The 71639-nt window shown below is 47.8% G+C and overlaps 3 protein-coding genes across 4 annotated transcripts in view; 2 read left to right on the forward strand and 1 right to left on the reverse strand.

Annotated features, from left to right (window-relative positions):
- ppm1j (protein phosphatase, Mg2+/Mn2+ dependent, 1J) overlaps nucleotides 1-804 on the forward strand; it is a 43536-nt gene extending 42732 nt beyond the window's left edge. For both annotated transcript variants that reach the window (XM_056275386.1, XM_056275387.1), the window contains exon 10: nucleotides 1-804. This exon is cut by the window's left edge and continues 747 nt beyond it. The gene's annotated coding sequence lies outside the window, so the exon portion shown is untranslated.
- A 9987-nt stretch (nucleotides 805-10791) lies between these two features.
- Nucleotides 10792-41890, forward strand: rhoca (ras homolog family member Ca). The gene is made up of 5 exons (XM_056275393.1): nucleotides 10792-10925; nucleotides 28586-28743; nucleotides 33901-34021; nucleotides 34281-34411; nucleotides 36454-41890. The coding sequence occupies exons 2-5, from the start codon at nucleotides 28588-28590 to the stop codon at nucleotides 36625-36627; spliced, it is 582 nt and encodes a 193-aa protein (XP_056131368.1). The 5' UTR covers nucleotides 10792-10925; nucleotides 28586-28587; the 3' UTR covers nucleotides 36628-41890.
- A 12463-nt stretch (nucleotides 41891-54353) lies between these two features.
- The window catches only part of mov10a (Mov10 RISC complex RNA helicase a), a 19053-nt gene continuing 1767 nt past the window's right edge, over nucleotides 54354-71639 (reverse strand). The window contains 14 exon segments of the mRNA XM_056301819.1: nucleotides 54354-54434; nucleotides 54836-55027; nucleotides 59409-59526; nucleotides 59645-59753; nucleotides 61823-61921; nucleotides 62035-62132; nucleotides 63433-63588; nucleotides 66143-66294; nucleotides 67214-67397; nucleotides 67598-67641; nucleotides 67643-67739; nucleotides 68933-69179; nucleotides 71010-71229; nucleotides 71232-71253. Coding sequence (XP_056157794.1) covers nucleotides 54354-54434; nucleotides 54836-55027; nucleotides 59409-59526; nucleotides 59645-59753; nucleotides 61823-61921; nucleotides 62035-62132; nucleotides 63433-63588; nucleotides 66143-66294; nucleotides 67214-67397; nucleotides 67598-67641; nucleotides 67643-67739; nucleotides 68933-69179; nucleotides 71010-71229; nucleotides 71232-71253 — 1819 coding nt within the window.

Raw genomic sequence — 71639 nt, forward strand, 5'->3', positions numbered from 1 at the left:
GTATATTAAAAGAAGCATGGAGTTTTGTTTTTCCTTCTTTTTTCTTTCTCTTTTTTTTTTTGGAGGTAGAATCAGAGGGATGGACCTAGCAGCGGGCGGCAGACCCAAACGGGCTCATCCGAGTCGGTATCTCTGTTAACATTTTTAAAGCTGTGGTGAATGACGACGGGTGTTTTCAACACCGGAAGCACTTTAATAAGACTGTCCTACAGGCTCTGCGGCGGCGTGTTGGTTGACTGGTGGTGAGAATTTCAGTCTTTTAATCGAATGGTGGTACTGGATCTGTTTCGTCTTAGTTGTGCCACCCCAGTAAAACAGAAATGATGACACGCGTTCGCTCTTCACATCATGACAAAATCTTTGGGGTATTGGGGGGGGGGGGGTATTTAGTCTGCCCTGACTGGTAAAAGTCATTCGTAGTCAACCAATGTGTCGGTACGGTAGGATGTGATGAACTTCACAAATATGCCTTATCATACTTAAGAGATGAGAGGGACTTAGATGTTTGCTCTTTTTATTATTTTTTTTAATTATTTTTCTCTTTCAGATGCACTAAAGTTTTACCCTGGAAGAAATGACAAAAAAATCAGATGTTTACTTTTTTTACCTTTTTTTTTTCCATTTCGTTATTTGGATTACCCATAGCTTTTATTTAATAAAAAATGATTGTGAGCTGTATCAGAAAAAAAATGTGAATATTTTTATGTCTCTTCCCATCATTTAGAAAGAAATGTTGTGTATTTGAGTGTGAACTACCAATGGCAGGTAGAGGGATAATGTGTACTATCATAGAAATAAAACAGATTTTTTTTCCCATATTCCTTAAATGTGTTATTTAGTATCCAGAATCCTGTAGGTTTAACTGATATAGAGCTGGTCTTTGTATTTCTCCAAAGCAAATTAACACATGGATTGCAGTTTGGTGAATAATATTAAATTATTCACCAAATTATTCAGGCCCCCACATTGAACAATGAGAGCACAGGGAATCCTCTTTCAGAGGTCATTGCTGTGATGACGTAATATATAATTGTATCAATAAGAATATGTATACTTGAAATAATAAGGGAAATACTATCAGTTTTCTAGCTTTTGGATTTAATTCAAAATCATCATCAGGAGAAAAACAAGATGTTAAAACAACCCGGTGTTTATATCAGTTTCCAGAATAATCCTGCTAACAGTCATGGTGCGTATCACAAGTGGATGCTAACGTGTATGCTAAGCTAACACATGCTAGCAATTTCCTAATGCAACGTCAAAACCCACCTATACCAACATAGAATTGCGTAATTGAGAAAACATCCAACTCGAAAAGAGTCCATATTAGTGCTGGACATAATTAAAGGCAATTATTTTACACCCTTGTGAACTTTTGGACTGGATGCAGAACCCCTGATGTGGACATGACGCCATTTTGTAGTAACGTGGTAATCAAAAGAAGGTGGCTGGTTCAGTCCCGGACGAAACCCCATTCTACTTTTCCATTTAAAAGGGTAAAGAAGCCTCAAGTAAAGTCTATGACTGACACAGGAAAAAGCCCTTGACATGAATTTCCAAGCTGTAACTTACCCACCAGGCCTGTAGCTAACGAGTCGCTAACTGTCGAGAGCCTGGCGGTAACTTGCCAAGAGGCCCAGCCTGTCAGAGATGTAATTAGCAACATATGCTCTCGAGAGTAAATGACCCCTTCAAAATTCACAAGAGTGTTACCAGAAGATACGACAAAAGGTTGTGTTCCTATACCGGCAAAGAACCTCCATCTGGGCTCAAATCGTGGGGGGAGCTAAAGGGAGCTCGGCTCCCCGGAAAAGGACATGAGCTCCCCTGAAATTTAGGTGGAGCTCTTCGTCCATTGTTGTGCCACAGGGTATAGATTTTTATTTTTCTGTAGATTAAAGGTTAAATCGATAATAAGAGTAAGGCAAGGCAATTTGGTTTATATAGCACATTTCAGCACCAAGGCAATTCAAAGTGCTTTACATAAAGAATATAAAAATACATTTAAAGGGGGCGTCCGGGTAGCGTAGCGGTCTGTTCTGCTGCCTATCAACACGGGGAATGCAGGTTCGAATCTCTGCGTTACCTTCGGCTTTGCCTGGCGTCCCTACAGGCCGTGTCTGTGGGTGGGAAGCCGGGTATGGGTATGTGTCCTGGTCACTGCACTAGCACCTCCCCTTGTCCGTCGGGGCGCCTGTTCAGGGGGGAGGGGGAATAGCTTGATCCTCCCACGCGCCGCGTCCCCCTGGCGAAACTCCTCACTGTCAGGTGAAAAGAAGCAGCTGGCGACTCCACATGTATGGGAGGAGGCATGTGGTAGTCTGCAGCCCTCCCCGGATCGGCAGAGGGGGTGGAGCAGCGACCGGGACAGCTCGGAAGAGTGGGGTGATTGGCCGGATACAACTGGGGAGGAAATGGGGGGGAAGACATTTAAAAACAAATAAAAAGAGTAAACGTTACAGTGCAGCGTAAGATGAAAATCAAAAGCTTCAAGTTGTATTCAGTAAAAGGCAGCGGCAAAGATGAAAGTATTCAGCCTAGATTTAAAAGAACAGAGTTGCAGCAGACTTGCAGTTTTCCGGGAGTTTGTTCCAGATATGTGGTGCATAAAAACTGAAAGTTGCCTCTCCGTGTTTAGTTTTGACTCCGGGGACAGAAAGCAGACCTGTCCCAGACGATCTGATCGGTCTGGATGGTTCATAGTGTAGCAGTCGATCAGAAATGTATTTTGGCCCTAAACCTTTCGGTGCTTTATAAACCAAGAGCAGAGTTTTAAAATCAATTCTTTGATGGACAGGAAGCCAGTGTAGCGACCCCAGGACTGGAGTGATGTGATCCTCTCTTTTGGTCTTAATAAGGAATCAAGCAGCAGCATTCTTAATCAGCTGCAGCTGTTTGATCGAGTTTTTAGAAAGACCTGCAAAGACACCGTTACAGTACTCAGGTCGACTGACGATAAATGCATAGACAAGTTTTTCCAAATCCTGCTGAGACATAAATCCTTTAATTCTTGATATATTCTTCAGGTGATTGTAGGCTGACTTTATAATTGTCTTAATGTGGCTATCTAAATTCAGGTCTGAGTCCATGACTACGCTGTGGTGACCCACATCTATATAACTAGAGACATTCACCTAAGAGAGAATGGACTTCCGCTTCCGGTCCAGAGAGTTCAGTGTCGTTGTCGAATATATGACATGTAAAGTTGGAGCTAGTAAACTACCTCGACTACGTCTACTCTCACGTCTCCTGTCTCGTTGTTTTCTAACTCCACATCGGTGACCCCGACGTGATCGAACAACTAATACGAGTATGTCTGACAACGACGACGCCGGTGCTAACAACATGGCTATTGCTAACGCTAGCATTTACACCGCTACTGTGAAGCTACCCGACTTTTGGCAGCATAATCCACGGCCGTGGTTTCAACATGTGGAAGCCCAGTTCCAGCTGAGAGGGATGACGCAGGATGCAACGCAGTACTTCCACGTAGTGGCGGCGTTAGACGCATCGACAACGGCGCGAGCAATGACACTGTTGGAAGCTCCGCCAGCTGCTGTCAAATACGATGCTATAAAGACATTCCTCCTGAAGCTATTTGAACTGTCGGAGCTGGAGAAGGCAGACCGTTTACTGTCCCCGAATGGCCTCGGCGACGGCAAACCGTCTGATTTAATGGAAAAAATGCTGTCTGTGCTGGGATCGGCTGATCCGGCCTTTCTTTTCACACACGTTTTTCTGAGGCAGCTCCCCGCACCTGTACGCACAGCACTGGCCAGTTCTCCTCTCGCCGCCCCAAAGGACTACCGTTCTCTGGCTGCTGAAGCAGACAGGGTTTTCCTGGCCAACCGGCAACAGTTTGTGCATGCCCTGCTACCCCACCAGACCGCCCCACCACCACCTGTGTACGACTATATGGACACCGCGGCTGCGGTGACAGCCCGCCGCCAACCTGACGACGGGCTCTGTTATTACCATGCCAGGTTTGGGGCAAAAGCAAAACGGTGTCGCAAACCCTGCAGTTACAGGGTTCAGGGAAACGCCAAGGCCGGCGCTCGTTAACGGCTATGGGCGCCGGCCGTGACTGCAAGCTGTTGTTTATCAGAGACTCCTTGTCGGGCCGGCGGCTGCTGGTTGACTCTGGCGCTCAACGCAGCAAACTACCAGCACAAGCTGTGGACACGATGACCGACAGTCACGGCCCCCAGATGGACGCCGCCAACGGCACGTCCATTCGGACGTACGGTATCAGACATGTGGACGTGTGTTTTGGCGGCCGACGTTTCGGCTGGGACTTTGTGATGGCTGCTGTATCCACCCCGCTCCTAGGTGCGGATTTCCTCTGTGCTTTCAACCTGCTGGTGGATGTTAAAAACTGTCGCGTGATTGATGCCGTCTCTTTTGCGTCATACCCCTGCACGCTTGGGGGCGCTGGAGCGCTGTGCCTCGCTAACACACTCTCCACCGGGGATCCATACCGACGCCTGCTCGCAAATTTCCCCGAGCTGACCACACCCACCTTCTCCTCGGCGGTGGCCAAGCACGGCGTGGAACATCATATCACCACAGTGGGGCCCCCAGTTTACGCCCGGGCCCGACGCCTCGACTCGGCCAAGCTCGCAATAGCCAGGGAGGAGTTTTCGACTATGGAGCGCCTCGGCATTGTCCGCCGTTCTGACAGCCCGTGGGCTTCCCCTCTTCACATGGTTACTAAGGCCAACGGGGGTTGGCGCCCGTGCGGGGACTACCGTCGCCTAAACAATGCCACGACCCCCGACCGGTACCCCATACCGCACATACAAGATTTCTCTACCCACCTGGCGGACGCTGCCATCTATTCCAAAATCGACTTAGTGCGGGGGTATCACCAAGTGCCGGTCCACCCACTGGATGTCCCAAAAACGGCTGTCATCACACCCTTTGGGCTCTTTGAGTTTTTACGTATGCCTTTCGGCCTTAAAGGGGCGGCGCAGACGTTTCAGCGCCTTATGGATTCTGTGCTCCGCGACATGCCATTTTTGTTTGTGTACATAGACGACATCCTCGTGGCCAGCGCGTCGGCGGAGGAACACATGACGCACCTCAGACAGCTGTTTGACAGGCTCAGCGAACACGGCCTCATCATCAACCCAGCTAAGTGTCAGTTCGGGGAGTCGTCCATCACCTTCCTCGGGCACCACATCACTCCACAGGGGGCCGTTCCCCTCCCTGCCAGGGTTGAGGCTGTCACCATGTTCCCCCGCCCCCGCACTGTACAGTCGCTGCAGGAATTCCTGGGCATGGTGAACTTTTATAACCGTTTCCTGCCCCGTGCCGCCCACATCATGCGTCCCCTGTATGAGGCCCTGCGGGGTAAGAAGTCTAAGGACGAGCTGGACTGGTCTTCGGGGATGGACGAGGCTTTTGTGGCCGCCAAGACCGCGCTGGCCAACGCTGCGCTGCTAGCTCACCCGTCGCCTGCCGCCCCCATAGCCCTTACAACGGATGCCTCCGACTACGCCGTGGGGGCCGTGTGTGAGCAGTGGGTGGGGGGGGGGCTGGCAGCCGTTGGCGTTCTTCAGTAAACAACTCCGTGAGAGCGAGCGCAAATACAGCACCTTTGATAGGGAACTACTGGGTCTCTTCCTTGCAACCAGACACTTTAGGTTCCTATTGGAGGGCCGACAGTTCACCGCTTTCGTGGACCACAAACCGCTGACGTTCTGTATGGCCAAAACCTCAGAACTGTGGTCTGGGCGTCAGCAGCGTCATCTCGCGGCGGTTTCCGAGTTTACCACGGACATACAACACGTGTCGGGCAAGGATAACTCCGTCGCCGACTGCCTTTCACGGGCGGTTGTTAACGCCGTTCACTTGGGACTCGACTACGCCGCTATGGCAGCGGACCAAGCCAAGGACGCGACCGTTCAAGACTACCGGTCGACCCCTACGGCGCTACGGCTGGAGGACGTGACGTTCGACGCGGCCAACACCACCCTCCTCTGTGACATCTCCACCGGTCAACCGCGCCCCCTGGTGCCTACTTCCTGGCGGCGCCGAGTTTTCGACACCGTCCACGGCCTTTCCCACCCGGGAGTGAAGGCCTCGACCAAATTGGTGAGCGTCAAGTTTGTTTGGCCTGGGCTCCGTAAGGATGTTAGAGCCTGGGCCGGCTCTTGTGTGGCGTGCCAACGCGCCAAGGTGCACCGCCATACCAAGGCCCCTTTGGCACCGTTTGTGGTTCCAGAGAGGCGGTTTGACCACGTCAATGTTGACCTGGTGGGTCCCCTGCCCCCCTCCTGTGGTTATACGTTCCTCCTCACTATTGTGGACAGGGCCACCAGGTGGCCAGAGGCTATTCCCTTGTCCTCCACGACGGCAGCAGAGGTAGCACGGGCGTTCATCGGCTGCTGGGTGGCCCGTTTCGGCACACCGGGTGACATCACGAGCGACCGGGGCTCCCAGTTTACCTCGGAGCTCTGGACGGCGGTCGCTGAGCACCTGGGGATGAAGATCCACCGCACTACGGCGTACAACCCGCAGAGCAACGGACTTTGTGAGCGGTTCCATCGGGACATGAAAGCCGCTCTGCGGGCAAGCCTCACTGGCTGCGACTGGATGGACCGGCTCCCATGGGTCATGCTCGGCCTGCGTTCGGCCCCGAAGGAAGACCTCCAGACCTCCTCCGCTGAGCTGGTGTATGGCCAGCCCCTGCGAGTTCCGGGGGAGTTTCTTCCGGATGCTACGACTCCCTGGTCGGCCGCCTCTCACCTCAGTGCGTCCCGGAGCGCTGCCGGTGCCTTCGCTCCCGTTCCGATGTCTCAACACTGCCTCCCCCGGTCCTACGTCCCCAAGGATCTGCCATCGGCGAGGTACGTCTTCATTAGGCACGACAGCCATCGGTCCCCGCTGCAGCCCCCATACGACGGGCCCTTCCGCGTCCTGGAGGCGGGGGATAAGAACTTTGTGGTGGACATGGGGGGCAGGCCGGAGCGGGTCGCTATAGACCGTCTCAAGCCTGCTCACTTGGACATTGGGGAGCCAATGCAATTGGCCCTACCCCCGCGGCGGGGACGCCCTCCTAGGTCGGCCCCGGCACCTGCCTCTGTTCCTGCTTCGGCCCCGCCTATGGCCCGGGTTTGGGCCCCATCTGTTTCCCCTCCTGTGAAGCGCAGCCGTTATGGCCGCAGGGTCCACCCCCCGACTCGTCACTTGTTTTCCCCGTGACTTTGCACTATGTCATTGACTGTTCTGTTGTAGAGTCTATTTTTATGTTCATGAGTTGCGCTTTTGCTGTTTTGCATTGTTTTGTGTAGGTGAATTCTGGGGGGGCCTGTGTGGTTACCCACATCTATATAACTAGAGACATTCACCTAAGAGAGAATGGACTTCCGCTTCCGGTCCAGAGAGTTCAGTGTCGTTGTCGAATATATGACATGTAAAGTTGGAGCTAGTAAACTACCTCGACTACGTCTACTCTCACGTCTCCTGTCTCGTTGTTTTCTAACTCCACAACGCCAAGATTTCTGGCTTGGTTCGTGGTTTTTAACATTACCGATTGTAACTGACTTCTTCCTTGGCTCCAAAGACGTCTCAGAATTTTCTTCAATTAAGCAATCATTGGTTTGTTCAATGCACTTACTCAGTGCTTGTATGGGATTACAGTCCCCTGGTGATGTGGTTATGTAAATCTGAATGTTGTCTGCACAATTATGGTTACAAGCTAGACTAGTGGGAGCATGTAGATGTTAAACAGAAGTGGCACAAGAAATGAGCCTTGGGGAATGCCACTGGTAATTTTTGTACACTCAGATAGACACAAAGTAGTCCCTGTCCTTTCAGAAAGTCCCACCCAGTTTTCCCCAATCGGTCTGGTATTGTGTAGTCAACTGTGTCAAATGCAGCACTGAGATCCAATAATACCAGGGCAGATTCTGCCACTGTTTAAGCGAATGCCATTAAAAACCTTAACAAGAGCAGACTCAGTGCTGTGATCGAAACCCTGACTGGAAGACGTCAAAACTCTTTGGCGCCAAAAAGTTGAGCTGCTGGAAAACAGCTTTCTCAATTATTTTACTTTGGAACATGAGGTTTGATATGGGCCTATAACTGTTTTTTGATGATTGCAGTTTAGTAGGAATAGGCCAATATTGTGTTTATTCACTCATTACAATTTCCGTACTTGTCTCCATTATATTAAACCCAACCCTGTATCTATTCCTGCTGTGGCCGTCCATGCGTGATGGCTCACTTAAAAAAATTACATCACCGCTTGAACTTGTTGTCATCGAGTTGGCTAGCTAACAAGTTAGCTTATGCGGTATGTGAATGATAATGTTGCAAGGCCGAACCCCAATGTGTCGACACAGACAAACTTCAAGGCAGGGTTTCAGTAAAACAAGTCCTTTAATGCCAGATAAGATGAGGAGCCGGTAGAGCGAGGAGCAGACAGGGAACACCAGGTCCAGGGCAAGAGCACACACGGGATATCGGGGGGGGGGGGGCAAACTGGGAGGCAGAAAGACAAAGGGGCCCCGCGAAGACAGACTACAACCGGGGGCAGGGGCAGCGCAGACGGGACTGCAGGAACATGGAAAGCAGTGTTAGACAGGGAACCGATAGACCAGGAAACCAGGACAGTTTAAAGGCTGGAAGCAGAGCACTGGCTAAGCAGGCACTACGATCTGGCAAGGTGGATGTGGCAAGGCTGGGTATATAGGGAGTAGATGAGACACAGGTGGTGGACCTCCGCTCTACCTGCCGCACACACACAAACAGGAGAGAGAAACTAGGGCAGGGGAGAGTGGCCAAGATAACGGAGACTGGGACGGAAGAGGGCAGGTCCTGGGAGGGTGCGGGGGTGGCTGTGACAGATAAATCATTAGCAAACAGTGGTTTTATTCGGTATTTTTGAACGGTGTATGGATGAGTAGTCAGAACATCAAAACAAGACCCTAGGCCCCTGTGATCACTTCTGGTTTAAGGTAAGAATCAGGGAATTGCTTGCTTGAGCTGTGTGTTTGTGAGGACGGGCCCTTGTCTTACTATTGAGGATTTTTGCCATGCTTGTGTGGTGATTCTGTTCCCAAACTGCCATGCAACTGGGTCTATTCTGTTTTTACCACGGTGCCGCGCAACTGCTGCCTTGGGCTGTGTGTCGCAAGTTGTGGTCACTCACTCACTCCTGGACGACCCGAGAGAAACGTTCACAATTCCTCATAATAATATTCTATCTGAAATGGAGGAAGTGTCTCTGTCTGTCTGTCTGCCTTCAATATTCTCGACAACAGTTCCTCCGATCCGTGTGAAGTGTGAATTTATCAGATTGACTTGACTTGCATGACGTAGGACAGGCCTGCCTATAATATAGGCAATATGTAGCACGTGTGCCATGCACCTGCTATGCGATATCTTGTAGGGTATTGATTTGTCATTATCTTGAGGCCCGTGGTAGTTCACTTCTGTTTCTGCGAGGTTTTGAACAGAAGCGTCACGGGCGTTATCATTGGTGACGTAGTAGTAAGTGTTGGCGTGTTGCGGAGCTATAGTGTAACCGAGCGCATTTCCGCTGCGTACTGCGCCACAAGGCGGCGTCGCTAACCGCTCGACCAAAGGGTGTCGACCCCCCCGATGATGGGCCAGTGAGTCTTTTTTGTAGGTTACAGTAGTTACCCTGTCCCGGAAGAGACTTGTGAGCTGCACACTTCCCACCGCTGCCACCAAGGTAACCAGCATATTTCCGCCCACTGCGGGATTCGATCCGACGTGTACCGCACCACAAGGCGGAAAGACGCTCTGTTACACTCGCCTATGATTTGTGTAAGACCAACAGTTGAGGATGTGGGCATGTTCCGATGTTGTCATGCGATGTAACCTGGGTCGGGTCTGTTTAGAAGCGTAGCGCCAACTATCGGCCGATTCACTGTGTGCACTGTTTTGTTGCTCGAGTGATATAAAAACTATGCAACGGTGAATCATCCCCCCCCCTCTCTCTGTGTGTTTTCACATGCATGGCTAGATATTCTCTATATGAAGTGAGGTATTATTGTCAGTATTAACTGTAGAAGGGTTTTCCGCAGTAACCCTGCAGCTGACCGCGCACGTCCATGCATGTGCGCGCATGTGACACGCGTAGTAGCGCACCGGAAAAGAGGGGGTCCCCTGAAAGCCACTGTGTAAAGTCGAACCCCGACCCCATCCATTTCCCACTTAGCAGTCCTCAGAAATGACTACACATCCGCAACACCGGTTATTGGAATCGCATGCTTTTTTGATATACACAACACAATTAGTGTGTGTGTGTGTGTGTGTGTGTGTGTGTGTGTGTGTGTGTGTGTGTGTGTAACGGAACTGCTCAAGAGATGCTAACTCAAACCACATCAATATAGATATAGCCCGAGTATTTCTCCCGATAAAACTCCGTATGGAGACTATAAACCATTCCACGCTGCGGGCAGCAACACCGCCGCCAGAGGGCGACTCTATACCCGCTCCACCCAAAGCCAGCCAATTCTAATGAACGCCACTCATCTGCAAGGTGGAGGAAACTAGTTGGCGAAGTCGCCTGGTTTACTACAGCAGCACGTTGCGTATACAAACACAATAGCTGGACTTCAACAGCAGAAATGGTCTCTTCCGCCGCTGTTACTTTAAATAAAAAAAAAAAGCAAAACACGAGTCCTCTCTTCTTCGGATGATGTCATCCCTGGCCGGGGAAGGGCGGGGCCTTTCTCGGTGGGTGGATCCCGTCTAGCCTGCCCCGTTTCTCAGCAGACCTCAGTAAATCAGCCAATACTGCAGCAAGTGTGTGTGTGTGTGTGTGTGTGTGTGTGTGGGTGTGTGGGTGGGTGCGGGTGCGGGTGCGTGTGTCACGATCGGTAGACGAGTAGAGAGCCGAGTGGCAGCTGAAGAGCAGAACCAGCCCCGACTCGTCTGGCGCACGCGAGGTGAGTAAACCGCCAGCACGGACCTCCGCTCTCCAACTGCTTAGCTTTTCGGCCCGGGTAAGGACTCTCAGTTATAACCCGACTTAGTTGGGAGGGAAAACTAGGTGGTGGCCGGTGTGCCTTACTTTGGACCACTGCTGTCCCCCCCCCCCTCTCCCCTCGCAGGGTACTAGTTCTGATGCGTGGCGGCGGCTTTACTACATTGGGCAGGGTGTGTTTCGGTACAACTGTTGATCCGCTCGCTGTGTTAGTTTCAAAGTCGAGGCGGAGGCGGGGGCGGCGGCGGGGGGGGGGGGGACGAGTCCAGCCCGCCCGGCTCCGGTTCGGCGAACTCCCGCGTGTCCGCTCCCCCGCAAATCTCCCACACACACACACACACACACACATCCGAATCTACACCTCCGGCCACTTCTCCTGCTCCTTATCCGAATCCCCCCCCACCCTCCCCTCTTGAGACGGACGGAGGGGCGTCGTTTGAGCCGACTGCCATTGTGAATTCTGCCCTTGTTGGCGGACCAAAAGTGGCGGAGCCGAAATCCAAACATTCGCAGGGGGAGTTCAAGTTGACGGATCTCTCACGTCAGACCAAGTGTGGTTTAACTATGGGGGGGGGGGCTTGTGTGGCACCTTCTGGGGGGGGGTTGTGTGCCACCTTCTGGGGGTGGGGGGCTTGTGTGGCACCTTCTGGGGGTGGGGGGCTTGTGTGGCACCTTCTGGGGGGGGCTTGTGTGGCACCTTCTGGGGGTAGGGGGCTTGTGTGGCACCTTCTGGGGGTAGGGGGCTTGTGTGCCGCCTTCTGGGGGTGGGGGGCTTGTGTGGCACCTTCTGGGGGGGCTTGTGTGGCACCTTCTGGGGGTGGGGGGCTTGTGTGGCACCTTCTGGGGGGACTTGTGTGGCACCTTCTGGGGGGGGGCTTGTGTTGCACCTTCTGAGGGGGGGCTTGTGTGCCACCTTCTGGGGGGGGGGGTTGTGTGCCACCACCTCAAACCGAAAAATCCAGCATCAAGTACAGATATCAATATTTTAATACACTTGAAACTGAAAGGAGAACTGGAAAGAAATAATTGTACCCAAACAAATACAGGAGCCTCCCATATGATGATGATGATGATGATGATGATGGTTTATTTGGGACATGTAAATGAGCAGGGTAGAACATGCAGAGAAGCCGTTGCCGATAATCTGAAGCGATCAACAAACCCACTCATCAAACTCCGCGAACAAAATCTTCGTATGCATCGGATTATCTTTTCCATATTGGAAAAGCAGCAGGAGGAAGCACACTTGTTTTTTCCCCCTACCCCTTCTCACCTACTCTAGTTAGTTAGTTCAGCTACTGTACATTTCAAACTCGTGTCCCACTGTACTGCATAGTTCACATCCGGTGCAAGTTGTGCTGCACAATACAGTATGAAATATGCAAGTCCTTGACTTGAAGCATGGCTGAGTTTTAGTGTTTGTTTTTCTGATCTGTAGCGTCAGTTCCCCTCTGCTGAACCGAAGCAGATTGGACAAAGTGTTTGCCGGCGCTGTAATAAGCCAGCCAACAGGTCAGCCCTGTTGGACAACATCTAAATGGAGTTGCTTGACTGAAGTGACAGTCTGTGCAAGTCATGAGATGAATATTCTCTCTCTCTCTCTCTCTCTCTCTCTCTCTCTATTCATGAAGTGACTCCTTGGCCTCCGTCGTTACGTGAGACACTGGCCCGGGTTCGGCATACCTTTCAGGGTCATCATGCACTGGACTGGTTCCAACGCTCTGATTCTTGTCTCGCCCTACTTTTCTCCCAGCAGGATTTTAACAGCGTAAACATCCGCAAGTGTGGCTCCCCGTTGGGGCCGTAGTAGATGCGGGCTGGTTGAAGCGGGTTATGAACGTGTCCGGGTTTGTAGGTCACTCGGTTGAACACGGCCGGTCGATTAACGGTACGACAACTCGGGCGACCGCCACCGTTTTCAGTGGGTGGACCGGGCACCGCTCGTGTCAGAGGACCGGAGAGACGAAATGAAATATCCTCTAGATCTGTAATGTGATCTCTGGATCTGAGAAATGGGACTCGCACACTGAATTAAATGCCCCGGAACGCAGATCTTCGTCAGCGCCCACCCTTCTGCTAGAAGAGTGGGATGTAATTTTGCACGCCCGAGTCCTGTTTCACCCGTTCTGATTTCTCCGAGTCTGTGGCCGAAGGGGTTTTTGTGCATCTTTGAGGCGCTGTTGTCTGTCGAGCACATGCGATGCGTAACGTGCTGCCTTTACAGGGCACTTCCACATTTGTTAGTTCGTGTTACTCGTGTGTGAAATTACGTTTTGTGAATGAAGCGGGACGACTGGATAATGCCCCCGAGTCCGTGACTCAGTTCAAATGAAACACTTGTGTGTCTTTGTTACAGATGTCCAAAGAATGTTGAGAGGCTGACTCGGCCTGCGATTGTGTACTTCTGCTATTGTGTAAGACTTGGGCTACCTTTCAGCTTTTTACGCCACCCGCGTTCTCAAATTCGGGACCTACGAGCCCGCGAATGAGATCCGATTCAACTTGCAAACCCTCCCGACCAGAGTTGCGTTGAATTGGTGCTCCTGGAAGAGTTCGACACCTGAACTTACCCTGAAACTTGTCTATTACGCTTCCCTAGACTCCAAGTGACGAGTCCTCCTAACAATGTTATCACAACATCAAATCTGCTGGTTTGCCATTCGAGGCAGGCGTGTTTCCCGGGGGAGACGGCCTCATAAGTCGTCTGGTGTCCCGGGCGAGGCATCAGGACACGGCGGGGGCCCAGACGGCCTTCGGCTCGGGCCCCCCTCCCCTCTCGCTCTCTCTCTCTCTTCGCCAGCCGGTGAACTTTGGCCCATTTCCTCCGACGGGCTCGACGCGGCGAATTAAATTCTGCCAATCTCCAATCTAATCCTTTTGCTAATTGGAAAATAAACAAAGAAATGTTTTGAAACAGAGAAATGTAATTAGGGGAGGATGAAAATCGAATGGTGGAAAGGGCAGAAATGAATGGGTGGGAGTTGTGGGACTAAGAAGGTAAAAGCTGCTTTTCTCTCTACTCGTATTAGTCATTTCGCATTTCACCAGATGAGAGTTTGATGTCACCGGTAGGGGTTTTATGTTTTCATACTTCGTTAGACTCCATTTGATTTTTATGTGGGTTTCTATTACCCCCGATGTACTATCCCTCCAATGTCCACAAGTCTTCATTACATATAAACTTGTTTAAAGAAAGAGACATTAGATCACAAGAAGTTACAGACACACACACACCGGTTACACGACACAAAAATATTCGATTACAGTTTAAGCGTATTTATCCTCGAGGTGATCAAGTTTTCAGATACCAAATTTTATTTCCCCAGCTGGAGCGTGCTCGTACTTGTCTCACGTGTACTTGCATAGTAAACGCTAAAACCTAGGAAATAACGTCTCGGTGTTACCATCAGCCGACCCTTGGAGCTCCTGGATGTTGTAAACTGCAAAAGCAGAAATGGGAACTACCCGTCTGGGCTACCGGAAGGGCAAAAGAGTAATATTTGGATTTGTTGTCCCAGTGACATTTATTTCTGTTATCCCGGTGACGGGGTTTCGCTTCTAGTTTGTGTCTCGTCCCGGAAACAAAAGAGGCCGATCAGTGTCTCTTGGAACATGTGGCTGCGCCGGCCTCTCGCTGGCGAGCTCTGTGTGTGTGTATATATTATGTGTGTGTATGTATATAGACTCCCGGACTTGAAAGGTAGCTCTTTTCCTCGGGGGTCAGGGTCTCACAGTCCCCTCCGCTCGTTGCATAACTCCTATTTGCTCCTAAGCCTCCAGAAAACCTCTGGAGAGGGAGAGGCGGTGTGTTCATTAACCCAGGGTGAAGGAGGCGGGGGGGTGGGGGTGGGGGGGAAGTGGCGGTGCTTCGCGTTCCCATGCACTTTAAAGGAAAAGTAAACCCGCGGTCCAAGCTAGAGATGCACCGATTGCAAGTTTCTTGGCCGATTTAAATTGGTTTTTTTCCTTTGGAACTATAATTGCCGGCATACACAAACACTTTTGTAACTTGTCTTTAATGGAAAGTTCCAGTGCTTCACCGGTGCCTCCGTCCATAGGGTTAGTGGGTGTGTCAGGAAGGGCATCCGAAGTAAAATTTGGCCAAATCATCACGTGGATTGACAAGACCATATCTGATGGGTTGAGGCTCCATACGGGAACGGTCGAGGGCCGGGTTAAAAGCTATAAAATCCACTGTGGCGACCCCTGAGAAACGGGGAACAAGTCGAAAGAGGAAGAAGAAGGTGAAGATCTTTAATGGAAATTTCAATTGTTTGTTTACTATAAAACGTTGATTATCAGCGAACTTTTTAACGTTTTGTCCTAAGCTGCACCAGGTTACAGGACCTTCTCTCACTCAAACAAATCTCAAAATGGGGGTGTCCTGGCAGCATAGCGGTCTACCAACACGGGGATTGCCGGTTCGAATCCCTGTGTGACCTCCGGCTGGTCGGGCGTGTCCAGCGGGTGGGAAGCCGGATGCGGGTATGTGTCCTGGTCGCTGCACTAGCGCCTCCTCTGGTCAGTCGGGGTGCCTGTTAGGAGGGGAGGGGGAACTGGGGAGAATTGCGTGACTCTCCCATGTGCTAGCTCCCCCTGGTGAAACTCCTCACTGTCAGGTGAAAGGAAGCAGCCGGCGACGCCACGTGTATGGGAGGAGGCGTGTGGTAGTGTGCAGACCTGCCCGGCTCGGCAGAGGAGGGTGGAGTGCTCCAGGTCACTGGACAGAACTTTTTTTCCCTACAAATAAAACCCAACTGAAAGTGAAATGCATCATATCCCACTTTAGCTAACATGTTTTACTTTCCCAAAGTAAAACATCAGTTTTTCGATGACGTGTTCTGGCCCGTGTGGGGCTGTGACGGTACTGTCTGTGCCGCTGTGTGTGCGACATGAACCATCATGCGGCACCGTGCGTGTAAATTGGACCGGGACAGAATCGGATGTATCCGAGACTGACCGGCTGGTCACCGGTCGTGGCCCATGCGTGTAAATTGGACCGGGACAGAATCGGATGTATCCGAGACTGACCGGCTGGTCACCGGTCGTGGCCCGTCAAGCTGAAAATGGTCCGATCCGGTCCCCGGCTGATACGTTGGTGCATCTCTTGTCAAAACGGGGTTAGAATATAGATATTGATATGAATCAATGATTCGTGCTGATGATTTTAAAATAAGCAGCTCGCACGGCTAACGTATTTGTGTTCCAAAGTTATTGTTTTAGGCAGAATTGACGGTTTCGTGGGCGCCACCACTGAAGCCATTTTAACCGCCTCCCAGGAAGTTGGATCAGTTCATCTGTACACAATGTTTACTGACAGAAACGTTTCATCACTCATCCAATGCCCCTTTCCCACTGCATGGTACCAGCTCAGCTCGACTCTACTCGACTCTACTCGCTTTACTTTTTGGGATTTGGTGTTGCACTGCAGATGGTATCCCCTCACGGCGGAGCCCCGCTGGTCATTTGTGGGCATGTTGACTAGTTTTTTTTTTTTTAAAGATTTTATTTATATTTAGATAAATATACATATAGTTATATTTATTTTAATTATTTATTTATAGGGGTATTTTCATGTCACCTTCTAGTATCGGCTCAGCTCACTTGGAACCTCGACAGAAATGATACCAAAGAAAGTACCCGGTACCAGGTACTGTCCCTAACTTTGGCCCAATGGAAAACCCCAAAAAAGTGAGTTGAGTCAAGCCGGTACCATGCAGTGGAAAGTGACCTCTTCAGTCTCAGCTGACTGCAGACGCCCCCACCCTTATAAACAATACAGTGGCATAACCACCGAAACCAATGATCAGTTTCATATGCAAATTGCCGTGACCATTAACTAGAGTTACAATGGCCATGTGTACTAATCACAGAGGGTTGGGGAATGTTGGCCATCACAGTGTTGTAAGATGGCGACAGATGTACTCTTAGCCCCCCCCTCCCCAGTTCAGGGATGGTCCTTCCCTCTTCACATAGATGGCCTGTTTGACTCCCCATTTAAACCAGTGTTCCTCCCTATCAAGGATGTGCACCTCCTCATCCTTGAAAGAGAGGCCACCGGCCTGCAGACTGGAGTCCTGGCCTGACGCGTTGGCTCTTCTGGTTTGTGCCATCCTCTTGGCCAACGTCTGTTTGGTTTCCTCAATGTACAAGTCACAACAAATCCTCCCGGCACTTCACAGTGTACACTATGTTGCTCTGTTTGTGCCGGGGGAACGGGTCCTTGGGGTGGACCAACTTCTGGTGCAGCGTGTTTTGGGGTTTGAAAGCAACCGAGACGCGGTGTTTGGGGAAAATACACGTCTCAACTGTTCTCCTTCAAGGACGATCTTTCAAGCACATCTTGATAAAGGAGGAAGAGCCCGTCTGCGTGAGGAGGGAACGACCGTCCCTGAACCCAGAGTACATCTGTCGCCATCTTACAATGCTGTGATTGCAACCATCAAGCTAGAGTTAAAATGGCCACGTGTACTATTCAGAGACTTGGGGACTGTTTAAGTCTATGTGAAGGCACGCATGGCTCTTCCAGCAGACAGCATGGCGCCTCCTAGTGGTGTTAAAACAGACGTACAGAAACACACGACTCCCTCATATAGGGTCAAACACAACTGAAACTTTTCTTATGGCTTCTTGATACAATTCCCCAACCCAGCACGCATCTGTTTTACACTTGCTATTCTCTTTTAATGGCTGTTCTCCTCGATCAGCCACTAGTCATGGAAGTCGGGTGTCGGGACGATTTCTTCCTCGTCGCTCAGTGACGTCGCCAGCCAACTGGCCTGCTACGCTACCACTCTGTGTCCGATAACGTGCCGTAGCTTTCTATGCTGTTGACCATTTGACAGTCTGCTGACGGTCGAGAACACCAAACGTCTACAAGCCAAACCAACTATGTTCATAATTCGCCCTTGTAACTTATAACATCTCGTGCCGGGTACATGCGAGGAGTGGCTGGGACTCTGAACAGGGGTGAAGAGCACCGGCTGCAGCCACTTCAGTGTACGACAAAAGGCAAATAATGATTTTCTTTAATGTAAAAAAACAAACAAACAAAACAAAAACACAGGTCCCAAAGAGACTAATTGAGTACAAGAGGCCCTGAATTCAGACCATCGATTAATCTGCAGGACGCTCTCGTGTGTTGGCATATTAAAAGTGATTGCTTAAAGTAAATGAAAGAGAAAGGGAAAAACCTGTTATACTCATATCCTGTAGCACGGTATTAAATTGCATGGGGGGGAGGGGGAGGGGGTGTGTGCCCTTTTTTAATTACAGCTCAGAACAAAAACCAAACGCAACTTCCTGTGGTTATTATTGAAACCTGAACGGGTCTTTCATTCTGGAGTTGGCTAGGTCCCCCCCACACCCCCCACCCCCCCCCTCTGCTTTAGGCGTGTCCGTCTACGTTGGCCGATTTAACCTGCAAGGAACACGGCGTTCCCGCCCTCCGACTGCTGGGATGGGACCTCTTTTCTTTTTAGTCGATGCCAGAACGAATGGAGCTGGTTAAACACACCCCCGCCACATCGCCCACGTCGCCATCTCCACGCCTTCGTATAGGGGAACGGATACGACGGGGTGAAAACATAGAGCCGCTCCGAGAACTGTTCCCGTAATGGCGGCAGAATGTTCTGAAGCTGGTCCGGTCTTTCTCCTCCCGGGTGCCGTCGTCGCCCGGTGGCCCGGCGGGTTTCTGCTGGCGTTATGGGTGCCGGTGGTTCGCCGCTCGATGACGCGTTGATAAGCCCGGGTTGGTTTAGGATCTGCTCAGGCTGACGAGCTCAGGCCCACATGTGAACACAGAGGGAGGCAAACGGTAGCGTTGACGGGCAGCCGGCCGGTCTTGTGAGTCGACCGCTTTGTTTGATCTCCTGGGCCCGGGGTTGGCTAATATTTACAAAGGGGCTGTTAATAATCCATCCTGTTTGCCCTAATCATTGCTGCCGTTAATATCTATTACTTTCTAAATTGGGGTTTCTGTCAAAAAGTTTGGACTCCGGTATGGATTTGGACTCGAGCGGGACGACGGCGTGCATAATTAGCCTGATGTTCATAAACTGGCCTTGGAAATTGTTGCCGACCACAGGAAAGCCAGTGGTACCAAAGAAGGTGTGTGCGTGTGTGTGTGTGTGTGTGTGTGTGTTTGTACATCTCACTCAATCGCCTTGGCAGCTCTCTCCCCGTCCAGGCTCCTCCGCTGAGGCCTGTCCAAACAGAACGGCAGCCAAAAGCTCCTCCTCGGCTCCGCAGAACAGGAAGTGGATTGTTTGGTTTTGCAGGGTGAGCTCCGGGTCCTCGGTGCTGCCGTCGCCCGCTTGCTTGGGTTTTTTTTTTACCCTTCATCCAGCTTCGCTTATTTCTCGTCCAGTTTAAGCCTAGGCTGGTGTGCAGCATGCAGGCTCTCCAAATACCTGTTCTAAGGTTCCCCCCCCTCCCCCCCTTTTTTTTTCTCCCCAGTTGTATCCGGCCAATTACCCCACTCTTCCAAGCTGTCCCGGTCACTGCTCCACCCCCCTCTGCCGATCCGGGGAGGGCTGCAGACTACCACGTGCCTCCTCCGAGACATGTGGAGTCGCCAGCCGCTCCTTTTCACCTGACGGTGAGGAGTTTTGCCAGGGGGACGTAGCTCGTGGGAAGATCACGCCATTCCCCCCCACTCCCCCAAACAGGCGCCCCAACCAACCAGAGGAGGCGCTAGTGCAACGACCAGTACACATACCCACATCTGGCTTCCCACCCGCAGACACGGTCAATTGTGTCTGTAGGGACGCCCGACCAAGCCGGAGGTAACACGGGGATTCGAACCGGCGATCCCCGTGTTGGTAGGCAACGGGATAGACCGCTACGCTAACTTTACCCAATTAGTTTTCCATGTGTTTGCTCTTGGCGTTCAAATATGTACATGGGGGGGGGGGGTTGGGCGATGAGTCAATGTTATCGTTTGCCGTCATTTCCTGTTATTTTATCGGATTGAAATTCGGATGATGTCAAATCATGATACATACTGTTGTTGTCTAAATCACTGCTAGCCAGAATCCATTATCCACCATTTCCCACAAAATGAGGTCTGAAATGTTTGAAGGTGCACCATTTTTGATGCCAGCCTCGGTTTGAACTTGGTTAATGTAAAGTTTAATAGCAATGTGACGAACCTCCGTTGGATTTTTTTTATCATATGCAAAAATAACATGTTTAACCAGATAATAATGATATAGGTTTAAATGTCTGTAAAGCATATATGTCCTCCCACATAGAGACGGGAGAGAATTCCAGGCCCTGGGAAAGGAAAGCAAACATGTGAAAGTGAGCAGCTGAGTGAAGAGTTCGGCTGTGCTGTGCAGGACGGAGGCTGACAGAAGTGCTACAGAAACGCCCTAATATGTTTTTATGAAGGATTCATCACACTGTCCTACTCACTGTGCTGATATTACAATTCCTCTCAGTAAATTTTATTTCCTCCGTTGTTGATAAAATCTACCAGGCTACAGTAGATTGTTCCGGAGCTAGATAACTACATTAGGGCGTCTTGTAGTATTGGGGACAAATTAGATTGCATCTCTCAGCCAGAAGGGCCTGAGTTCGAACCCTGGGGTTGTCCAACCTTGGGGGGGGGGTCATCCCAGGTCGTCCTCTGGTCGTCCTCTGGTCCTGACTGAGGCATGGCAAGATGAACTGGGGTTGGTCCCCGGCGCATTTTATATATATATATATATATATATATATATATATATATATATATATATATAAAATAGTTTCTTTGGTTTGGTTTCGATCCATTTTAGAAATGGCAGAGCCACAACATTAAAACTGTGCAGCCTGAATCAATCCTGGCCAATTTGGCGCTGCCGCGCCCTGTGACGTTAATGCCGTTTTAACGAAGCCTCACCTAAAGACACACAACACTGGAAGAAATGGATTTATGCAGAGAAAGTGTAGCTAGTGATTTACCAGCTTCCGTAGGACAAGTATACACTGCATCTGTGCTTGCATGTGGCCAGACTAGGAGTCTGTAGAAGAGAGACGACTTTATGCGGTCTGAAAGAACATGGTGAATTGGAAAGGGACGTAATCTTGCTAACCTACATTGTCCTTGGTGGATCTGTTGATACCCACCTCAGCAGTAGTTTGACCTCTCAAATCAATCTGTAGTCAAATAATGTGGAAAAATCCCCAAACATTTTACCAAGTCATTTTGTTTCAAAGTCTCTTAATATCGTATAGTATTTAAAACTATTGGAAACCTCAGTCGTTTGAGGATATTTAAACAGACGTGATTCCAGTGAAGCTTCTCTTGGTTGGCTGTTGTCCTACAAACATGTCCCTCGTGTTGAAACCCGGCAGTGCGTGTCGGTAGTAATGAGAAGAGTGAAATTAACATTCCTTGTTAATAAATCATGCATGGCCTCGACTTAGCAACAAGCTGGAATGAGACAAGATGTGAGCAAGGCGAACCTGTATGTGGCATATGAAGAAAGTTTGGATGTAACCTGGAAATTTTCTAGTTTTCCTGTCATGGAAAACCTGAAGTTAATCAAATTGATTAAATGTCCTGGAAATATTGAGTTCTTTCAAAATTGTGAAGTTAGGTTGTAAAACTGTACTTTTGCCCACTTAGTTTGCGTAGTCTATCTAGTCTGATTTTTAGCCGAGATAGCATGTTTTTATCTACATTTTCAGCTGTTTAAGATTTCACACCAGTGTTTGAAGTTTGGGTCGTAAAATTTACACAATCCGGCATCCATACCAGCATGTACCCTGGCTCAGCTGAATGACGGAAGCTAAGCAGGTATGGGCTTGGCTAGTACTTGGATGGGAGACCTTCCAGGAAAACCCGAGTTGCTGCCGGAAGTGATGTTGGTGAGCCAGTAGGGGGCAGTCTTCCCTCTGGCCCTAGTATAAACAACAACAAAAAAAGGGATGCAATCAATGACGGGGACTGTGCTGTAGGAGATACTGTTCTTCAGATGAAAAGTTAAACAGAAGTCCTGACTCACTGTGGTCATTAATCATTGGCATTTATCACAAAGAGTCGGGGGTTCCCTGGTGTCCTGGCAAAATTCCGAATCTGGCTCTCTCTATCTGACTACCTAATCCCCCCCCCCCCATGTAATTGGCTCAGTGATTCCTCCCACTCCACCTCAAGCTGATGTGTGGTGAGCGTTCTGGGGCAAAATGGCTGCCGTGCATCACCCAGGTAGGTGCTACACATTGGTGGTGGTTGAAGTGAGTTTCCCCCACTTCACTGTGAAGAGCTTTGGGTGTCTAGATAAAGTGCTATATAAATGTAATCCATTATCATCATTATAATCCATTCGGAGACTTTGGAGTCTTCCACAAATAGTTAATACTGAATAATATGACCTTCTGTCAGCAACAGCTGTCATGTGTATCCGAGCAAAACTTCAAAGTTCCAGAAAATTATTTCCTAAAGAGTGGGGAGCCCGTTAGGGGCCCCATACATTTGCTGTACATCCACCTGTAGCTATTTAGTCTCCCGGGCCCTTCCAGTTATTGGATGACGAAATCTGTAACTTGAGCCATATCTGCATCCGGACTTTGTTTTAACCAATGCGCTTTCAGTATACAAATCAAGTATCTTTTGCTCAGAATTACTCCGTATCCCATTTCAAGTGATGCCAATATTTAATTCTGATTCGATCCAAGATTAAAAAAAGAGGAAATCCATTCACACTTATTAATTTTTCCAGTATCCCCATTTGGAACCCCTCATATTGCCACATACAGGTTTGTGTTGGCCATGTCTGAAATGTCGTTCCCAACTGGCTATGGTATGATTTTATTAACAAGGAATGTCACTCGACAGGCTCCGTAGATATTATTTCTCCCCGTGGAGGATTATGTTTCTCATCTTAGTATACTAGAAGGTTAAGAGTTGAGAAAGGTCTTTTATCTCATCTTTACTACAGGATAACATGACTTGATAGGACACTTTCCCACATTTTTCCAGTATAGTTAATGGAATTACAGTTGCAGCGGTATTGTGCTTGCCAGTTGCAGTCAATCCACGGATGTTTCTTGGAAAAAATTGAGTTGATTTGCATCCAGCCAGAGAAGGGTGGTGGTGGGTGGGGATGGGCAATAACAGGAAGGCTAAATGCCGAAAGTTTCACCCGGAGCATCCAAAGACGAATTTCCCCTTATAAGTGGGTACCCTCGTGAAGGGGATTGCTGTCAGGGCTGTCTGGCAGAAAGTGGATTAGGAGTAGGGCCAACTGACTATATGCACAGCTGCTCCCAGGCAGCGGGGCCCTGGCTCATACATCAGCTGCTCCACTAATTCAACCACCACCCCCCCAACACACACACACACACACACACACACCAGCAATGGCTAAAATCAGGACTCTCCTCCAGGGTTATTTGCGGAGATGGTTGGTGGCCTGGTTCATATTGCCGTCATGACGGTGAATCATGGTGTTGTGTGTGTGTATACATCTCCCTTGTCCATGAATGTCTTGTTCCAATAGCCCATTTTTCATCAGGTTGTTCTGGTGGCTCAACACCTGACATGGATCTTGTTAACCCGGGCAACGTCAGCCCCCTCCTATACATGGATGACATCAAGCCATATGCCAGGAATGAGCAAGACATGACTCACTGGGCCACCTCACCAGGATCTACAGCGACGACATTGGGATGTCACTCGGACTGGACAAGTGCGGTCCACTGGAAGGAAAAAGAAGGAAGGTGGTGAGGACTTGAAGGGGTTTGATTAGCAGATGGCAGGATAACAGACATACAGGACAGTTACAAGTACCTCGGTATTCCACAGGCAAATAGAAACCATGAGGAGACAGCAAGGAGGTCAGCTACAGCAAAATACCTCCAGAGAGTGAGGCAGGTCCTGAGAACCCAGCTCAGTGGGAAGAATAAGATCCAAGCCATCAACACACATGCCCTACCAGTCATCAGATACCCAGCTGCAATAATAATCTGGTCAAAGGAAGCAGTAAAGGCCACAGATATCAGGACACAGAAACTCCTCACAATGCATGGAGGGTTCCACCCAAAGTCCAACAGCCTGAGACTACGATAAGTGAAAAGATAGGGGGCCAAGAGTTAATGAGTGTCAGAGCCACTATCCAGGATGAAACAAGGAACATCCGTAAGTACATCAGAAAGAGGGGGCCCCCCAGGTTGAACTGCTGAGTGAGTACTCAGGCAGCAGAAGACAGAGAGTGGGGAAGAAGAGGTGATATCATTGAAGACTAAGCCCCTCCATGGGATGTACCATCGACAGATAAAAGATGTGGCTGATATCGAAAAATCCTACCAGTGGCTAGAAAAGGCTGGAATGAAGGTCAGCACAGAGGCTCTGATCATTGCGGCACAAGAACAGGCACTCGTCACCAAATCGGTTGAGGCAAGGGTCTACTACACCAGACAAGACCCAAGATGTAGGCTGTGCAAAGATGCTCCTGACACAGTCCAGCACTTAGAAGCAGGGTGTAGATTTCTAGTTGTGAGAGCGTACACTCAAAAGCATAAACAAATGGCTGGGATAGTGTACAGAAATGTCTGTGCTGAAGACAGACAGGAAGTCCCCAAGTCCAAATGGGAGACACCACCAAAGGTGGTTGAGAATGGCAAAGCTAGGATCCTGCGGAACTTCAAGTTACACACTGACAAGCAGGTGCTGGCTAACCAACCAGACATAGTGATGGTCGACAAGGAACAGAAGACGGGGCATCATTATGGAGGGGGATGAAACAATGGTCTCTTATGATGCTGTCTCTCTTCACATGTGTTCCTGTTGATGAACAGTGGAGGTAATCCATATGAAATTACAAAACGACTCCACTCTTAGCACTAGGACCACTCTTAACACTGACCAAAGGGTATCTGCTCCTGAAGCTGTGTCTTCAGTCTACGTACTTCACATACAGGGGGCAGTACTATAGGCAGAAGCATAGGTGTGCTATGGGTTCCCCAGTCTTACCTGTAGTGGCCAACTTGTATATGGAGGAAGTGTAAAAGAGGGCTCTGATGTCCTATCCAGGGACACCACGTAGCCATTGATTCAGATTTGTGGATGACACCTGGGTCCAGTTACAGAGGGAGGGGTTGAGGCCAAGGGAGAGGAATTTGGTGGTTAGTTTGGCGGGGATGATAGTGTTGAAGGGAGAGCTATAATCTATAAATGGCATCCGGATGTGTGATGTTAAGTTCAACATGGGTCAGAGCAAAGTGCAGGGCAGTGGCAATGGCATCCTCAGTACACCTTTTGGGACGGTAGGCGAACTGATGTGGGTCAAATGTGGGGGGGGGTAATGTTTTTGATGTGAGCCAGAACCAGTCTCTCAAAGCACTTCATGGCAATGGATGAGTGCTATGGGTCGGTAGTCATTCAGACATGTGGATGTTGGTTTCTTGGAGACAGGAATGATAGAAGTGGTCTTAAAGCATGCCGGGACTATGGATTGGGACAGTGAGAGGTTAAATGTAGTTGTGAAGACCTTAGCCAGCTGGTCGGCACATTCCCGGAGGACCCGACCCGGTATGCCGTCCGGTCCAGCAGCCTTCCGTGTGTTCAATCTGTGCAGTGATTCTCTGACCTCTGCGATTGAGGTCAGAGAATGACAGAAAAATGACCGGTTAGCCTTCTTAGACTGTGAAATTGCAATTGGTGATAGGGGAGATTTGATTGTTGATGTTTATGTAAACCAACACATACTGATCAGTACTTAAGGTTTGACTCTCATCATCCACTGGAGCACAAACTAGGAGTCATCAGGACGCTGCACCACTGAGCTGACAACATCCCCACGGACATAGCGGCTGGGGAAGGGGAGAAATCCCACATTAAACAGGCCCTGGTTAAGTGTGGTTATCCTAACTGGACGTTTGTCAAAGCCAGGAAGTGCACCAGCTGATTGAAGAGAGGGGAAGGACAACAGCTTCCTAAGCGTAAACCAGTGGTGATTCCGTATGTGATGGGAGTGTCAGGAAAGTTGAGATGTGTATTTTCCAAACATCACATCTCAGTTGCTTTCAAACCCCAAAACACTCTGTGCCAGAAATTGGCCCACTCTAAGGATGGGTCCCCCCGCCACAAACAGAGCAATATAGTGTACGCTGTTAAGTGCTAGGAGGATTGCCGTAACTTGTACATTGGGGAAACCAAACAGACGCTGGCCAAGAGGATGATGGCACAACACAGGAGAGCTAATGCGTCAGGCCAGGACTCCACAGTCTACACCAGGAGTGGGCAATCTTATCCAGAAAGGGCCGGTGTGGGTGCAGGTTTTTGTTCCAGCCAAGCAGTTACATACCTGATCCCACTGATCAACCAATAGAGTCTTTGCTGAGGAACTTGATTAGGAGACACAGGTGTGTAACTGCTTGGTTGGAACAAAGACCTGCACCCACACTGGCCCTTTATGGATAAGATTGCCCACCCCTAGTCTACACCCATCTACAGGCCGGTGGCCACTCTTTCAAGGATGAGGATGTGCACATCCTTGATAAGGAGGAACGCTGGTTTGAACGGGGAGTCAAAGAAGCCATCTATATGAAGAGGGAACGACTATCCCTGAACCGAGCAGGTCTAAGAGTAAATCTGTCATCATCTTACAACGCCGTGATTGCAAACATTCCCAAATCCTTTGTGAATAGTACACATGGCCATTGAAACTCTAATTAATGGTCACGCCTATTTGCATGTGAAACTGATGGTTGTTTTCAGTCATTATGCAACTGTATTGTTTATAAGGGTGGGGATACCTGCAGTCAGTTTAGACTGAAGAGGTCACTTAGATGAGTGCTGAAACGTTTCTCTCAATAAATGTTGTGTCCAGATGAACTGATTCAACTTTCTTTGATTTTCTTACCTGGATTATTGAGCATGCATGAAGACATCACTTCCACAGGTAAATGGAGCACACCTACATGGCCACCCATGTGATCTAAAAGAAAACAGGACTCATTGGACCAGGCAACCTTCTTCAACTGCTCCAAGGTCCAGTTCCGATGTTCAAGTACCCATTGTAGGCACTTTGGGCTGTGGGCAGCAGTCATCATGGGCACTCTGACCAGTAGGCAGCTGCACTTGCCCCATAGGCAGCAGGGTGCAATGCACTGTGTTGTGACACATTCCTCCCGTAACCATCATTAAAATTTTCTGCCACGCTAGACCTCCTGTCAGTTCGGCTCAGACAGGATAGCCTTCGTTGCCTTTGCGCATCGATGCACCTTGGGCACCCAACACCCTGTCGAAGGTTTGTGCTTTGTCCAGCCTCGGACCACCGTCAGTTGGTGCTCACCACTGCTGACCGGGAGCCTTGCCGTTTCAGAGATGCTCTGACCCAGTCATCTGGCCGTAACAATTTGGCCCTTGTCAAAGTCGCTCAGGTCTTTACTCCTGCCCATTTCTCCTGCATCCAACATGCTGACAACAAGAACTGATTGTTCGCTTGCCATCTAATCTACCTTGACATGTGCCCTTGTTTGGAGATCGTCAACGTTATTCGGTTTACCTGTGAGTGGTCATAATATTTTGTGTAGTGTGTGTGTGTGTGCGTGTACAGCATAAGCTTCAGAAATCCAGGCCCGAGTTGTCGTTGTTGAAAAGACGTGAGCGACTGTGAATGCAAATGCATTCTGATGAATCTGCTCTTTATTTTGTGGCTTTGACCTACTTGCTGCTGATAACTTGCTTTTGGTGTGTGTGGTATGTACGACAGATAACCTACGTGGATTGGCTATGTTGGGTCGAATTCCTTTTGGGTACAGAGACGGTGCTTTTAATAAGATCATGTTTTGTTGTTTGTGTGCTGTTGAAACAGAACTGATGGAAATTTAGGGAGCACTTTGAGGAAATAAAGAGGAGGGTAGTGTTTTGTCTCCTTTACAGAATTGGAAAGTACTTCACCAGCTGTTCCAGTTTCCCGGACAGTTTTCCTCCCTGCACACTGCAGAGAAACAGGCAGGGTGGGGCCAGAGAGACCAGCTTGATAGCACATTCCTCCCTGTCCTAGCTTGTCCCCCTCCCATCTCTCTCTCTCTCTCTCTCTCTCTCTCTCTCTCTCTCTCTCTCTCTCTCTCTCTCTCTCTGTCTCCCTCTCTCTCCTTCCTATCTCCCTCTTCCTTCTCTAATCATCTAGATCTGGCATTGGGGATTCAAGGTCTGCCACTGCATCGCTCTCTCTCTGTCTCTCTTCTCTCTCGGTCTCTCCGTCTCTCTCGGTCGGTCTCTCTCTCTCTCCCTCTCTCTCTCTCTCCACCTGCAGATCATTGTTCCCTACCTTAAGTGTATTTGCATTTGCTCTCATCTATTGTCAGCATGAAGAGCCACAGAGTTTGATGTCATTTTTTGTTTCTACCCCCAGCCACCCACCCACTGTAAAACACAAAACTGCAGGGGTCTAAAACAGGAAGTGGATGACAGAATGTTCAAGCATGTTGTTTTCCCCAGTTTATGTAACCCTAGAAAAATGTCAGGGTTTTTCCCCATGTAGATTTTTTTTGTCGTTTTCTTGAAACTCGGTGGTGTGCTTGAACGTGTGAGTGCCGTCATTACTGCAGTTGTTGTTGTTTCTGTTTCCATTCAAAAAGAAACCGAACCCAAAGCGAAACTCCCTCTCTTGTGTCCCCGCCCCACAGACATGGCAGCCATTCGGAAGAAGCTTGTGATCGTGGGGGATGGAGCGTGCGGGAAGACCTGTCTCCTCATCGTCTTCAGTAAAGACCAGTTCCCCGAGGTGTACGTGCCAACTGTGTTCGAGAATTACATCGCTGATATCGAGGTTGATGGAAAACAGGTCTGTATACTCCTCGAGGAAGCAAACAAAACAGGCTTTGTCGATGTAATGACATCCGTCTAATGCAAGTAGAAACTTTTTTTTTTTCTTTTGGCTTGTGTACAGAAAATATCTGCAAACTTCTGCCTTTTAGCAGGTGCAGAACGAGTATGACGAGTAATATTCAGAAAACTCCACGTCACGCTGCGTCGCAAGAAAATCACTGCATATTTATTTTTGTAACATTTCGATCAAAAGGATCATCAGACCAACGTTAACAGAGGAGGTGCCACCCCACAAATAACACGGCAACAGGCGATTCCAAATAAAACCAAAAACATTGATGGAGAGGCCGGGCACGGCCTTGTGGGTGAGCCTAACGGGCCTGGGCCCACCCACCTTTACATCCGGCCCACCCTAAATGACTGGGAGAACATAGCTTTTCTTAACTTTTTTTATTTTTAATTATTAAAATTAACATTTAGATATACAATAAATGCTAAAAAAAAAACATTTAATAGGTTACCATCATGTGTGACCTCTGGACCAATCACAACAGGCCATTTTACGTCGGCCCGGGCCCGTTAGTCCCGCGCACGCATGTCACGGTACGGAGGTGGTTCAGCAGCGGATAACGGCCAAAAAAACCGTGTTTGAAAAATCTATCCGATATTGTAGGCTACATCTACAGTAATCCGTTGTTGTGGCTCAACAGCCATTGATTTATAAAGACCTCAAATGCCTCTACACAATCCACGGCAAAAAAACAAACATGGCAGACGGGATACTACTGTTTCGTCTCACGCGGGGGCGGGGCAGGCTAAGCTAACTGCTAGCCCATGCGGCCCGGCAGTCCCGACAGTCATCCTGGCGTTCGCCCTCTTGGACAGTGCTTTTTTTTTGTGGATATGTTGGATATATGTGTTTTTGTAGTTTGGATGTGTGTTTTATATTTCATTTCTCATACTTGCGTACATGATTTGGGCGATAGACCCGTGTGTACTGCTTGTAATACTGTCGTGGGTGTATAATAAGCTATCTGGGCATTGAAAATGTTGCGGAAAATGGATTTAAAAAGTGTCGTGATCAACCCGACGCGCTAGTCGCCTTCCACAGCGCGACATCCGCCATTTGTGTTGTGGCGACACCGCCGGTCGAAAGCCGTCAAAGGAAGGGAGACGGTGTCAGCTTGTATAATTAAAAGGGCCGGCCAAAATGGAGATCCTGGCACCGTGCCTGGGAGACGACACAATACATCTATATACAGAACCACAAATAGTCCATCATATATTTACAAAATCATACTCGACACAAGCTCGTCGTTCAAAGCTGAGGCGGCGACGGCCTGAAGAGTGAAAATATAAAATGTTTGTGATGTCACTCACAAGTGTCCTCGAAGTAATGAAACAGACCGGCGGATGTAACCGACACGGTGTCCCTGCCCGTAACGTCATGGGTCAGTTGCTGAGTATAGAGCTCACTCTTAATCAGTACCGACGTTGCATACGAGGCCCTCGTATACGTGTGTGTGTGTTTGTTTTGTGTGGAATCTTGTTTTGGACGACTGTGTGACCGCTACGTGGGATGTTAGTCGGGGGGGGGGGGGGGTCGGTCGGTCGGCAGGGGCCCCATGTCCAAGCAGCAGATGGCCTGTTATGTCAAAAGGCTTTGTTCTCTCGTATTGACCACCATGGCAGGATCGCCACTTGGCAAAACAGGAAATGACTCCGCTCCTCAACTTCCTGTTCAGACATGGAACAGGGGATGGCTCCTGGTAACCCCCCCCTCCCTCCCCCTTTCTCTCAGGACCCTTCTCTTCTCCTGCCTGTCTGATAAATGCCTCTCTCATTTCCTGTTGTAGAGGAGGGATTGGAGGTTGGGGTTTTTTAGGGTGGGGGGGCGACGGGGTGGTTAATTTGTGTTCTGGGCAGGAAAACTAAATTTAGGGGATCCGTGTCTGGATGCAGATGATATACAATTGAGATAAGACTGCTAACCACGACAACCGGTTACCCCACCCCCCCCACCCCCGCCCTCTCGGGTCTTTAAGGGGTCTGTAAACCCCTCCAGAATTACCACCATTACAGACGCAGCCAGATTAGATTTGTGCTCTTTGCACATGGTCCCTAAATTGGAATTAGATTCCCCTGGTGGAGAAAATGTCATTCTTTTTTCTTTTCTGTCCCTTTACCTTCAGTGGTTTGGACAGTTTTCTAAAAATAGCTTCTTTTTTTTTTTCTTCCTTCCTTCCTTCCTTTTCGCCCTCTTTCCTCCCAAAAAGTCCCCTGGTTATTCAGTAACTCCGGAGGGAACACAACTGCACTCATTGCTCATGTTGGCAGCGTGCTGTCACCTCCCACCCACCGCCTCTGCAAACCTCTATTTTGGGACCGTTGACTAATGTTTGTGCTCCGCGGGCGCTCCATCTATTGTCATTCGCAGTTCCACCCCCCAGCCACCCCCCCCTTTTTTTTATTTTAAGTCAAACTGAAATCGACACACTAATATGTTCTACCATCATTTACTACTGTAATTGTCGAGCATTTTGTACCGCCTGTTTTTGACTGAAAACGATAGAATTCAGTTTTTCTATTTTTTTTTAACGCCAACGCTCGTGATTTCATCGGACACTCATTTGCATACAGCCAATCAGGTCAAACCATCAAAATACGAAACTCTGCCTACCATTGCTTGCCTGCTTCACTCTAAGGGCAACTCATGAATATTAATGCAGAATAGACCACGCCCCCACTGCGCTTTAGGCAGTTGAGTTCCACCGTGAATATTAATGAGGAATAGACCACGCCCCCACATTTCTTTTGACAGTTGAGCTTTGATGATGAATATTAATGAGGAAATATACCACGCCCTCGCCGTTCTTTAGACGATTGAGATGTTATAGACAAAAGTATAAAATAACACAATATTACTCGTTTACTAATAAAGGTAGTTGGAGTTAGTTTTTTGAAAGTAACTAAGTTGTGAAACAATTACAAATCTGGTTGCTGATTTCGTCGACTTACTTTAAAAAGTTTTTAGCGGAGGTTGTTTGTGGGAACGGTGGCTCGGCCGAGGAGTTCGAGTCGATCTGGAAGTCGCTGCTCCCGCAGGAGCAGACGGTATCTGGCTTGGTGCTCTCTAATCTCTCTCTCGTTTGCCTAATTGAATTAATCAGCAGTGTGACTGGATAAGACCGGTCCCCCATGTTCACTTCTGGAACGCCGACAACACAAAAGCAGACTTGTGATTTGGTTCAGTGCTGCATGAGATAAGTAGACGAGAGGAAATGGGGTTGAGGGGGGGGAGGGGAGGGGGGAATACCTGTGCACTGATTTCATTTGTTTTTCCTCGTTTCGCTTCTACTTTTGTATCTCGCCTCTGTCAAGACTCTGGATCCCTCTGCCACGATGACTTATGAAGGCTTTTCGGAACCAGACGCCTATTTATCGTGACGAGCGGTTTAACAAAAGACACGGCTCGTCATTTCATGGCACCGACTCTCCCATTGTGATGCAGAGCATGTGTTGAAAGTTGCACAGATGTGTAATTTTAGACGCCCATAGATCTCACTGTTAACTCGTCGGAGGGAAAACGGGAACTTATTCAAACACTGCGACTTATATGGAAAGGTATTTTTTATTTCCAGTATGTCCGACACGGCGTAGCTCTGAAGTTATATCGTGCGGGTGTTAATGTCATACAACCTGCAGGGGAATATGGCAAATGTGGAGGATGTATAAATAGCAGCCGCGCCGCAGTGATGTCAAAACTAAAATATGTGCTTCTGTGAGGCAAATGTTGGGAGTACGCTCACTTTAGGGGCTCCTGCGTTGCGTTCCAGAGCAGCACGACTCCCATTTTATCACTACATAAAATATACACTTGCCCTTAATTGTTTGTTGTCTTTGGAGCTGTTGGGTATTTGTAAGTGCCTGCTGGGGGAGTTCCTATAAATACCCAATAACTACAACTGGCACGCTGCTGAACTTTTCATTTCTGGTCGCTGGAGACCTTCATATGGGGTAAAGTCTCCGTTTTCCATCAAAATAACAGCATGTTGGGGCGTCCGGGTGGCGTGGCGGTCTACGCCGTTGCCTACCAACACGGGGATCGGCGGTTTGAATCCCCGTGTTACCCCCGGCTTGGTCAGGCGTCCCTACAGGGGACGTGGGTATGAGTCCTGGTCGCTGCACTAGCGCCTCTTCTGGTCGGTTGGGGCGCCTGTTCGGGGACTGGGGGGAATAGCCTGATTCTCCCACACGCTGCGTCCCCCTGGTGAAACGCCTCACTGTCAGGTGAAAAAAAAGCTGCTGGTGACTCCACATGTATGGGAGGAGGCATGTGGTAGTCCGCAGCCCTCCCCGGATCGGCGGAGGGGGTGGAGTAGCGACCGGGATGGCTTGGAAGAGTGGGGTAATTGGCCAAGTACAATTGGGGAGAAAAAAAGGGGGGGGGGGACATTTATTGGCTGCAGTTTCTTAAATGCTTGCCTCTGATCTCGGAAGCTAAGCAGGATTGGGCCTGGTTAGTACTCGGATGGGAGACCTCCTGGGAATACCAGGTACTGTAAGCTTACTGGCGGCCTTCCCAGGGTGTCTCCCCACCTGCCACCCAATGACTGCTGGGATAGGCTCCAGCATCCCCACGACCCCGATTGGGACAAGCGGCTTGGACAATGGATGGATGAATTAAATTAATACTTGAGGCTTTCGTTTGGGGTTGTTTTGTCAGAATAAGTGACCAGTTTTTAAGACATCACTTCAGACTCTGGAAACTGAAGCGTTCATCAGTATTTTAGACTTCTGACAGACTAAACGATCAGTCGAAAAAGTAATTGATAGATTAATCTATTATGGAAATAGTCGTCAGTTGCAGCCCCTATATATCGTATATACCCACAATGTTCAATGCTGATTCTCAACTGCTACACAAGTCACAAGATGAAAATGAATTATGCAGAACCTCCCGAATACGCACAAACCACCCTTCGAATTACTCCCGCTTCAAAGACGTCACTTTTTAGAGCAGTTTAGAAAGTAAACATGCCATTAGATATGTATAGTAGTCACGCTTAATATACTTAGATGGCAACAACGCTAACTATAGTTCTTATGTGTAAGGCGTCACTGCATTTAACCACTGTCACCACCATCAGCTGTCTCTTTGGGTCTGGTCTAGGTGGAGTTGGCATTGTGGGATACTGCCGGTCAAGAGGACTACGACAGACTGAGGCCCCTCTCTTACCCCGACACAGACGTTATCCTCATGTGTTTCTCCATCGACAGCCCCGACAGTTTAGGTAAAGCGACACTTGATTCTATTTGACCTTTTTCTCTTTTTATTTTCGCTGTCATTTCTCAAGACTCGGGGCTTTTCCTATCAACCATGTAAGTTGTTTATTTGTTAAATGCCTTAATGGACTTGATGGGAAGTAAGGATTAGCAGTGCCAGAATCACCTTTGCCTCAAAGCAATCCGTCACGAGGGGGTTTTGTGCCCTCGCCCTTTCTTTCCTAGTTCCTCTACAGTGTTAAGAGCCGTTTTTGTCTCTCCTGACAGAAAATATCCCGGAGAAGTGGACCCCTGAGGTGAAGCACTTCTGCCCCAATGTCCCCATCATCCTGGTGGGGAACAAAAAGGACCTGAGGAATGACGAGCACACGCGACGAGAGCTGGCCAAGATGAAGCAGGTACTTTAAAAGCTTTTTTTATCCAACCGGCCATGTGGGTCTGTAGAAATACGGAGCCACCTTCCTAAGATTCAAGATTCAAAGTTCAACTTTGTCTGTCCCAGATGCATCCTCGGTGATGCAGCATCGCACCAATGACGCAAGACGATCCGTACAAATACGATAATCCTAGGCAATTAAAAACAATGCAGAACAATACTGCAGCACCTAAACCGTGTTCACACTCGTGTCCTTCACATTGCAACTATGGTCATGATTTAGGCTGAGCTGAATAACCATCTCATTGCCTATAAGGTTTACAATTTTTGGCAGGTTTTTCCATAATAGTCGTTTGTGTTTATGTGTTTAAACACATTAGTTTTATTTTTTCCCCACATATTTAAAGATTGTATAACTAACAGGACCACTATCTGTCGACCCGCAACACCAACGTCTACTTGTCTCGGATTAAACTCCTCCTGAACATTGTGTTCCATGTTGACCTTCAGTACAGTCTCAACAAAGAAGAACAAATATCAGGGAGAAATGGACTGCCCACTTCCTGTAAAAGCAGCGCTACTTGTACATCCCTCCATTAGTATCCTCCAGAGAACCCGTGTGGCCAGTGACCAGAAATGCCGACAATCGGCCTTTCTAGTCTAACATGGTAGTTGACGTTTGGTCTTGTCTTTTTCATAGAAGGGCAACACCTGCAGCCACCATTTTTGCCTCCGCATCAAGTGTCTCAAATTCTGAAGTGCACACCTTGGAGTGGATTATCAGTTACACCATGGTCACTTTCCAAAGAAGGTCAAAACAAAAGCAAAAACAAAAGCATTCACTTCCCAGGTAGCAGACACCTTTGGGCTTAATCTGGGGCACTTTTGGTACTCACGGCTCAGTTACGGCGCTGGCAACTGTTGTGATGGCCCAGATGTCATAAGCCGGGCCTGACTTGGGTTACAGCAAGTGTTGCGTGGGCCAGACATGGCCCAAATGTAATGAACCGGGCTTGATTTGGGATTCAGCACATACTCTGTGGGCCAGATGTGGCCCAAGTGTGGCTGAGTCGAGGCAGCCACACTCAGCCTGAGTCAACGCCGTCATTCAAGGCCAAACATGGGCCGTGAGATAACTGCAGATGTTGGCCATATTTGGGCCAAAGATTCTTTGCTATCTGGGTTATCATTTATTTGCGCGTGGGAGGATCACGCTATTCCCCCCCCCCACCACCACCAGTTCCCCCTCCCACCCAAACCGGCGCCCCGACCGACCAGAGGAGGCGCTAGTGCAGCGACCGGGACACATGCCCACATCTGGCTGCCCACCGGCAGACACGGGATGCCCGACCAAGCTGGAGGCAACACGGGGATTTGAACCGGCGATCTCCATGTTGGTAGGCAACGGAATAGACCGCCACCTGGACGCCTCAGTATTATTTTTTGTTGTAGGTTGGAGATATGTGTTGAAGTTTGGGTATGTGTTTTGTCTTTGTGCTGCACCGCTGTGGGCTGGGGGAACAATATTTTGTGTCATTTCATGTACACAGGTGCACAAAATGACATAAATGTTAATACACAAGGGTCCGCGGTGGCGTAGCGGTCTAAGCATCGGCTTGGTGTCGATGCAGTTGCCCACTGGGGACTGGGGTTCGCGCCCCGGTCTCGTCTGATCCGACTATGGCCGGACTCGATGAAGCAGCAATCATTGGCAACGCTGTCTTCGGGAGGGGGGCGGAGTCGGCTTGTGTTCGTCACGTGAATGCGTCTCTGTGTGTGTCGGAAAAACAGCGGTTCGGCTTGGATTCGCCTCGTCACGAAAGTGGGGAGGCGAATCCTTCGAGACTGCCGGCCGGAGAGATGCAGGTGGCGAACGCATGCAGTACGAGGGTGGGTGTTTGAATTAAAATAGGGATCAATTGGCCACTAAATTGGGAGAAAAAAGGGAAAAATCAGAAATAAATTTATAAAAAATAAATAAATAAATGTTAATACACCACGTGTGTATATCTAAACTTTTGCTGTTTTTATTTGTGTTTTTTTTTTTTTTTTTTTTTTTTTTAGGAGCCAGTGAAGCCGGAGGAAGGCAGAGACATGGCCAATCGAATCAGTGCCTTCGGCTACTTGGAGTGCTCCGCCAAGACCAAGGACGGTGTGCGAGAGGTGTTTGAGATGGCCACCCGGGCGGCGCTGCAGGTCCGCAAGCGCAAGAAGCGGAGCGGCTGTCTGCTGCTGTGAGGTGCTGGTTGATCCGCCGGTCCAGACGTCCTCGACACCATCTGACCAACAGGAATTACAATTGAGAGGGGGGGGGAAAAAAAAAAAAAGAAAATGTAAAAAAGAAAAAGCATGACGCAAGAAGGACTTGACTTTTACCGAACGACGTCTTTGTACTGTATCTCACATTTCGCAAAAAGAGGCGGGCAGATGTACGCAAAGCGGCGCCGAAACACGACATAAAGCAGGAAAAGGCCACGGCCTGTATGATAACACTGGTTAAGAATGGGCCGCTTGACCTCCGTGTTGATTCCGTTCCCCTAAATGGCACGATTCGGCTCCCCGTGTATTTCTGTTCCCTATCTGTATTTCTTTAGCCGTTCAAGGGGGACAGTCGCGAATGCACAAATTTGTATGCCACATTGTTCTCCCCGAGCATGGACGAGCAGCACCCCGCCCCGCTTGTTTAGATGGTCCTACTGAGCGAGGACTTCTCCAGATTGTTTTGAACCGCCCCGGTTATTGGTTCTGTTTCCCATCGTCATAGATATCCCGGTCAGAGGATGGATTTTCCTGAAAACATGTTTTGGTCATACGATCCAGTGCCTTTTTTTTGTTTTTTGTTTTTCTCCCGTGTTCCTCGCGCACACCACCATCTGCTTCGTGTTTGGCAGATTACTAACTGAGAAGGCCGAGAGGGCCTCGCCATTGTCCTTTAGCTCAATTTACACGGTGCTGTCGGGGAAACCCGAGCGTAGCCATAACTAAAGGCTTTCAGCGCTGCCGACATCTCTCCACCCACAGCGAATAGCTCCTTGCCTCGGTTCGGTTGTCGGGAGACGTGGACGCTGTCCGTCTCGCCATTCGGTCCTCTCCCGTTGAGGGACAGATGTGTTAGCCGGCCGTCGCCTCGTCAGCGAAACATTGACCTTCCCGCGCTACGGACGACCCACTTATTGAACGCACATTCCTCATAAACCATCCTCCACCTGTGCGGTGGCCCCCACACGATGGGGCAAACCAAACAGGCCGATCGAGACACAAGTGGATAGGACCGAGGCCGGCCGAAAAGCTCCCTCGCTCGTTAAGCTGCGGACGATAGTTTACTTAATCCTGTCTTGGAGCGGGAAGACTGGTATTCTGTTAGCTGTTGATGATGGGAGTCCTGGTCCGTTCAGCGGGTAGCCCGGTCCGGGAACGCTCGTCTTGTTTTGTCCGCCTTAGCGAGAGATTGTGGATGTCGAGGGGTTTTTTTCCGGTGGGGTGAATTTTTTTTTTTCTTTTATCTTCGCAGATTTGTTTCGAGGTGAGTCACGTTTGTTTGTGCGGAGTTTGCTTTTCTCCAGTGCCTTCTCAATTCCGGCAGCCCGCGTGCCTTTGGCGTTCCCCCTCCCTCCCTCCACCGGAGCAGATGGAGCCGCAGGTTTATGCCAACCCAACGGTGACTCGGTCAGGTCTGACATCTCTGACATGCCTCGGTAGAGATCTGCTCTTTCTGTGCGTTTCGTCTGAACACCTGGGGGAGGGGGAGGGGGGGGGTCATGCGAGACGTGTTATTTTCATCCAGGTTTCCTGCCCTCGCCACACACACACACACACACACACACATCCATAATACCGCGTTATGAAAAGTGATCGCTAGTGTGCGTCGCATCACCCTGGCTGTTTGCCTGGGTTAGACCTTCGTGTGTTGCGCACGTTTCCAGAAACGAATTGTCGGCCGATCCTTCTTTTTTCCCCCCCCCCAAATCCGCTCCATGTTTTCTTAGTATCAGTGAGAAACATCTGGCGGCAGCGGCCAAAAAAAAGGTCCCCTTTGATGATGTGGAACTTGGTCTCGCTGCCAAAAGCTCAGGAGCGTGTCGTCACCGTTCACAGCGCGTCTGTGAGAAAGTGGCGACTGGGCTTCTTTTCCGACACCCCGCCATTACCGAGTCCTCATCCTGATCTTCACCTCCCAGTGTAAAAACTTGGATATTTCGGATCTCGTCGAGGAGGCGGCAGGCCCCTGAGGGTGTTGGTGTGTGCTTTTTGAATGGGATTCGTAGCGTAGTCTCTTATTGGAGACGTGCCGGAGACTTGGTAAAACCGCGCCGCTGGTCCTAGTTTTACGTTTGTGCGTCGGGATGCTTTATTGTAAATGTAACGGCTCCGGCTAAGACGCCCGAAAGGCCCGGCGGCTCGTCGGCTTTGGCACAAGAGTCTCCACAGCTTTCCTCTTCCCTGCGTCTCTTGGTCATCTAACTTGTGTCTCTCGGGTTACACGTGTCCGGGTGGGTTTAAAGAAAGGTGGATGTTGATGTCCGTCTTACGTGTTGCATGCGACGTCCTTGTATCCCATTTACGCCAGCAAATGAACACCAGCTACCAAAATGGCTTGTTTTTGGTTTGATCCTTTTTAGTTGCCATACTACATCCAGGAGGCCGATTTCGTAATGCAACTTTACACCCTCTGCTGGCCATGCAGATGTGCCGTGGACGTGCTAGTGCTAAAACTATGGGGGGTAACCGTGTAAGGTGTGTTTACCACAGTTCAGATAAGGCCTTTGTGTGAAAATAGGGGTGCGGTTCATTTCTTTTGGGACACCATTTGCAGTCAAAGAAACTTAACACCGGATGAGTATGCCGTCGAGTCAAATAATCCCTCCGACAGATGTGCAAATGTGGATGAATGCTGACAGGCAAGCACACTAAATGGGCCCTCCCATTAACTCTTCGAAAGCTGCGTTGTGTGGCATGATTTTTCAGCGTTTTCTTTTTCTTGTCGAGCTTAGAGCCCAAGGAATTGTGGGGAACGTACAGGAAAGGTGTTTGACCGTATGATAAGTTGAATAACCTCCACAGCTTGAAAGCACAGAGTAATTAAAGCATTCCCTTAGAGCAGTGGTTCTCAAACCGGCGCTGCTGGTTTCTCACTGTGCCACATAGCTGAATACATTCACGTGTTTTGCCAGATCCGCAGCTGAACTCGGGAGTTTACATACACTTAAAGTTGAAGTCGTTAAAAGATTATTATTTTTTCTTTTGCATTCGTAGAGAGAGAGACGGACAGGAAAGGCAGGGGAGCGAGGGGATGACGTGAAGCAAAGGGCCCGGGTCGAATTCGAACCCAGGCCGCGGCGGTAAGGACTCAGCTTTATGTGGTTCCACTCTACCGGGTGAGCCACTGGGGCACACCCAAAACTCATTGTTTAACCACTCAGCAAATTTCATGTTAACAAACTATAGTTTTGGCAAGTCAGTTAGGACATCTACTTTCAGTTAGGACTTTGTGCATTGACAAGTAAATTTTCCAACAATTGTTTACAAGCAGATTCACGTATAATTCACTTTATCACAATTCCAGTGAGTCAGAAGTTTACACTGAGTTGGCTGTGCCATTAAACAGATTGGAAAATTCCGAAAATGATGTCATGGCTTTAGAAGCTTCTGATTGGCTAATTGACATTAAGGGCTGCCTTCATACTCAGCCAAGACCTCAGAAAAAAAAAAAATTTGTGGACCTCCACAAGTCTGGCTCATCCTTTGGAGCAATTTCAGAATGCCTGAAGTTACCACATTCATTTGTACAAATTATAGTACGCAAGTATAAACACCAGGGGACCACGCAGCCGTCATACCGTTCAGGAAGGAGATGAGTTGTTTCCTAGAGATGAAGGTGCTTTGGTGCGAGAAATCAACAAAGCCCAGAACAATGGCAAAGTATCTGTAGCCACAATAAAACAAGTCCTACATCAACATAAGCTGAAAGGCCACTCAGCAGGGAAGAAGCCACTGCTCCGAAACCGCCACAACAAAGCCGGACTACGGTTTGCAACTGCACACGGGGAGAAGAAATGTCCTCTGGTCTGATGAAACAAAAATTGGAACCGTTTGGCCATAATGACCATTGTCATGTTTGGGGTGGGGGGAAAAGGGGGGCGGCTTCCAAGCCGAAGAACACCCTCCCAACCGTGCAGCATCATGTTGTCGGGGGACTATGCTGCAGGACGGACTGGTGCACTTCACAAAATAGATGGCATCATGAAGACAAATGATGTGTCTATGCTGAAGCAGCATCTCTGGACATCAGCCAGGAAGTTCAAGCTTGGTCGCAAATGGGTCTTCGAGTGGCCATCACAAAGTCCTGACCTCAATCCGGTAGAAAATTTGTGGGCAGAACAGAAAACTCGTGTGCAAGTAAGGGGGCCACAAACCTGACTCATCTACACCACTTCTGTCAGGGGGAATGAGCTAAAATCCAGCAAATGATTGAGAAGCTTGCGGAAGCTACCTGAATGTCAAGTTAAACAATTATTAAGGCAATGCTACTAAATACTAAAGTGTATGTGAACTTCTGACCCACTGGAAATGTGATGAAAGAAATAAAATTCTATTATTCTTAAAATAGAGTGGTGATCCTAACTGACCTAATATTTACCAGCATTAAATAGCAATTGTGAAAAAGGGGCAGCACGGTGGCCCAGTGGTTAGTGCACTTGCCTCACAGCAAGAAGGTCCTGGGTTCGAACCCCAGGCCGTCCCAGGCCCTTTCTATGTGAAATTTGCATGTTCTCCCAGTGTCTGCATGGGTTTCCTCCCACCATCCAAAAGACATGCATGTTAGGGTTGGTACTCCTGTCTGTGCCCCTGACCAAGGGAGTGGAAAGAAGAACTGGAGTCGGTCCCTGGGCGCTGCAGATGGGTTAGATGCAGAAGACAAATTTTGTTGTAACCTGCACAATGACAAAAATAAAGTGGCTTTCATTCTTTCTTAAATGTATTTGGCTAAGGCGTATGTAAACTTCCGACTCAAACTGTAAAACCTCTCAAATGAGATGGGTGGAACACCTGACAAACGGTGAACTTAACTACCAGGTAGAATGGGGAAAACCAGCAGTACCGTGGGTCTGAGGACCCGATTGAGAACCGCCGCCTTTGAGCAGCAGAGGGTCCGGCGTCGAGCCCATCACTAAGCATGTATACTGCTGTCGTGTATGCAAAATGACGTTGCACTATATCAAACGTGTCCTTTTATGATGTCAATGTATGCATGAGTAAACCATGAGTCTTTTACAATGTGTGCACAAATCGACATGCAAGCACTGGCATACACACATTTTCTCCGTGGGAACAGCTTCTGCTCAATGTTGTGTAATCTCTCCTCTCTCTGGAAGTATTTGAAATTGTAAGAATTCTGATTTATAGAAGAAAAAAAAAAATCAGTTCTAACGCTTCGTAAAGTGTTGTAGTGACTGATTTAAGTGAACATGACCATTGTTAATAAACTATTTTTGAGACAAGACCCACTTGCTTCCTTTGGTCAACTGTTGTGGAAATATACATCCGAAAAATTGTGTATATATATATATATATTACATCCTGCCAAAGTGATGGTTAGTCTTTACAACACTAGTTAAAAAATATCAGTCTTTATTGCTAATTTTTCAACAACAAAACTTAAAATCAGAACGGCTGAGTGGATGGATGACCGAGTAAAGAGGGAATCTTACTTGTTAAGTGCAATATGCAGTAAGACGTATCGGCTCTTGGAAAACAGGATTGCCGGTTCTTTCTAAACATGCATTGCTGGTATAGAACAATGTTTACAACAAACCATTTCAGATCTGAAAGTGGACAGATCTTTGAAAGACCACAGAGACGAGGATGAAAACTACGATAATTCAAAAGTAACTTTCGGCAGTGAACGTTATCAAACAAAAAAAAAGCACTACCGACATTCATCGCACTCTGCAGATTGTCTCACTTTTGGACATCTTGTCACAATAATTGTTGGCTGATGTAGCAGAAGTCCGTGGATGCGAGTGGCAAATACCACCTGAGTGTTTCTGCAGGTCTCGGCCCTGTGTGGTCGTCTTCCAGTTTGCCTTGTTCTGAATGGGGTTGAGTGGAGGGGGGAATTCGGTGTTCCCTTCTCCATTCTGGATGCACGGGCTGCTGAAGGGAACTCCCCTCCGGCTGAAGATCTGAAAAGATGACAGGAAGCACAACATATTAGTGAGCGATAAAGTTCTGCACCTGTTTGGTGGCGCAGGCGGCACAAAAATTTACAAATGAGTTTGGCTGTCATTTTGAACGGTCAACACAGGCAGGTAACTAGGTAACAGTTCCAGTAGCGTAGCTCAGATATACTGGCGGCGGGCCACTTACCCCCCAACCCCAGTACACGTGCTGAGGGGACAGCCCACAATTCATTGCGTTGGGACGTATAAAACGGATACAAACGGAAACCCCGGGAAAAACAAAGCAAAAACGAATGGCGCCCGGCAACACGTGTTGTCGCGGAAACAACTGGCGAGACGAAATTAACACGCAGACGTTTTGAAACACAAAATGAGCATCGCCTGGTGAAATACGCTTCCACTTTTCATTGTTTTGAACGTACATTACGATATTACTCGTATGCAGGGAAACGAACAGAAAACCGTGTTTAATCAAATGGTAAAAATCAGGCAGTCGGTCACTTATGCACCTCGGTCATGAAGATTATACTACTACTACTACTTTCAGCTGCTCCCGTTAGGGGGCGCCACAGCGGATCATCCCTTTCCATTTCTTCCTGTCTTCTGCATCTTCCTCTGTCACACCAGCCACCTGCATGTCCTCCCTCACCACCTCCATACACCTCCTCTTTGGCCTTCCTCTTCTCCTCTTCCCTGGCAGCTCCATATTCAGCATCCTTCTCTCAATATACCCAGCATCTCTCCTCCACACATGTCCAAACCATCTCAATCTTGTCTCTCTTGCTTTGTCTCCAAACCGTCCAACCTGAGCTGTCCCTCTAATATACTCGCTCCTAATCCTGTCCTTCTTCATCACTCCCAATGCAAATCTTATCATCTTCAGCTCTGCCACCTCCAGCTCCACCTCCTGTCTTCTCATCAGTGCCACGGTCTCCAAACCATATAACATAGCTGGTCTCACAACCATCTTGTAAACCTTCCCTTTAACTCTTGCTGGTACCCTTCTGTCACAAATGACTCCTGACACTCTTCTCCACCCACTCCACCCTGCCTGCACTCTCTTCTTCACCTCTCTTCTTCACTCTCCGCTACCTTGGGCAGATGACCCCAAGTATTTAAACTCCTACGCCTTCGTCACCTCCACTCCTTGCATCCTCACCATTCCACTGTCCTCCCTCTCATTCACACATAGGTATTCCGTCTTGCTCCTACTGCCTTTCATTCCTCTTCTCTCCAGTGCATACCTCCACCTCTCCAGGCTCTCCTCCACCTGCACCCTACTCTCACTACACATCGCAATGTCATCCGCAAACATGGCGCCGCGCCTCGGTCGTGAAGAATGCACAAAAAACACTTGATTGCGACCAGGGCACAGCGGCATGAAGGCGGCCCCCATTCCGAAAGCTCCTTCAAATATTTGTCAGAATTTTAAAGGCACAATGAGTAGGATTTGTCGGTTACGATTTGTAAACACAATATTCAAAGTTCCCCCCCCCGGCTCAACAACACCAGAAGTTCGGCCCCTGACCCCAGTTGCCAGAACACATCCCACCCAGTGCACAGGCCTCTTCAGTCCCATCCTCTACTTCAGTGCCCGCCAGCGGGGGAAAGCCACTCTTCTTTTGGAAGGCGCCTCCTCCGCTTGGCGTTTTGCTTCGCTATATCTGTATTTTCAGATATCCAAGAGGAGGCTACGACTCACCATTGTCGTAGCCTCCTCTTGGGTATGTGCTTACGATCTCGATCTAGCACCTGGTGGCCATTACAGAGTCCCGCTGCCCAAAGGTTGGACGCCCAGAAGCGTCCCGTACACCGCAAAATAAGAAAACACAGGCAGAGGACGGGGTCTCTGCAGATACGGACACCACCACACACGTCTAGTGGGTCACAAATGGTGATTCATCCATTATCCAAGCCGCTTATTCGAATTAGGGTCACGGGATGCTGGAGCCGATCCCAGCAGTCATTGGGCGGCAGGCGGGGAGACACCCTGGACAGGCTGCCAGACCATCACAGGGCCCACACATTCACACCTCGGGACAAGTGATTAGGGACTAGTGTTTGAAATCTTCCCCTATGAAACGGGACAACCCTTCAAGACCCTGACACGTCATCATAAGTCATGATGACACGTCATCATTATGATGATGTCATCATAAGTGGTTATTAAGGAATTATTTTGATGAGTTACATATGCTGCTTTTTGTTTTTTAAAATCCTACTGATTCTTCCTTTAAGGACTATTGCTCCCAGAAATTCAATGTCCGTGTCACGTGTCCTGGCGATGTTTAGGTTTGTGAAGTATTTTTTGTTTTTAATTTACTTTTTGTTTTTTTAATATTTACTGGGCATTATTTGTTTTCATGTGACAAGTCGTCCTCTGTGTGGAGTTTGCATGTTCTCCCCGTGTCTGTGTGGGTCTCCTCCCACAGTCCAAAGACATGTAGGTCAGGTGAATTGGCCGTACTAAATTGTCCCTAGGTGTGACGGTGTCGGCCCTGTGATGGACTGGCGGCCTGTCCAGGGTGTCTCCCCGCCTGCCGCCCAATGACTGCTGGGATAGGCTCCAACATCCCGTGACCCGAATTCGGATAAGCGGCTTGGATAATGGATGGATGGACAGGTGGATGGATGGGTGGATCCTTTGCAGCCCAACCTATCCCAAGATTCATTGCATACCGGTGATGATTGCCCCCCCCCCCCAGAAGAAAATGGCGTCTCCAGCAGTGGCCAACAATTACACTTACATGTAAATACTGGGTTTCACAACTCACTCGACCAGCAGACGATACAAATGTTAACCTAAGGGGCCTTAAAACCTCAACTTGTCATTAACATAATAAGCCAAGTTACTGGGCTTTAGTGATGCTAACGTTGGTAAAATGGCGGTCGTTAAATGGTAAAACAAAAACGAAACAACTTCTGGCTCCATTTCCACTACCGGTTTGTCAACTGCAGTTGCCAAGGTTGAGCGGCGCTTTGTGACACAAGGGTAAGAGCGGGAAGAGCTGGTGACGCAAATAGGAAATCCTCATAGACCAGACAGTCTGAGGAGGCTTTCACATCAGGGACCCGGGGCCGGATACAAGTACACTTGACCCCAAAGTTTAGTTTGTTTGATTGGTAAATTGTAGTGTGAACACCGTGTACCCTACCCGGGCACTCGAAAAGGTGGTCTCAGATACGGTTCATGTGTAACCGGTTAAGGTTCACATCAAGTGTGAAAACAACTGTGGCAAAACACGGAACTGGACCGCCGTATGATGTCATAAGGAGTCTCATTTCAGGGTAAAGATGCATAAAACACGGCTTAAAAGCGCCATAGTGGAGTTTGCTTTATTTTTTTATTGACACATTTAAATTCTACATACAACAAACACATAAAACAAAAGAAAGAGGAGGTTAATAAAAGTAAATAAAATAAAATAAAAATTCCATTCCACTATCCAACTCGCTTATCCTGCTCTCAGGGTCTCAGGGATGCTGGAGCCCATCCCAGCAGTCATCGGGCAGCAGGCGGGGAGACACCCTGGACAGGCCGCCGGGCCATCACAGGGCGCCCCCCTCACACTCACATCTAGGGACAATGTGGTACGGCCGATCACCTGACCTACATGTCTTTGGACTGTGGGAGGAAACCGGAGCCCCCGGAGGAAACCCACGCAGACATGGCGAGAACATGCAAACTCCACACAGAGGACGACCCGGGGCGACACCTACGGTTGGACTACCCCGGGGCTCGAACCCAGGACCTTCTTGCTGGGAGTCGACCGCGCTAACCACTATTATTATTTTAAATGGTACAGACAATACATTTATACTACTAACCGGGTGCTCTAGACCGGCTCCTTCCATCAGTTTCTCTGATCTGTCTGTATGAGGCACAACATTAAATAAATGAAATACATAAATTAAAAGGGAGGGGAGTCCCAGGGGTTCTCTGCAAGTTCAAGTTCTTCCGCCAAGTCGGAGAGCTCCACAGCGTTCCTCGTCTCCCTCGACCTCAGCGATGAGAAGTAATGACACAGTCCCCTGGGAAACATGCAGAAGTTCGGCTGCGTTTTCAGGAATCCGATCTCGTGTAAAAAGGAACTTTCCAAGAATAACAACTGTGTTAATTGTGTTAAATGCCAAATCCCATGTTCCATCTTTCACACGCATACCAGAAATGACATCCTCTTTTTTTTAGCTCAGAGAAATTGTCCAATTTAGGAAACAACCAGTAATGCAGATCTTCCCACCAAAAGACACCAGCAAACTGACGTCCATAAAACACACAAAACCATAGCGGAGGCGTGTGATCATCCCTCCCCAGCTGAGTGTCTCATTTCTGGGTAAAAAATGTGATAACAAAAAAAAACTTACTTCTTCGTTGTTTATTGGCAGACCGCAAACCAACTAGCTGCTTACCTCTACCTACAGTATCGGAGTGTGTACTCGGGTACGCAACAGTAATAATGTTGTCGAGTTATTGAAAGTAAACGCCCCTTTTAGATTTTTCTAATCTTGATTTCTTTCTTAATTTGAAGCTGTCCAATAAAGCCAGGTCAACTAGGACATCGACACCAGCTGGTGAGGCACATGATGATCCTACACCTTTGTCCGAATCTCCTTAGCCACTGAATTCGTCAACCCCGGTAATACCGAGTTCACATGACGCGACTTTCCACGCCGTCGGATCGCTGTGCTGTTCACGCCACACAACCTGCTGTCTTGTACTCGGGAATCTTGATGTCACCGTGGTTTTCACACTACATGACTGATCAGGGGCGGCACGGTGGCGCAGTGGTTAGCGCGGTCGCCTCACAGCAAGAAGGTCCTGGGTTCGAGCTCCGGGGTAGTCCAACCTCGGGGGTCGTCCCGGGTCGTCCTCTGTGTGGAGTTTGCATGTTCTCCCCGTGTCTGCGTGGGTTTCCTACGGGGGCTCCAGTTTCCTCCCACAGTCCAAAGACATGCAGGTCAGGTGAATCGGCCGTACTAAATTGTCCCTAGGTGTGAATGTGTGTGTGGGCCCTGTGTGATGGCCTGGCAGCCTGTCCAGGGTGTCTCCCCGCCTGCCCCCCAATGACTGCTGGGATAGGCTCCAGCATCCCTGCGACCCTGAGAGCAGGATAAGCGGTTCAGATGATGGATGGATGGATGGATGGATGGATGGATGACTGATCAGCGACAGGGGGGGGGGGGGTCACACACTACAAGCTCTTCCACCAGGAGGAATCCTTGTCTCCAAACTACGTTCTGTCATGAAAACATACATGAGAAGTGACACGGGAAATGACGCAATACCTTGTGCGAGACGACATTTTTTCTTCCGAAAATGCATAGCCGCCAGAAGCGAGCGCTCCAAGTTGCTCGTGCGCTGATTTGCAGGGATAAAATGAAGGAAAGGAAAATGGGTGAAAGAATGGACTGGGATGCGCGGGCAGCAAGGATCGTCGGTTCTGCACAGAGATGCATTTTACGCATTTCTTTTTTTTCGCTGGATTTGTGTGTTTGTTATTTCCTGTTTTATAACGCGTTGCCCTTTTTAAGGACTGTATTTTGAAAAGTGCTGTGATGTGATAATATGTGGAGTGTGTGCTGTTGTCCTTGGATGTATTGTGCTGCAGAGTAACACGCTGTAACAAAAACAAACACCCCCGGCCTTGGTCATGTAGCCAATAAAACTATCTATCCAAACAAATAAAGATTATTATCATTATTATGGCTCTGTTATTGATTCAACACCTCTGGTGTCTCGTATAGTTGCAGGATACAGTATATACAAGTTGCTTGTATTTTGTGATGGAACTGTTTCGATTGCATGATCTGACAGACCGACAGACTACTTTTTGCAAACTTTGTTGCAAACTGCTACTACTTTCAGCTGCTCCCGTTAGGGGGCGCCACAGCGGATCATCCCTTTCCATCTCTTCCTGTCCTCTGCATCTTCCTCTGTCACACCAGCCACCTGCATGTCCTCCCTCACCACATCCATAAACCTCCTCTCTGGCCTTCCTCTTCTCCTCTTCCCTGGCAGCTCCATATTCAGCATCCTTCTCCCAATATACCCAGCGTCTCTCCTCCACACATGTCCAAACCATCTCAATCTTGCCTCTCTTGCTTTGTCTCCAAACCGTCCAACTTGAGCTGTCCCTCTAATATAATCCTTCCTAATCCTGTCCTTCTTCATCACTCCCAATGAAAATCTTATCATCGTCAACTCCGCCACCTCCAGCTCCGCCTCCTGTCTTTTCATCAGTGCCACTGTCTCCAAACCATACAACATAGCCGGTCTTGCTACCATCTTGTAAACCTTCCCTTTAACTCTTGCTGGTACCCTTCTATCGTAAATCACTCCACCCTGCCTGCACTCTCTTCTTCACCTCTCTTCTGCACTTCCTGTTGCTTTGTACAGTTGATCCCAAGTATCTAAACTTATACGCCTTCGTCACCTCTACTTCTTGCATCCTCACCATTCCACTGTCCTCCCTCTCGTTCACGCATAGGTATTCCGTCTTGCTCCTACTGACTTTCATTCCTCTTCTCTCCAGTGCATACCTCCACCTCTCCAGGCTCTCCTCCACCTGCACCCTACTCTCACTACAGATCACAATGTCATCCGTGAACATCATAGTCCACGGTGACTCCTGGCTGATCTCGTCTGTCAACCTGTCCATTACCATTGCAAACAAGAAAGGGCTCAGAGCCGATCCTTGATGTAATCCCACCTCCACCTTGAACCCATCCATCATTCCAACCACACACCTTACCACTGTCACACTTCCCTCATACATATCCTGCATCACTCCTACATACTTCCCTGCAACTCCTGACTTCCTCATACAATACCAACCTCCTCTCTCAGCACTCTGTCATAAGCTTTCTCTAAATCCAAAGACACAATGTAACTCCTTCTGGCCTTCTCTATACTTGTCCATCAACATTCTCAAAGAAAACATCACATCTGTGGTGCTCTTTCGTGGCATGAAACCATACTGCTGCTCGCTAATAATCACCTCTCCTCCTCTTAACCTAGCTTTTATTACTCTTTCCCGTATCTTCATGCCGTGGCTGATCAACTTTATACCTCTGTAGTTGCTACAGTTCTGCACATCGCCCTTATTCCTGGAAATCGGTGCCAGTATGCTTCTTCTCCACTCCTCAGGCATCCTCTCACTTTCCAGGATTGTGTTAAACCATCTAGTTAAAAACTCCACTGCCATCTCTCCTAAACATCTCCATGTGTCCACAGGTATGTCATCTGGACCAGCTGCCTTTCCACTCTTCATCATCTTCATAGCTGCCCTCACTTCCTCCTTGCTAATCCACCGCACTTCCTGATTCATTATCCCCACATCATCCATCCTTCTCTCTCTCATTTTCTTCATTCATCAGCTCCTCAAAGTACTCACACTGAGAGCCACGAATATGGTGGATGAGCAAAGGCATTAGCGGAGACATACAGTAGCAGTCAATGAGGTATCTACGTTTCTAGTATATCTATGACTTCGAGTTGCTGCGCCCACGTCCACACTGAGCATGCAGGTGATGTCAGTTAAAGTCTGAGAGGGTTCCGGGTTTTAAAGTTCAGGGCGGAGACCGAGACTAGACCTTACGAACCTTCAGAGTCGGTGTTGATCTTCAGGGATGCCAACCGCAACACAACATCGTCCTCTCCATCTGCATCGCTGAAGTCGAAGCCAGTGTACCCTCCCTCAGTCACACAGTATCTGATGAACCTGGAAACAGAGTGCTGCAGGGTCAAGTCAAGTTTAAATGGGAAATTTCACTGAGTGAGAAACAGTCATCCAATGTGTCTCAAAGGGAACGTGAAAGAAATTTGTCATGTACAATTCATCAATACTGATATTTCTACCAACATTGCACCCATTAGGACGGGGGTCGGCAACCTGCGGCTCCAGAGCCACACTGGGCTCTTTTGCCCCTCTGCAGTGGCTCCCTGTGGCTTTTAACAAATTACATGGACATGACTAACATTTTTCATTTTCATTTATCATTGTTGTACAATGTAAAAAGTGATTCTTATGTTCTCCACACCGAATTAAAAAAAAAATGTTTTAACATTTCGTCAACTAAAATGGGGTTCCTAGTTGACATCTATGGCCGGCGCCTTTCCCTCAATTTTGCTGACCCTCAACACCGGTGACTAGTCTTGAGTCTCCCTACCTCAAGCACCTACTACATAATCCAAATATTGCTCCTGCCTCACAGATGAGAGCCTGCAGTCAAAGTTACATCTTACAGCCATGAAAGAGAAGATCTGTAGTGACGTTCAGAAACGGAAATCGCATGAAACGGGTGAGAACGCTATACTTTAATAAGCTATTACTTTGCAACAATGTATCTGTTTTAGCAGGTTGTGATTTTATCAGTGAATTTAATGGCCTGAGGGTTGATATGTAGCAGAGGAAAAAAAGAAGAGGATTACTTCGCACTGAACTCGACATGAAAATTTTGTGTTTTGTTGGTAATAATAATAATAATAACTGTTTATATAGCACTATTCTAAAACAATGTTACAGAGTGCTTTACAAAGAAATAAGACCAGACAAGGTGAAAATAAGAGTAAGACCAAATAAGTAAGAGTAAAAATAAAAACAGAATAAATAAAAAAACAAATCAAACATTTGTAAAAGCTTTCATAAAAATAAAAGCTTTAAGACGAGATTTGAAAGAAGCTAGAGACTTGGTTTGTCTTAGTTCAACAGGAAGAGAGTTCCATAGTGTGGGGGCTCTAACAGCAAAAGCCTGATCACCCTTTGTAACAAACCAAGACCTGGGAATAATCAGCAGGGCTCCATCTGCAGATTTTAAATGGTCGAGGTGGCATATACCAGGTCAATAAATCACAGCTGTATGTAGGAGCGAGACCATTTGAAGCCTTAAAAGTGAGCAATAAAATTTTAAAATCGATTCGAAATATAACAGGGAGCCAGTGTAGGGAGGCAAGCACAGGAGTGATATGGTCATGTGTCTTTGTCCTGGTAATGAGCCAAGCAGCGGCATTTTGTACGAACTGCAGATGGTGGAGGGAGCCCTTGCTAATACCAGAATAAAGTACATTACAATAGTAAAGCTGAGAATAGATAAAAACATGTACGACTTTTTGCACATCAGCAATTGATAAAAATGACCTAATTTTGAAGAATAGCTTGAGCTGGAGAAAGCAAGACTGAACAACATGTTTGATTTGATTATCAAAACCGAGGTTAGCATCGAATATTACCCCAAGTTTCCTTGCAGCCTGCTTAAGACTGCCTGAGAGACCACCAAGATTAGTAACAAAAGGGCTGATGGAATTTTCGGGACCGAACAGAATGACCTCAGACTTATAAACATTAAATTTGAGAAAAAAATTTCAGACATCCAGGGTTTAATGTCAGACAATCAAGTTGTGAGATTTGCTAGGGTGCAAGGATCTGTGGGTTTTAGTGGCATGTATAACTGAGTGTCATCAGCATAAAAATGGTAGAGCACATCGTGATTCTGAATGACCTGGCCAAGGGGCACCATGTATATTGAAAAGAGAAGGGGGCCAAGAACTGAGCCTTGAGCGACAACACAACTAAACTGAGCCATCGAGTAAGTCGAGTTACCCAGAACAGAAAACGTTCTGTTGGTGAGGTAAGAGCGTAATAAGCTAAGAGCTGAGCCCTTGATGCCAATCCAAGTCTCTGGATCACCCACCATATTAATTATAGTTGAAGGAGAAAAAAAAAGAGAAACTCAGCAGGACTGGGTTTTTACCCTTAATCATCTACTACTACTACTACTTTCGGTTGTTCCCGTTAGGGGGCGCCACAGTGGATCATCTGTTTCCATTTCTTCCTGTCCTCTGCATCCCCTGTCACACCAGCCACCTGCATGTCCTCCCTCACCACATCCATAAACCTCCTCTTTGGTCTTCCTCTTCTCCTCTTCCCTGGCAGCACCATATTCAGCATCCTTCTCCAAATATACCCAGCATCTCTCCTCCACACATGTCCACACCATCTCAATCTTGCCTTTCTTGCTTTGTCTCCAAACCGTCCAACCTGAGCTGTCCCTCTAATATACTCATTCCTAATCCTGTCCTTCTTCATCACTCCCAATGAAAATCTTAGCATCTTCAACTCTGCCACCTCCAGCTCTGCCAGCTGTCTTTTCGTCAGTGCCACTGTCTCCGAACCATATAACATCTCACAACCATCTTGTAAACCTTCCCTTTAACTGTGTTAAACCCAACTGCAGTGTTAGGTTTGCGCCACACAATGCTTTGAGTTTCTGCCAAAAAGCTCAATTTTTGTCTCATCTGACCACAAAACCTTTTCCCAGATCCTAACTGGGTCTCTCTCTGCTTGTTAGCAAACTCCAGCATGCCTTTATATGTATAGTTTTGAGTAACGGCTTCTTTCTTTCCACCCTACCATATGGGCCAGATTCATGGAGAGCCAGGGTTGACTCATTCACTTTTACTCCAATTTCAGCCACTGTCCTATTCTGTTGGTCTGGGTAACTCCATTTCCTCGATGGCTCAGTCGAGTCGTGGTGTCCATCAAGGCTCAGTTCTTGGCCCCCTTCTGTTTTCTTTAAACATGCTACCTCTTGGCAAAGTTATTCAAAATCATGATTTGTTTTACCATTTTTATGCTGACGACACTTAGTTATACATGCCACTAAAACCCACAGATCCTAGCACCCAAGAAAATCTCACAGCTTGCCTCTCACATTAAATCCTGGATGTCCCAAAATTTTCTTAAATTTAATGATGATAAGTCTGAGGTCATTCTGTTCAGTCCCCCAAATTCCATCAGCCCTTTTGGTACTAATCTTGGTGGTCTGTCAAGTAGTCTTAAGCAGACTGCTAGGAATCCTGCGGTAATATATTCGAAGCTAACCTCAGTTTTGATAATCAAATCAAACATGTTGTTCAGTCTTGCTTTCTCCAGCTCAAGGTGATCTCAAAATTAGGTCATTTTCATCAACTGCTGATCTGCAAAGTTGTATATGCTTTTATCTATTCTCAGCTTGACTACTGCAACACACTGTACTCAGGTATCAGCAAGGGCTCCCTCCACTGTCTGCAGTTGGTACAAAATGCTGCTGCTCAGCTCATTACAGGGACAAAGAGGCATAACCATATCGCTCCTGTGCTTGCCTCCCTACGCTGGCTCCCTGTTATATTTCAAATTGATTTTAAAATTTTATTGCTCACTTTTAAGGCCTTAAACAGTCTTGCTCCTACATACATTTCCATTGTATTGACCTGGTATATGTCCTCTCGACTATTAAAATCTGCAGATGGAGCCCTGTTGGTTATTCCCTGGTCACGGTTCGTCACAAAGGGTGATCGGGCTTTTGCTAGTAGATTCCCCACACTATGGAACGCTCTTCCTATTGAACTAGCTTCTTTTAAATGTCACCTTAAAACTTTTCTTTTTGTGATAGCTTTTACAAATGTTTGGTATTTGTTTTTATTTATTTATACTCTTTATTTTTACTCTCACTTATTTGGTCTTATTCTTTTTTTTTGTTGCCTTGTCTGGTTTTATTTCTTTGTAAAGCACTTTGTAACATTGTTTTAGAAAAGTGCTACATAAATAAGCTATTATTATTGTTATTATTATTTCCCTTCCCTTCTCCCAGTAGGCAAAAAAACAGTTTGTTGCCAAATTCGAACACCGAAGAAGAGGAGATACATCCAACTGGTGGAGATCTGCACTCTAGTGAGTGCATTCCTCAAGTTTTGAGGGTAATTTGCAAGATTAATTAACCAATGGAAAAACCCAATTACAGCGGTGTTCAACCAACCTTGAGCTCTTGTAGATCATTCCACTGATTCAGCTTGGAAATAGACTTCAAGGCTTTGCGGATTTTCTCAACCTGTTAGTAAAAGCATTTAACCAATGAGAAAATTAATCATCCTGAAAACTGTCTTTTCCAGTTACTGTAAATGATGTTATGTATACTTTGATAGATGGAGAGATTACACAACACTGAACGCAAGCTGTTTCCAAAGAGTACTTCTGTGTGTATTCATGTGTGCGCACACTGGGACAGCTGTCATGCACATCACTGCATCTATATCTGCACCCTGGACAGGCTGCCAGTCTATATTATGGGAGGAAGCTCACATGAACATGAAGAGAACATGCAGAGGGAACTCCAAGAGGCTGGTAAAGAACCCAGGACCCTCTTGCTGTGAGGCAACAAAGCTAATCATTTAATCGCTGAGCCGCCCATTGCTATCACCACATATGAAAAGAGAACAAAAGCAAACTCACCTGTTTCCTATAGGGGGTGATGATGCCAATGTCTTTTGGGCAAAGTTTGGGAATGCCCTTCTTGCCCTGGGTTTGCCACAGCTTGTTGAGGTATTCAACCAAAACCTCGATCTCTGACACGTTGAAGAAGGAAGGACTGTTGGCCTCCCTCTCATCCTTCCCCATCAGCCCGTTGAAAATCACTTGGAAACTCTGTAGCGGACCGATAAGGGTGGGACATGTCTTGTGTTTGGTTTAAGTGGATAAATGGTCTCAATTTACAAGAAATGTGCATTGCCAATTTAAAGTTACAATCCTAAAGATTCCCTTTTATTGTTTAACATACACTTATGGTGATATGTGGTTAATTGCTGCAATGCTACATTTCAAAGATCAGCTTGAAATTAAAGTTAGAACAGTAGGATTTCCCTAAAAATCAATGTATAGCCGCATAAATAAAAAAAATCCCTCTCAATCATCACATATGATCTACTAGACGTGTGTGGTGGTATCTGTATCTGCAGAGACCCTGTCATCTGCCTGTATTTTCTTATTTTGCTGTGTACGGGACGTTTCTGGGCCCTAACCTTTGTGCAGCGGGGCTCTATAAAAATGCAAGGCAAGGCAAATTTATTTATAGCACATTTCTGCAACAAGGCAATTCAAAGTGCTTTATATAAAATATAAAAGGCAATAAGACAAAATGTAAAAAGCAATATAAAAGATAGGAAAAGAAGCAAAGAGATAAAACAGGAGAGTAAAAGTTACAGTGCAGTAATCACAAGGTTAACGTTGGATTTATGGATATGTATTGTATGGATAAACAAGAACTTTTGGGGCCTCATAGTAACAGCCCATCAATCCCTTTTAACTGCATCCTTAGCATGTGTGAAATATAGTATCTCTGAGAGGCAAGGGGCGGGGGGGGGGGCTGGGAATGATCCATGGCATTGTCCTTGTTGTCCTGGGGAGAAAAGATTGTTCTGCTTTTCCCAGATTTTCCTGACCCTTTTCCAAATACCAGCAGTGGGGTGCTGGAGGCCATTGGTTAAGCTGGCAGTAAGCGTTTGGACCCCCACTCTTTTTAAATGAACCCCGTCCATTCTGAAACGGTTTCGTTGCTCGCCGAACACATTAAAGTTGTCAGTGAAGCTCAGTTTTTTTTACTAGTGAAGGCAAGCCAGGTATTTAAACATTCAATTCCTTTCACTAATTGGACCTGATGCAAACATATGAGCTGGGACTGGTTGTAAAATATCCATTAGGTGTATGAAGTCCCTTTTTAGCAGCTCTGAGCCATGGCCTTGTGTCAGTCCGGGTGAGAGGCGTTGGTTCCTACATGCACCACAAGTGTGCCCATGCCCAGATGCTTGAATAACACCTGTGGCAGTGTTTGTACCATGTCGCTGAGCATAGCGTTGGGTTGACAAGACAGTTTTCAACACTTTGATTTTAACATTTCTTATTATACGGTCGCCTACCAGCAGAGTCTTTGGTTTGATGTCTTGGTTGGTTAACTTCTTTTTTGAATGTGCGGTGCATGTTCTGTTGTGATGCTGTCTTTTTTGATGATGTGACATTAGCTTTAGCAGCTATTGATCTGTTTTTTTTACTTCCAGGTGCTGCTGAGAGACGCTCCTCGCGGGCTTAGCTGTGTGGCACGGGCCGCGGCTGCACGGGTCTCAGCGTTAGCTTCTGAGCTAGCGGTGCTAATGCTAGTTGTGGTATCACCATTGTGCTCACTGACAGGCAACTCATCCAAAACAATATTCCTGTTCTACAGCCAAACCTCTGGTGAGACATTAGTGGAGCTGTACTTGTTGTGTCTGTCCAGAGCTCAGGGTTTGACACTGCAGGGTAGAACAGGTCTCTGGTCTTGCTCCCCGGTTTAACCGGTAGCACATATCCAGATCCGTCGTAGTGTCAGTCTCAAGTGGTTTTGTACAGGACCAGGGACTAGTGTCCGCATAGTCATCAGCATGGGGCTCATTATGCCCCAAGCCGCTCCACAACGCACTTCATGTCCTCGGTTCTGATTGTCGGTTGGTTCTGGGACATCAACTTGGGAAACGGCAAACCCGAGCGTCGAGTTTTTCACCCTCTTGTATTCGGTAGAGTGTAGAGATTCTTTTTTTCAAGCTCTGATTTTCTGGCTGAGCTTGGCAGAGCTGGTGCATTCAGTGGAGGGAGAAGAGAGGGGAGGCATTTCCCCCCAAATCAAAAAAAGCCTACAGCTTCCAACTTGCACTGAACAAGATCACCGCTTGCTATTATTTCAGGTCTCGGGAACACTTTATTTTAGGGGGTCGGAAATGACTCAGTAATTTCTTAGTATTAAGGCGGTAGTTTTTACAGGTCATTTTACAGCTAATCCTGACCCAAATTACAAGTAATTTCAACCTTATTTCTAAGAAATTACGTGATAATTACCACCCTATTACTAGGAAATTACTAAGTAATTCCCGACCCCCTAAATGTGTAACCCAGGTCTCTCCAACTGTACTCACAACTTTCTTCGACTTGTTTCTCTCAAGTTGTTTCCTGACATTCAAGTGACCTTATTCATTATTTCATTTGTCAATGGGTCATCACCCCTAAGTGAATGTCATTACCGCCTTAAATAAGATCACTATTTGCTGTTATTTCAGGTTCTTCCTATTGTAGTCACAATATTCACTACATAGGATCACTGTTTGCTTTTATTTCAGGTCTCCTATTGTACTCACAGCTATCTTCAACTTGTTTCTGTCAACTTGTCAAGGTTTTTCCTGACATTCAAGTGACATTATTCATTATTTCATTTGTCAGTGGGTCGTCACCCCTAAGTGAACGTCTCTACCTTCAGACGTCTTTCCGTCAGAAGTCTCCTGAAGCCTCAGTCCAGTTAATACATTCCAGTGCCTCAAATGTTGATATTCATCCACATCAATTCCTCCCATTCCACGACCAGAAAAGAAAACAATCTCCACAAAGAAAAGCCAGTCTAGCTCCCAAGGGCAGCGGGACTTGTGTTCTAGCCTCAGAGCCGTGGACAGGCAGTCTCTTCTCATCAGAGATTAAATCTGAAAGCTCTGAAAACCGTGATCACTTTTACAAATAATCTAGTTGTCGGAGTTGAGTACTGCTCATGCACAAGTAGCAAACAGTAACGAAAGTTGGATCTCCGTGTTACCTCCGGCTTGGTCGGGCGTCCCTACAGACACAACTGGCCGTGTCTGCGGGTGGGAAGCCAGATGTGGGTATGTGTCCTGGTCGCTGTACTCGCGCCTCCTCTGGTTAGTTGGGGCGCCTGTTCGGGGAGGAGGGGGAACTGGGGGGAATCGCGTGATCCTCCCATGTACAACGTCCACCTGGCGAAACTCCTCACTGTCAGGTGAAAAGAAGCGGCTGGTGACTCCACATGTATCAGGAGGGGCGGGGTAGTCTGTAGCCCTCCCCCGATCGGCAGAGGGGGTGGAGCAGCAATCATGATGGCTTAGAGCAGTGGGGTAACTGGCTGGGTACAACTGGGGAGAAAAAAGCGAGAGGGGGGGGGTAACGAAAGCTGGAAAACTTGGAAAAAACTCAAAAAAGCAAAGCAGAGAACAAGAGCAAAAGTGTCTGCACTGTAGTGTGGACGGGAGCAGAAAAGCAGGGAAACGTAGCGACCAGGTGCCAGATCAAGATCCTAAGTATGCACCCAAGAGGAAGCTACAACAATGGCAGACAGGGTGCTGAAAAGACGCAAATATAGCGAGGCGAAACACCAAGCGGACAAAGCTCGTTCCACAACGAGAGTGACTCTGGGGTTGGCTTTCCCCCCCTCGTGAGCATCGAAGGAGAGGATGGGGATGAAGAGTGACACCGAGTTGGCCTGTACACTGGGTTCACTGGGTACAGTGTTCTGGCAACCACGGGCAGGAGTCGTGTGCTTCTGGTGTTGTTGAGCCGGGGAGGGGCGGGGGGCAACTTTGAATGCTGTGTTAACAAACCACAACCGACAGATCTTACTTGTTTTACCTTTAAGGTCACCAGCGTTGCTACATCAGCAACCCCAAGTACCAAAAAAACATGGCTGAACCTGAGTGTCGGCCATTGATGACGTACCACCTGCTTTTTTTAACACGTTTTTCTGCCATATCTGCTGCAATCCAAAACAACTTCACTTTTTCTTCACACTCGCCAGTACCTGCCCTCTTCTTCCACATCTGGCTGCTGTGGTGAAGATGTCAGGAAGTACACCATATCAATTTTCCTGCACATGTCCTCCCAGACAGTCCCCGTTAAAACGAGGAACTACAAAAGACATTTATTTGGATATGCGTGACCTAGCTATTGTCTTGAATATACCAACATTAGGACTTATCAAAAAATATAATTTGCTTGCGTGCAAATCTTCAGGAATGCGACTTTAAATGAAACCAGCGCGGCGTACAAATTTTGAATATTCTGACGCTCATTAGCACAACACAGATCTTGGGGTTTGGAAAATAGGGGAGGCAGACTCATCGGTATATGAGAAAGAAAAGACAGGATGAGTGATGCTTGCGGATGAGGGGGGGCGGTGTGGAAAGAGGGGAAGTGAAGAATGAAAAGAACCCCTCGCCATGCTCACCCGTCTGGGAAGGCGTTCCCAGTAGCAGTAGGCCTGCCGCTCCTGCGTATCGGCGAACACTTGCAGTTCATTTTCATAAAACAGCTCATTGGGGATTTTCAGAATCGCAGGACGGGACCTGAAGGAAAACAGACAAAAGAAAATAAAACAAACGAGCAGGTTAATTAGCCGCAACCTGTATGACAAACAAGCGCCTTCTGGACAGCGTGATGGAAGAGGCGACGGGACAACAGCACCTGTAGTTTTGTAGGAGCTTGGTCACAAAGCGGTTGTCGTAATTCCCAGATTCTTCATTCTTCTTATACAAAGCGTTATCTCGCATCAGCCTCTCCAGCAGGGACAGACCTGGAGGACACAACAGTTAAAATAACATCATCAGGCGTGCGTCAATTTCTCTTTCTATCTTACAGCTTCTAGAAGGAGTTTTCCCACTGACAATTCATCAGTCCCAATTTAACGTTTCATGCCTCTATGTAGGTAGCATCAGCAAACGAGACCGTCATCAAGAAGATTAGATATCACTGCATGATGACTTCAAATGCTCGTCTCCAGGTCGGAGTCTCTGGATTCTGATGGAATTAACCGCGGCATGCAGACAGGATACACACACACACACAAATAGAGATACATCACCTCGTCGCTGTATATCCTACAAACCGCCGTTTCTCCAAACCCACCACTGCATCTTTCACTCTTTTCAAAACAAACGCACCAGCTACCGGAGGGGGTGAAGGGCGATCTCTGTGACAGGAGGTGAGGCTTATTCGAGATCGATTCGCTCTTCTGGGAAACACTACCGGAATAGTGTAGGGTAACATCATAAAATGTTGAATCTTTGCGTATCATATTTTTTTGACAAACGGTGCCGTGTGCAAAATCATATATCAGATAATTACCAAGGCTCGGTGTTTTCGGCTTTTATTTTTCAAAGCCATCCGGCGTGCCGAATTTCGCCACAGGAGGACACTGTTACGTAACCTCACTCGAACAGGAACAACTTTTGGATCCGTGGAGACATAAAATCCGGGTGAAAATCGGTTTAAAAATCTGGGTATTTCTCGGTGAAAATCGGTAAAAATCGAAAACACCGAGCCTTGATAATTATGTAGATAATTATGTAGATTTATTACACAGTCCTGGCGGCCTGTCCAGGGTGTCTCCCCCCCGCCGCCCAATGACTGCTGGGATAGGCCCCAGCATCCCCGCCACCCTGAGAGCAGGATAAGCGGTTCACATGATGGATGGATGGATGGTAGATTTATTTTGAATTTCATTGTCATTTTGACAAAATCCAGTTTAGCTTTCGCACGCATCTCTAACGCAAAAGTTGCAACACATTTGCGACGTAAACCCAACGCAATGGTGCAGCATTAAATGACTCGGTTGGAACGAATGAGCTTCCTTGGCAACTGCACATTCAATGCATTGTCTGTTCACACGATGAGCTGTTTTTGTGAAGACCCGGGGCCTCGTGTATCAGTCGTTACTATGGGCAAATTTGTTCTCACACATCCATGGGATTTTTCAGTCCTGACGTTTGTCTCAGAGACCAGCGTGGAACCTGGGCAACCCCTGAATTTAGACACCGACTGGCTAACACTGAGGTCTTTGCAGGCCTGGGTGACTGCTCTTTGCAAGAGGTAGACAATAGATGTTAGGAGGAAGGAATGACAAATGACCATCATGCTTTGCTGCTGACTGTCAGACAATATTGAGGGCTAAAAAATTCCATGGGTGTATAAGAACAAATTTGCCCATAGTAACGACTGATTTATGAGACCCCTGAACCTTTTGCAGTGTGGGGTTGATTTTTGTTTTAATCCTACAATGGGAACAAATCCTTTATCTCTGCAACACCACAACGTAACACATTGAACAAACTGATGTCACAACACAGAGCAGAGTTACAGGATGCAATAAAACCAGAAAAATGCAGTAATTTCCTTTTGGTTTTAATTTTTCCCTCTTTTTCCTCCCAGCTGCACTTGGCCAATTACCCCATTCTTCTGCGCTGTCGTGTTCACTGCTCCACCCCCCTCTGCTGATCCGGGAAGGGCTGCAGACTACCACATGCCTCCTCCCATACATGTGGAGTCGCCAGCCGCTTCTTTTCACCTGACAGTGAGGAGTTTCACCAGGGGGACGTAGCGCGTGGGAGAATCACGCTATTCCCCCCAGTTCCCCCTCCCCCCGAACAGGCGCCCCGACTGACCAGAGGAGGCGCTAGCGCAGCGACCAAGACACATGCCCACATCTTGCTTGCCACCCGCAGACACGGCCAATACTGTCTGTATGGACGCCCAACCAAGCCGGACGCAACATGGGGATTCGAACCGGCGATCCCCGTGTTGGTAGGCAACGGAATAGACCGCTACGCTACCCGGACGCCCCAGTATTTTCCTTTTTAACCTCACCAAGTCCATACTGCAGGGCGAGGGGAGACCTGTGGATGGGTCCAAGCTGCTGGGGATCTCCTGCCAAAACCAGCTGACCCTTCTGTGGATGGAGCAGACCTACGATTTAAAAAGAAGGGGAAAAAAAATCCTCACTTGATCTAAAAAGCAGAGGGGTAGAATGTCAAATCAGCAAACCTATACTGCATAAACTCAATATTTCCTTCTCATACCAGCAACGGCAACGATGCATTCAGGCTCCGATGCCTGGCCGCTCTCATCCACAAACACGTGGGTGAAATGACCGCTGGGGACGCCTCCGGACACAAGCCTGGAGGTGACAGATGTAGTAACACAAACTGGGGGGGGGGGTAGTAAAAAATTGCTCACCTCTCCAAAGTTACTTATAGCAGCTTTAAGGGTTAGGCACATCGCTTAGAGAGGAGATAACATGTTCCACGTCTCATTGATAGGTTCTCATTAATAGTCGCTTTCATCCAAAGCAATCTGAACGAGTCCGCAGATACTCGAGTAGACATTCATGTCAGAAGACGCCCTTATTTCAACCGCACTTCATAAATTCCAATACTATGACGTGTTTGTGGGTGTTAATGTAAATAAAGTATGTGACGGTGTTTTATGTGCAGGTTCTCCTGATCTCCGCATGTTGTGAGAGATATTCTAAGATGAACATTTGATGCTATGTACCCGGGTTGTCACATCCTTTATCCAATCAAGATTCGTGTGAGAAATATGGTTAGGGTCAGGGTTGGTCCCCGAGGTCAGGATATCAAATGTTAATCGGAGAACATCTCTCACTCGCAGAAATCAGGGCGTGTGTTGTTTTTAGGTGCATGCATGTGATGTGTGGGAATCTTTGAATATGTGAGACAGCGGAATGGTGAGGATGCAAGTATTTAAACTCGTGCATGAAGGTGCATGAGTTTAAATACTTGGGATCAACTGTTCAAAGTAACGGAACGGGGAGTGCAGAAGAGAGGTGAAGAAGAGAGTGCAGGCAGGGTGGAGTGGGTGGAGAAGAGTGTCAGGAGTGATTTGTGACAGAAGGGTACCAGCAAGAGTTAAAGGGAAGGTTTACAAGAGGGTAGTGAGACCAGCTATGTTATATGGTTTGGAGACAGTGGCACTGATGAAAAGACAGGAGGTGGAGCTGGAGGTGGCAGAGTTGAAGATGCTACGATTTTCATTGGGAGTGACGAAGAAGGACAGGATTAGGAACGAGTATATTAGAGGGACAGCTCAGGTTGGACAGTTTGGAGACAAAGCAAGAGAGGCAAGATGGCGATGGCTTGGACATGTGTGGAGGAGAGATGCTGGGTATATTGGGAGAAGGATGCTGAATATGGAGCTGCCAGGGAAGAGGAGAAGAGGAAGGCCAAAGAGGAGGTGTATGGAGGTGGTGAGGGAGGACATGCAGGTGGCTGGTGTGACAGAGGAAGACGCAGAGGACAGGAAGAGATGTGCTGTGGCGCCCCCTAACGGGAGCAGCCGAGATGACTAGTAGTAGCATGCGCGAGAATCTGTGATTGTTCCTGTTTAAACATAACGTCTATACTCCCGACAGACTGCTCTACAGACAGGGTGCAACCATGTGCATATAGGCCACATACCTGAGTGTAGGCAAGCTGATGCTGGTCTTCCCTGGACCTGAGGGGAACAGCACCTCCTCCAGCTGATGCTTTGCTCGATGTTGCATCTTCATAGGGAAGCGGTTTAAAGTGAATTCAACACTGAACTTCATGTTGCTGATAAAGTTCTGCACCAACCTTAAAGACAGAGAGGAGGACAGACAAAGAGAGCAAGAGGAGGGGGAAGTCAGAGATCTGTGTTAAGTACTTTATTTACTTGGACCCATGAATACTGAGCAACCAAGGTACCATTAAAGCTCGAGTGCGGGACTTTTACATATACATGAACGTCTGTTACACAGGGATGGTTTCTGGAAGGGGGGCCATGGACTACCTCACCCCTCGCACCGTTATCACTTCCTTCATTGTGCCCCAGCCTGGACAGCGCTGTCAACACAGCAGGGCTGATTAGACTGAGATGTTAATGAGCCTGACAAGTATACAGCTATCAACTAGGAAGGAATAGCTAAACATCTTTATTATTACGACACTTAATAAAATCCTCTAATAAAAAGTACAAAATCAAAAAGGTCATTCGTAAATTATAGGCCCTTGAAGGTACAAATATTTGCAGCCTACTTGAATGAAAGGCCACTTCTGAATGAAGACGGCTATAGTCATACGTCTCAACAATAAATTGCGTGAAACAGAGCACGAGGCCAAACGACACTGGGCGAAAATAGAAACACAGGTACACCTACAGTGAGCTCAGCTGGTGCACCGAACCGTGGCCATTTGGACACCTGTCAGAACTGTACTTTTACTTTTTACTCAAGTATTTTTTTAGCCTTTTACTTCGCTACGTTTGCCATTTATACTTCCGTTAAAACCAGTCTATTATCTACTATGTGTTTTGCCTGCATGGACTGAAGTGAGTTGTCATGTGTGCACGCGGTTTATGAAACTCAAATCCAGTACTGCACAGACTTCAAATCCAGTACTGCAGACTTCAAATCCAGTACTGCCCAGACTTCAAATCCAGTACTGCAGACTTAAAATCCAGTACTGCACAGACTTCAAACCCAGTACTGCAGACTTCAAATCCAGTACTGCACAGACTTCAAATCCAGTACTGCACAGACTTCAAATCCAGTACCGCACAGACTTCAAATCCAGTACTGCACAGACTTCAAATCCAGTACTGCACAGACTTCAAATCCAGTACTGCACAGACTTCAAATCCAGTACTGCAGACTTCAAATCCAGTACTGCAGACTTCAAATCCAGTACAGCACAGACTTCAAATCCAGTACCGCACAGACTTCAAATCCAGTACTGCACAGACTTCAAATCCAGTACTGCAGACTTCAAATCCAGTACCGCACAGACTTGAGAGGAAGGCTTAAAGTAAAAAAAAAGAAAGCGATCGATGGCGAGGACAAACACAGATAACTACTGCTGTAGCTTTTCCTCATTGGAGAGCGCTGAAAGAAGAGAAGGGACTGAGGCCAGATACAGATGTTGTGTTACTGCTCTTATACAGGCTGGTGTGTATTCATAAACTATTTGGAGTAGGCTATGTAGCTATTAAATTCCCTCTACCTAAATAATGGATTATTGTCTTGACGCTGTGGAAATTTCTTTGATTTACTGTAATTATTTTTGTAGCTATTATCTAAGCATGCGTTGACAATGTTTCTGTAATTACTCTCTCTGCCAGAAGGGGGAGACAAAAGTTCTGTACGGCAGACTTGATAATTATTACAAGTACTAACTAATAACAATGATACTAGTGCTGATCCTACAAATAACAATGATGATAATAATATTAATAATAATATTTGCAAGGGGCAGTGGGCAGGGTCGAAGCACTTAGCACACAGCAAGAAGGTCCTGGGCTCGAACCCCGGGGTTGTCCAACCTTGGGGGTCATCCCAGGTCGTCCTCTGTGTGGAGTTTGTATGTTCTCCCCGTGTCTGCGGTGGGTTTTCTCCGGATACTCCGGTTTCCCCCACCATCAGAAAGACATGAATGTTAGGGTTAGCACTCCTGTCTGTGCCCCTGACTGAGGCCTGGCAGGACGAACTGGAGTTGGTCCCCGGGTGCTGCACAGCGGCCGCCCACTGCTCCTCGCCACACAGCCAGGATGGATGAAATGCAGAGAAAGAATTTCCCCTGAACATGCGTCTCAAATTTCAGGTTGATATCTCAACACGTTCATTAGTTATAATACATTTTGGAAAATTAGCTATTTTGATAAAAAAAATCGATTGGCCTGTATAATTGAAACTATATGGAATATCAAAAATCCAAAAATGTTCCTTTTTCCAGCTCGGTCCAAAGATGCTCTGTAACCAAATCTGGTGACAATGCTCAAAAATTGTAGGAGTAGCAAAAAAAAACCAAAAAAAGATTTGCACAAAATTCAAAATGGTGGAAAAAATAATTTTGTCTCTGAGACGGTTCAAAAGTTCAACACCAAAACATAATGTTTGTTGTTATAGCGCCACCAAAACAAACCGGCGTATTTTTTTTTCTTTCTCGAGTAGTGGCTGAGATTTCCAACCTGTCTGCCAAGTTTGGAAACGGTAGCTGTTACAGTTTCTGAGACCCAGATACATCCTAACAGATACAATAAGGTTCAAGCAGCTTTGCTGTTTGGACCCCTAAGTATATCATCGTCACGACAACGCTTAAATGAATGGAGGTTATCACATAGATGATGACAAGTTCAGGGAGAACAAACACTCACTTTTTTGAGAATCCCAGCTTCACACTATCCAACTCGACTCTGTGAACAGAGCCTGTGTACACCGTGATGGGCTGGACCGTGTCCTCAGATTTGGACACCCTCAGACGGTCTCCTCTGAGGACAGATGGTCGGTTCTCAGCGACGCCGGGAACCTGGTGAAGACGAAGAACTTCCTTGTGAGTTTGTGAAGGGCTCTCTTCCACTTAGCAAGAGCTATTGGACACCGGACGACTCCGCAGAAACCAACACAACACAAGAAGGACAACGTGAAGTTGATTTTGGTTCCTGGTATGCCTCCATACTCAGATTGCTGGATAGGGAACAGAGATGTGCAAGTAAAGGGGGAAAACAAAAAAACAAGAACTTTCAACAGGTCCCAGAATCCTCCGTCCCAGGCTCACTACAAACCAGGGGCCCACTACATAGACCGAGTCACAGACTTAAATCTGACTTTAAGTCAGACTTTCTATAGACACTGAACTGTATCTGCTGCAGAAAGTACGCCTATTAGCGAGCTATAGGAAGACTGACTTAGCTAGCCAGGCATGTGTTTAGATAAAATAAAACATCGGACAGAAGAGAAAAATGGCAGATGAAACGGTTCCACCTAGCAGCAACGGACTGGCACAGTTTTCGAGCGCGTCTGTTGGGGGGGCATAATGCAGAGAAAAGCCGTCTTATTTGCCATTTTTAAAATCAGCTGAATGGGAACGCCAAGTCATCCGATGATTATTAGGGCCATCAGAGATGTTCAGAAACATTTCAAAAATACGACCCGGTAACCAAAAAAAACCTAAAAATTTTCAGGAGGAATAACTATTGCTACAGCAACAAGTAGGTCTTAACTTGAACTTGCCCTGGGGGAGGGGGTGGCCAACTTTTATGACTCAAAATAAGTCAGACTTAATATCAACGCAACAGACAGTCTTAACCAGTATGACGTGAAAGGCTGAAGCTAGTCTTAAAGTAAGTTCATGCAAACGGTCACCAGGTTTTAGCGGCCTCTAGGCGGCATACGTTGTGAAGTAGCGGAGTCGGCGGCACAAAGTGTACTAAATCACATTTCCTCACCCTTAGGTTGAGTAGTTTCTTGTTTCCTCGGTCTCGAGTCATGGTCTGACTGTGGAGGTCACACTTCCTGATGTCCACTTCCATCTGGATCTCCTCCAGGTGCAGGAGGAGGTGGAGGCGCTGAGCGTAATTCCTCATTTTAAGCAGGCAGTTGAGGAGACCCCCCGGGGGAAGTCGTAAAGAGCTTGTTCATTGTTTTAAGGACAAAGAGCACAGAGTGTGCCAACTGCAGTACGGCGCTTTGTTGGCTGACCATATCGCACATGGGTACGGCAGACGGACGGGGGGAAAGTCTGGGGAAGCCCTGCGTCCTCATTACAGAGTGCCGTTCAACTTCCTCCGAAGAATGAAAACTACGAGCGCTCAGTGATGTCATTCCCTCACCTGACTGATGTAAGTTTCTGCCGGACTGTGGGAGAATGGTACCGGGGAGTCCTCCAGCCTCCGTTTAGCCAAATCCTTTAGGTAAGCAGGGTATCTGTAGTCTCCTAATTTCAGCGTCATCTTTAGATGCTGGACAGCAGAACTGCAGAGTTGAAGGACAGACGTTTCACGCCGGTGTGCAAGCGTCATGATTCAAACCCAGTCAGTTGTACTGCTAAGACCATGCTATGATTCATCTAAATGGGAAATGAGGACATTAAAACATAAATGATGATAATGATAAATAAAAAGTCTGTATAGCACTTATCAGAACAGGGCAAAACGGGCTTTAGATAAATGTAAAGGGAAAACAGAGTATACAAACGGAGTATGTGATAGATGGCGAGAAAATACTGGGAATTCTCAGTTTACCAAGAACCAAGGGAACCCAGCCCTGAAGCCATTTTAACCATTATTTCTTAAAAGCTGTAGTCAAGAGTCCACGTTGACTGGGATGGACTACTGGTTCGGGGAAAACAAGTAAATGCTTTGCTCCTTGGTTTAGCATAGATGATATGTAGACTTAAACCAGATGGTTGCAGTCTACATATCCTTTGCTCTAGTACATTTCCTCTGCTACTCCTCTCTGAACATCCATCCATCCATTATCCGAACCGCTTATCCTACTCTCAGCCTATCCCAGCAGTCATTCGGCGGCAAGTGGGGAGACACCCTGGACAGGCCGCCAGGCCATCACACAGGCCCCACACACACACATGCACACCTAGGGACACTTCAGTACGGCCGAGTCACCTGACCTACATGTCTTTGGGCTGTGGGAGGAAACCGGAGCCCCCGGAGGAAACCCACGGGAACATGCAAACTCCACACAGAGGACGACCCGGGATGACCCCCAAGGTTGGACCACCCCGGGGCTCGAACCCAGGACCTTCTTGCTGTGAGGGGGCTGCGCCACCATGCCGCCCCCTTTTTGAATATGTAGTATTTAATTTGTGTTGTTTTTGAGAATTTGTTTGAGTTTGTTATGTAGGGTTATTGTTAATTTCATCTTATTATTGTTTTGTTTTTATCCATTTTTTTTTACATATTTAGAAATAGATCAAATCAAATGAATCAAATGAATCTGTATCCGAAGGGAATAATTACGCAAATATTTCTAAATTTAAATTGTATGACAAATCTGTGCAATGAATCAGGATTAGTGAACAACGGGACACGTGTGGATTGGCTCACTTTTTTTTTTTTAGACAAAAAATTAAGTGCATGTCAGCAAGGACTTTTTTGTTGTTGTTTCTTCACATTTAATTTTGAAGCAGATCGGACTATAAAACATACCTCTCGGGCGGCACGCCCTCCACCATCACGGTGCTGACAGGCTCGTATGTGGCCACCTGATAAGGCTTGTAAGGAGCCACAGGCTCTAGGTCCATCGCTAAAGGGGTCCTGGCGATGGCTTCCATTTCCCTTACGATGCAGAGGGTCTTGGATCCTGGGGGGTCTGGGCAAAACTCAAAGTACATGGTGGCAGGGAAGTGCCCATAGCTGTTCAGCCTGTACTGGACCACGACCTCATAGCTTTCTCCTGCAAAGCAAAGATGGCTAGGGTGAAAAAGGAGGCTGCAGAGATGGGCATGATTGCAATGACTTGTAAATTCAAAATGTGGGGTTTTTTGGGCGTCCGGGTGGCGTGGCGGTGTATTCCGTTGCCTTACGCAACATTTTTCAGACATGGGAATCAGACGTGGGAATCAGCCCCACCCAATGGTGAGATCAGGAAATACAGATCAGTCCTCCGCTGAAAAAACACATGAAGCCACCACCATCTGTCCATTAGTCCATTAATGGCTTCATAAGGTGACATTGAATTCAGTCGTGCTGATGGGCACAAGGCTATAAAGAGCACTCGTGGTGACTTGTGTAGTGTGAAATTATAGCTGCTCTGGCGTTGCCCGAGGACTCGGCAAACAGAAGATTTATCCGTGAACACGCCTTTCTGGGACCACGAGGACTGCCTAGCCAATAATGATGAATGGCTAAGAAACTGATTCGTATTACCCAGAGCCCTTCTCTTGGAAATCTGTGCTGAACTGGGCCCGGCTTTGGGACGACCCACTCGGCGGAACAGGTCGATCCCTGTGCGGGTCCAGTTATTGACCGCTCTGGGCTTTCTGGCAACTGGGACGGTCTGATGCAAACTGGCTAATAGGTCTGGGACGTCACAGCCATCGCTAAACGCTGTTATGCCAGCCGTCTTCAACAGCCTCATTAAAATGATCCCCTGTTACATAAGGTTAGTGTGGACGGCAGGACTTACGGGGACGAGATGCTGCACACGTGGATCTGTGCAGACTATCGTGCATGAGCCTACTTGTTGTGAAGTTTTCTCTCCCTCCCCTCTCTCTCTCCCTCCCCTCTCTCTCGCCAGAGCCGCTGCTCTCTTCCTCCGTCTGTTCGTCTCTCTCTCACTATGCACTGCAGTGTTTCGAGATGTAGCCTGTCGGGAGAGTGTAGTAACGGGGGACCGTTATGGAGTACCTGTTTAAGTTTGGCCTGCCGACACATGAAATACTCATGGGTGTGTGAGTCCCGGCCTGCCACCGCCTACCTGGCCCTGGATCTCACGGCACGTTACTGACGGCGGGGTGAGCAGGCCCACAAACGCCATTTGCAGCCACGTCTGGTTTTCCCAAACGTAATCGGAGTAACTGACTGCACTCACGTTGCGATAAAAGCAGCGAATCAGTTCGCTTTTGTCAATCGCAAGCGTCGCCGTTCAATAAACATTCGAATCATTTGCACCGCTGGCACCGTGCCAGAGGACACGGACCAGGATCAGCCAATAAACGAGGAACAAATTCCTCCATTACGTGACCAAGGGATGCGCCATCTATCAACAAGTTCTTGTAATACGGCACACGTTTCACTCCATTTTTTTGGTTTTGGACCCCCCCCCCCCCAATTGTATCTGGGCCAATTACCCCACTCTTCCCAGCCGTCCCGGTCACTGCTCCACCCCCCTCTGCCGATCCGGGGAGGGCCGCAGTCCACCACATGCCTCCTCCCATACATGTGGAGTCGCCGGCCGCTTCTTTTCACCTGACAGTGAGGAGTTTCGCCAGGGAGACGTAGGGGAGGATCACGCTATTCCCCCCGCCCCCCTGATCGACCAGAGGAGGCGCTAGTGCAGCGACCAGGGCAGACACCCACATCCGGCTCCCCGCCCGCAGACGCGGCCGATTGTGTCCGCAGGGGCGCCCGACCAAGACGGAGGCAAGACAGGGATTCGAACCGGCGATCCCCGTGTTCACTTTATAAATCCTGTTAATCCTTCGGTTAAAGCTGGGTGCTTTTTGAGACACGATACACAACTAAACTGACGTCGAGCTTGACCGTTTCACGCCGCTTCACTCACCAGGACAGAGGGACAGCGGACAGGCTCGGGTCACTCTCCGTTCAGCCACCAGGGGGAAACGGCGAATCCTGTGCAGGGCTGCGTAATACGTAAAGTGGATGCTGTTTGTCCCTTGGTTAAGGATATTAAACCTGACGATGAAGTCCTCCTTCAGCTGGTTCACGGTGAACTGGACCTTGCCGTTGGTCGCCGTTGGGTCTGAGGTGATCACAACGCCCCCCCCTTGTCGGCCATCAACTCTTTCCTGCAGGACAGAGACGTTCAAGAAACACATGAAGCACCGTGGATGAATTCCTCCCTGTCATAACACTGCTAACACCAAACCACGAAAAAAAACACCGCCTCGCCACAGACTAGGGCTGAACACTGGTGGAGGAGGAGGGGGGAAAAAAATCCAAAAACATTGGGACATTTTTGGCTATTTTTGCGACACGTATTGCAAGATTTAAGAATAGAAAGGAGTTGCTTTAGCAGATTTATGCAGCTTTTAACTTTCAAATCTCCCATTTGTGAAGAAGTGATCAATCTAGCAATGATTAGGGTGATTTTAGTAAGGGAAATAAGGCAGTTGGACTAATTATTTGTCAGATCAACAGTAGTCACAAAAAAAAGCGAAACCTTGCTGGATTT

Source organism: Lampris incognitus, chromosome 2, assembly GCF_029633865.1.
Source record: "Lampris incognitus isolate fLamInc1 chromosome 2, fLamInc1.hap2, whole genome shotgun sequence".
NCBI lineage: Eukaryota > Metazoa > Chordata > Actinopteri > Lampriformes > Lampridae > Lampris > Lampris incognitus.

What these genes read in the sequence shown, in the direction of transcription:
- rhoca (XM_056275393.1), top strand. Translation starts at nt 28,588, where the DNA reads ATGGCAGCCATTCGGAAGAAGCTTGTGATCGTGGGGGATGGAGCGTGC. An exon ending in TCGAGGTTGATGGAAAACAG is followed by an intron (nt 28,744 to 33,900) that starts GTCTGTATACTC and finishes GGTCTGGTCTAG; the next exon opens with GTGGAGTTGGCATTGTGGGA. An exon ending in CGACAGCCCCGACAGTTTAG is followed by an intron (nt 34,022 to 34,280) that starts GTAAAGCGACAC and finishes CTCTCCTGACAG; the next exon opens with AAAATATCCCGGAGAAGTGG.